Genomic DNA, 72,089 nt, shown 5'->3' on the forward strand with positions numbered 1-72,089 from the left:
TAATCAGAAGGAACAAATCTGTATGGAGGAGAAAACCATAAAGACTGTTTATACACCAATGACAGTACATTCAATTTGTCGAACACAGCCAGAGTCATTTAAGGCAGTGCTAATTCATTTATGAAAAAATTGTCATGCAGCTTTGCTCAGTCAGATGTATTGAGCCAGGTTGATGGCCCAGGTTGATCCTTTTAAATGCTGTGTTACTATTTAAATGGTCACAGAAAAATCAGCATCAGCCTTTGGTAAACATTTGCACTTGGAGCTGGTTGCAAAATGGTAAGTGTTCCCCAGGGTGAGGAACAAACAAGCAAACAAAAACCAGAGATAATTACAAATTTGAGTGTTTTTCAAAACTCTTTGCAGGAATTTTGGTGATGAAAAACTGAATCCTGAATGTTTTCAGTCATTTAAAAACACTTTTTGAAAAATGTATATATAACTTGTATTTCCCACTAATATTTTTCCATTAAAAAATTGAGCAAAACATTTCTACAAACTCCAATTGCAAGGATAAAAAACCTTGTGCTGGGAGAGAGGAGGGGTGGGACAACGTCTCTAGGAGCAGAACTTCTCTAATTCTAATGTGCAAGATTTCCAAATCACAGTACCTCTCGTCAGATGGGAATTCCAGGTCCTCATATACATGAAACATTCGTTCTGTTCCTTGCTGTTTAATTGCTAGTACCATCATTTCTCAGAAATTATTCTAATCTTGCCCGTGGTGGCTTCTATTACTTCATGTACTGTACTTATTCTTAAATGACTGCTATTGTTCTGTGACCGTTAAGGAAGTCTGCCCTCTAATTGGCAGGATGTTTCCCTGTGTGTCATAGAAGAGCTCCTGACACTGGTGATACTTGGTTTTAAAATCATTAACCTCTTCTTCTATTAAAGCTTTTACAGTGTTGTCTAGCAAAAAATTTTGTAGGAATGTTGTCTAGTTCCACATCAAAAGGACTCTCAGAAGGGTCTCACTATAGGAGACTTTCCATTTAATTCAATGGATCAGGACCAAGGGAGAATTTTCAAAGCAGGATTTGGGGATAAGAGAATCCCATTTATTAGGATTCATGTGAGTAAGACTCCAGGTGGTAGTATGAACACTTAGGGCTATGCCATTGATTTTTTTTTTTAAGTCTTGGTTCATAAATTGTTCTAGAGTTTCAGCACCCCATGTCAAATCTCATACCTCAATCTCATCATTTTTTCTTCTCCTTTGTTAAATCAGATTTCTAAGGCTATGCAACTGGTTAGACATAGAGCTACCATTCCTTCATGAACTTTAGCTTGGTATAGATTTTCTTACAAATGTTGACAGCTTCCCACACCCTGAAGAGAAGAGCTTAGGCAAGCTAACTTTTTTTTTTTTTTTTTTTTTTTAAACATAAGCATCTAGAGTCTGAGATTCAACACTGAATTATTTGTGAACTCTGGTTAGGAGAACCCCAAGAGTCTTGAATTCATGTCAGACTGCAGACATAAAACACTGAACCTCTGAACCTATTTTCTAAGCATTATTACAAATCAAAGTGAATCATAGCTCTGTATTTGTTTCTTGTTTACAAATTTCTCTTGAAAAAAAAAAAAGTTTTTCCTCCTGATTCCATATCAATAAAAAAAGCTCTTCTCTATACATGCTAGGTCTGGATTTCCTAGTTTGGTATTGACATTTTTTCAAATCCTAATTTCATAAGGGTACAGACTGACAGGCAGCTTATCTTATACACAAACAGCAAAGAAAAGCTATCATGTAGTGGTAATTAAGGTTGCAATAGGACACATCCTATCAATAAAATGGAAATAAGAGGCTAAAGGGACATTTTTATGCATTCTTCCTCTTTCATGTTGCCTACAACTTTATCAATAATAATACCCTCCAGTACTCAAAGCTTTCACTTTCATCTCCAGATATCCAAAAGCAATATGTACCCTGCAACTTCATCCTGTTTGCTCACTAACGTAAAACCTTAACAGTGACCTCAGATGCTTTTATAACAGCTATATCAACAGATCAGCACACCTGTCTATGACTCACCCTCTAGGCATTTGGGAAGTAAGTTTCCTTAACACTGCTGGAGTTACTGTTTAGGTTTTGCATTAAAGCAAAAATAGAACTTTTAGGAACAATGGTGAACTGGCATCACATACTAATGACACAATTTTAAAAAGGACACTTTTAATAACGATTGCATCTATACATAGGCAGCAAAATTAATAACCTCTGGAATATTTCCATTGATTAGAATGGATTTATACCAGTGAGTAATTTTGCCCTAATCTACAAAGCTGTTCACAGTAAGTAGTATAAATGCTGTTCCACTTCTCCAAACCAAACTCTAATAGTTGTTTCCATCAGCATCATTATCCATGTGCAACAAATTGAGCCATATGCTAAATTAAATTTAAAAAAATATATATTGTGGCCTGAAGATTATTAGCCCCAGACTCAGGCAGACCATCAAAAGGGACAAATTCCAAAGATCAAGGCCTCCAAATCAAATCCAGTTAGGTTAAATTCTAGGTTCAGCAACCTAGTGCTTGAGTATTGTAAAGTAAACTAGTACAGAGTGCTGATCTCAATAGCTGTGCTCACTGTGGCTCACCTTGCTTAGAAAGCAGACTACTTTCCCTAGGCAGTCTGTTCCATTGTTCTACTGTTTCATATGAACAGTAGGACAATGGAACAGACTGCACAGAGAGACTATGGAAGCTCTTTCACTGGAGGTTTTCATAAAGAGGCTGGATAGCCATCTGTCTTGGATGGTTTAGACACAACAAATCCTGCACCTTATTAGGGGGTTAGACTAGATGACCCTTGTGGTCCTTTCTAACCCAATGGTTCTGTCATCTGCTCCCTGCATTAGGCAACAAGTCCTGCTGCCATTGGATTCAATGGCAAAAGTCCTGTTGACTTGCTGGATCAGGACCCAAAATACAGGTAAATGTCAGAGATAGCTTCAAACTCATGCAAGTGGCAAACACATAAGTGAAAAATGGCTTTTAACAGATAACTTTCATTATCCCTTTGAAATAATTTAAATATAAAAATAATTTGTTCCAGTTATCATAACAATATGGTCCATATCCATTGTCATCTCCACACAAGACTACTGGACTGTAATCTAAATAGCAAATAAGGTTACCTTTGGAAGGAGTTCCACACCCCAGTCTATCTCCAATAGTTAGAGGTATCCCTACTGGATACTGATGGCTATTAGCTTGCAACATGAGAGTAGGATGAATGTTATTTTCAGTAACAGCAGTAGAATTGGCAAATTATTATCTACCATAAATAGAGTAACCTTGGAAAGTTGGAGAGCCATAAAAGGCACATCACAAAGACAACCCTTTGGATGAAAAAGGACCTGGCATTCACTAGCAACAGGGATTCATCAGTCTTCCTGATAGATGGATGTAGATTAATCTGCTGTTCACTGGTTCGTGGCAAGTCATGGAACATCTACCTTCTCCCACACTAAAAATGCTACTCCCTTTAAGTCAGCCTTTTCTCTCAAACATAAATTAAACTCTTCTCTCCTTTGGTGATAAACTCTTACTCTCCGTCTTAGTTCAACTGCAATAACTATGGCTCATTTTTTATTCTGTTATGCTTTGTACCAGCAACTTTCACAAAATTGGACAGGGAAAAAACATTTAGTTTTTTTTTCTCTAAGAAAACATTTGACCAAATCCTTTCCTCCGTGAGGGCTTTGAACCTGCATCCATAGACTCATTCAAATTTTTTTCCCCTTTTACTGTAGAGTATTAGATCACCACTCAGGTCAATTACCTTAGATGTACCATGTCAGAGTCTAGCCACTAACTGTACAACAGGATTGTGACATGGAATCCTGAAAACTGGAGGTTTCTAATTCAATTCCAGTCTGTATAAGAGGTACTGAAGCTCCATGGACTAATGATTCCTTCCTTTCTGATTCCTCCCCTGTCAACTAAATTTGGTCCTGAGACTTAAGTTAAATTCTTTCTTGGTCATGTATCATCCTCCATAATAAAATTCCCACATGCCAAATCCAACCCTTATTTATATCTGTATAACATTGTTTTCCAGATTATGTCATGTGACTTTCGTGCAACCCTTTCTGAGGTAACAATCATACAAAACAATAATCCAGTGCTGTACACCAGGTCTTTGGCCTGACTCTTGGTTCAGTGGTCCTTACAGCCCTTATAGCAAAGGACTTTCACATCAACTTCCTCAGGAGGAAATTGAAGCCTTCCCTCTTCTCTGTGTTCCAGTCCAGGTACCCAATGGCAAGCAACTATGGTCCGCTGCTTCTGTTTGCTGCTTCTGTGGACTACTTCCTATCTCTAGGCTCTTTCCCCCCTTACTGGGCTCTGCAGAATTCTTTCTGGCTCTTGTACCAAGCAAAAGCTACCAAAGTTTTCTCCCTGGAGGTCTAGCTCCTGTTGGCCTCTCCCAATGCTCTCTGTGTCACTTTTTTCAGAAACCTGACCCCAAGACTGCTTGTCTGGGGTCTTGCACTTTTGTCCAGACTCACCACAGGAGCTTGCAATGTTCCTGTGGCATCCCTGTTTCCAGAGATCCATTCTTGGGATAGAAACTCACGGCCTACTTTCCCTTGGTAACCTAGAAACAGTACCAAGACTCCTAACCCCTCATTCTCTTTCCCCCTCCCCCATCTTCTCTCAAGTCCTTCTTTTATATTAGCCACCTAGCTCCTCCCCAGATGGTTCTCATCCTTAACTGATGCCCTGTAATTGCCACCAGGTGTCCTAATTTTGCTCTCCAGCTCCCTTCAACCCTTTCAGTAACAATGGGGTGGGGAGGTTATATACACCATCACAAGCAGTATGGATTCAGTGACCCTGAAGCCCCTTCTAGTTCTACAGCTTGATTTATTATTAGAGCTGGTTGATAACTGGTAATTGTTTCCCCCAGAAAATGATGCCTTTTTCCTGTAGCAAAATATCAAAGTAGAAAACTTTGAATTTTTCCGCTCCCCTTTTTCCAGTGGCAAAGGGGTGGAGGAGGGGTCTACTATTTGTAATAAGAAAAAACAAAACCCCAAATTGTGAATGAAATAGAAATTTCCACTTATATACTTTTTTTTTTCCTAAAAGAACATTCAATTCTGTGAAACTGGACTGCCTCACAGTCCTCACTAACCAGGCATTCTTTAAAACACAAAGACCTTTCCTGCCATTTTCTTATCAATGGTATTTCCAAAAAGAAATTCATACCTTGGTGGCCTTATGGCAAGACCCTTGTGTTTGAGTTTACTTCCCACACAAACTTCCGCTAAACTTTTATTGTTTCCTACATTCCGTTCAGTTTGATGGACTGCTAGCCGTCATTTTACAGCATTTCTGCAAGTAATTCCTCAAAGCACTAGAACAAAAACCAAACAAACAAAAAACCTGATAAAATATTTATAAAACTGTATTGCCAAAGTCAATACCGCAGCAGATTTAATAGCCCAGGTTCTCAATTTAGAGTCCTCTAATGCTTCTCCCAATAGTTTAGAATGTCTTTCTTCTTTATTTATAGTGTAAAAGTAAAATACGCTTTGTGCTATTGGCACAATTAGAGCTGCAGCAGCTAAACATCTTACCAGCAATCCAAACTCTAGTGAACAATCCCCTTCCAGGCTGTGTTGCAAAAGCTCATGAGTACACTACTCTTTGCCTGACAATCATGTTGTAACTTGTCAAGCCACTACTCAGAGGCATCATTGGAGTAACCAATATGCTCTCTCTGCCTGTTAAGAATGCTATAATGGCTAGGCTGCTGGTGTGTTGAAACCACATTTTTAAGGTTCTGTAATGCTTGATGTTATTAAAAAGAAAAATCTCATCTGAAAATCTGAACCTTAGTGAGTTCGGTGCCCCCTATCCCTTTGAAATTCACTGGATCCTTTCAAAATTCCAGCCTTATTTACTATTTATTTTCATACATCTCTTCACTGCCTGGTATGGTGGAAACAGTAAGTGCCAGAATGCCGTAAAAATATTCTCTTGTAAAATTTCCAGTCTAAAGGGAAGCAGGTTGCAGCAGAATGTGGCAAAACACCTTGTTTTTTCTTTCAGATTTCTAGCCAACAATTTGCGGATTGAAGAAGCTCCCTCTTGAGCTGGCACTCAGAACTTAATGTTGTCAATACCAATAGTATCTTCCAATATTTACATCACATCAGTCAAATTCTTCCCTCCCCAGCATCTAGCCCAAGCAAATTGTCTGGATATTGGAGAGACATGGGAAGGAATCTTTTTACCAAGACCAGGGAATGACAGTGGAGCTTAAGTAGCCTCCATGGCCTATTAAGCCTGCTGTAAGTGGGAAGGGGTGGGAGGATTGGCATGAAGATCCTCTAACCCTGCCCCTCTCATAACCTCAAAGAGTCAGTATACTCAGCAGCACAGGGTAGTTAATGGAATTGTGTTTCACAGAGCATAGAATGCAGATTTCCTGCAAGGAATGTATCACACTCACAGGGGAACTATATTGGTTCTCTTGTTTCAGTGGCCTTTAAGTACCTGTGACAGGAGAAGAGGATTTGGGCCCATGTAAATAAATCCTGCTTAAAATTTACATACCTTTTCCCTAAACAATCTTCAATCCTTGATGCTCTTCCTCTTTAATTACTATCTTGTTCTTATTTTTCAGTTGAAGTTACACAGGGCAGTTCTTACAATCCTTACCCTCACACACATAAACTCCAACAAGTAAAACTTTGGGACTCTGCACTTTCTCATGTTCACCAATCTTCCTCATGTATAACTGCATGCAAAATTCCAAGTCTGGCTTGGTTAGGCTTTATGTATTGCCAGGATAACTTCTCCCAATTCATGTAATGCCACTATTTGCACTTCTGCTAATGGATTTGTGCCTGTTTCTGGTGCCAATCTTTTAGCAGATGGTTTTAGTTCATTGTCCATAATCCCCTCCAAGTTTTTTTTTAAGCCCCTGGTCTGTGCTCTCTGTTGTGGTTCCATTCAGAGATAATTTGCATTGTGATTATTTTATATTCTAGTTTTATTAATATACACTTCCTTATTACTCCAACTGCACGAGCTACTTCTCAGCCCAGAAGCCAAGTACACAGAAATCGATTTGAGTTGGTTTTCTCTTTTGCTACCCTTCTATTCTGTGTCATCAGCAAAGGCAACCAAATTTTGAAACAATAGGCTTCTTGATCTCAAATAAAAGTGAGGATCAACTTGTTCCCTTGGCACACTCTGAATTTGAATCTTTCCTGTGCCATTAGTTGCTGTTTAGGGAATGAACAAAGCTCCACTATCCCTGGCTATCATACTGTTTGCAGAAGGGCTTACTTTGCTGTGTTTCTATAATATTTATTTATTTAATGGGGACTGGTTGTTGGCCTATCATTCAGCTCCCACCTTGGTGGGCCAATGGACTGCTTTTCATCTTGTCCCTACCTTTTGATCCAACCAGCGTGGCTGGACCTATCAGGAGTTAGAACTTCTACCAGGAGAGCTTTTGTGGTTATTGAAACATATGAGTGTCTGCACTACATAAAGGTTCATCCACAGGGAAACCTGCACTCTGACTGCTGCCCTTTTAATGTCACCTTCTGTCTCTTTCCCATGTTGAAGGTGATGTTTGACAGAGTTTCATGGTATGACTTGCAAAACGAGTGTCAGCAGAAGGAGAATCAAGCCTTATGATCATAGGACCCAGAAAAAAAAAAAGAAGTCTCCAGCTCTGTGGACTAATTGACCTCTGGGCTCCTCTCTGGTGATCCACAACCAAGGGCTAGGAAGTTATACACGGTCAGTCTGACATTGATCCAATGCAAGATAATAGAGTGGCTGACACAAGATGAGTTACCTAAAAAGGTGGTGGAATCCTTCCTTAGAGGTTTTTAAGGTCAGGCTTGACAAAGCCCTGGCTGGAATGATTTAGTTGGGAATTGGTCCTGCTTTGAGCAGGGAGTTGGACTAGACCACCTGAGGTCCTCTCCAACCCTGATATTCTATGATTCTAAGATTTAATAAAGAATTAAAGTAGGGTAATATAAATTCACATCAACATGGATTTATGGAATAAAGATCTTGTCAAAGTAACTTAAGATCTTTTTAGTTGAGATTACAAGTTTGGTTAACAAAAGGAATAGTGCTGTACAATATACGTAGACTTCTGAAACGTATTTGACTAGGTATCACATGATATTTTGATTAAAAAAACTAGAATGACATAAAATTAACATGGCACATATTAAAGGCTGGCTAACTGATTGGTCTCAAAATCAGAGGGGTAGCTGTGTTAGTCTGGATCTGTAAAAGCAGCAAAGAATCCTGTGGCACCTTATAGACTAACAGACGTTTTGGAGCATGAGTTTTCGTGGGTCCTCACATGCATCTGACGAAGTGGGTATTCACCCACAAAAGCTCATGCTACAAAACGTCTGTTAGTCTATAAGGTGCCACAGGATTCTTTGCTTCTTTTACAAATCTCAAAATGTAAGTATAACTAGGGAATCATCCACAAACAGGTGTATTTCTTGTGGGGTTCTGCAAGGTTGTTGGTCCTATGCTGTTCAACCTTTTTATCAATTATCTGGAAGAAAACAAAATCAAAATCATAAAGTCAACATTGATAAAATTTGCAGAGGACAAGAATTGGGGGAGTGGTAAATAATGAAGGTGACAGGTCACTGATACAGAGAGATCTAGATTGCTTGGTAAGCTAGGCACGAGCAAAAAAAAATGCATTTTAATATGGCTAAATGTAAATGGAATGAAGAATGTAGGCCATACTTACAGGAGAAGAGACTATCCTGGGAAGCAGTGACTCTGAAAAAGATTTGGTGCTGAGAGTGGGTGTGGATAATCTGAATCTGATCTCTTGATGCGATTCCATAGATAAAAGAACTAACACAATCCTTGGGTTCATAAACAGGGGAATCTTAAGTAGAAGCAGAAAAGTTATTTTATCTCTGTATTTGGCACTGGCGTGACTGCTGCTGGAACACTTCGTCTAGTTCTCGTGTCCACAAATCAAGAAGCATGTTGACAAATTTGTAGATGGTTCAGAGAAGAACCTTATAGTTCTATCACTGCCTCACTATCCTTATAGTAATAGACTCATGGACCCCAATATATTTAGCTATTTAAGGTAAGGTTAGGGGGTGACTTGATTACAGTCTAGAAGTAACATTGGGAACAAGATAATCAGTTCATCAATCCATTAGAAAAAGATATAACATGATCCAATGGCTGGAAGTTGAAGCTAGATAAATTCACACTGGAAATAAGGGGTTCATTTTTAACAGAGAGTGTATTGAACCATTGAAACAACTTATCAAGGATCATGGTGAATTCTCCATCACTGGCAATTTTTAATCAAGATTGGATGTTTTGACGAAAGATCTGCTGTAGGAATTATTCTGGGGAGGTTCTATGGCCTTTGTTATAGAGGAGGTCCGAGTGGATGATCACAATGGTCACTTCTGGCACAGGAATCCATGAATATAACACATAGCATGAAAATTACTGAAGAAAGACATTGGCTGGATGAGGAATGAGTTAGAGAACACAAACTGGATTTTTTTCTGACACCTCATGATGTGATGTTTCACATTTTTCTGCATTAGTCACAGCACCATATCGCACACAGTGTGGCATGTTTGACATAATATAATGTGACATGTCCAAAGTAATATGTGAAAAGAGACACTTTCTGACCTAAGAACTGCAGTTTATTTCCATTTCATTTTAAAAGACCTACTTCTGTAGATGCTGACCCTCCTCCACCCACTTCTATCCCATCAAAAGAAACTGCTATCTATTTACCAGACTGAAAACATACCTAAAAGGCAGTAAGAAAAAACGTCCCCCCCCTAGTTTTGTGACAACCCTGTCTTCAATATTTATAATTATAATTTGGCTTCCAGTACTGTCTGATCTTTGGATCCAAGAGCATTTTAACATACCACTAAAAGTTAGGTGTCATTAATTTTACTGGTGAATAAACTAAGATTGAAAGAATATAAGACTACTATTTGCAAAAATGGACTCTCGCCCTGCATGATTAAAATAGGGATTCACCTTAAATTGGCACCTGAAATCTGAGGCCACTTATGAAAGATAAGGACCAAACTGACAGACCTAAATGACTTACCAGATGTAACACAGCAAGAGAATGGCAGAGAGAAATTAGCCAAGTGATTATTGGCCAGTCCTGTCACTCCAACCTCTACAAACATTCACTCCCTTTTTCCAGTTTTAACTTTCCAGTTTTGTGGCTGGTGTGGTGAAAACAGAAAGCAGAATTCTCAGATGGAAAGGTGCCATTGTGTTTATCAAAAAACTCTTTTTCCACAAAAATAGAAGAAAGTTCATATTTTGCCAGTATCACATTCACCACAAAATTAGTCAGTCATACCCTACATCAAATTCATGACATTTTTACAAACTATATGCCTATTTCCTTAGATCCCATTAATTACATTCATGACATCATTGGCTTCCTTCATAATGATAATACCCAGAAGAGAACCAGTGCAGAACAAACTACTTCAAAGTATAGGGGGAAGTCAGATGGACTTTGGCCAATGACACCTGGGTAAACTCCCACTCTTATGGGATCTTGAATGTTTTCAAGAAGAACAGACAAGATTTCAGTTTTTAAAGAACCACAATTACTAAACTGAAGGAAACTCAGTTTATTATCCTGGGAACGGAAGAGGAGGACCAGAATATCATACAAGAAGATCTGGATGACCTTGTAAACTAGAGTAGTAAAAATGGGATGTAATTTAATACTGCAAAGTGCAATGTTATTCATTTAGGGACTAACAATATTTTTTTGCTATAATATGAGTACTTAACAGTTGGAAATGACAGAGGAGAAAAGAGATCTGGGTGTATTGATTGATCAAAGGATGACTATGAGCCCTCAATGTAATGTGGCTCTGAAAAAAGCTAATGCAGTGTTGGGATACATCAGGCTAGGTATTTCCAGTAGAGATAAAGAGGTGTTAGTACCATTATACAAGCCACTGGTGAGACCTCATCTAGAATACTGTGTGCAGTTTAAACTAGTGTGTGTGCGTAGCATGAAGAGACACAGAAAACAGGGTTCTGTATTGCATAGTGTGATTAATTCTTACTGAACATAGGCTAGGCTTACTGCACTTAGCGTGATCATATTGCATTCCAGAGTTGCTAGGAGGAAAAAACAACTGCATTAAAAACAAGCAGCAAACTCCAGGCTTCATAACTCAAGGCAAGGTCCCACTTTATGAAATTACACTGACATCCTCTTCTCTGATAAAGAAAAACAATGCCTTTTCCAATCCATGTAATGAAATTGATTTTTTCCTTCTTTTATGAGGAGCTGGCTCTTCAAACCAAGGGCTGCCCTAAGTATTACTCATCTCTACTAGCTACAGAGCTTAATGATTTGGAATGGGCCCAAATCATATAAAACAAATCCAGTTTATTCACGTACACCAACAGGTAGCCCTGTGGCATCTTGAACAAAACATTACACCAGCACCAAATAAATACCTGAACAATAGGCTGAGTATTAGGAACTCTAGGGGATTTCCTAGGTGCTTAACTTTCTTTATGAGGCGTGCACAGTGCTGCCTCAGGCAGATGTCCAGACTCATGTCACACCTAAACCCCAGTGTAATCCTCAAACCAGGTAAAAATAGCTGTTGCTTTGCCCATCTCACTTTATAGATCCTGATCAGATGGGGTGCTCAGAACCAGCATCTGGGATTAGGAGGAAATGGTAAACCTGGGATAGGGGAGGGATAGCTGGGTGCAGAGGGAGAGGGATGGCTCAGTGGTTTGAGCATTGGCTTGCTAAACCCAGGGTTATGAATTTAATCGTTGAGGGGGCCATTTAGGAAACTAGAGTAAAAATCTGCCTGGAGATTGGTCCTGCTTTGAGCAGGAGGTTGGACTAGATGACTTCCTAAGGTCCCTTCCAACTCTGATATGATTCCCTTATAACCTTTAGCCTAGTGGTTAAGGAACTCTGTTGGGATATAGGAGACCCTGGTTCAGTTCCCTGAGAAAGAAACAGGATTTCGTAAGCCTACACAATCTTCAAAATAGGCCTATAAACAGGGTCCACTCACCATTCTGGCACCTCCTCAGCCTGTCTTGGGAATTAGCTCTGTGGTTGAGGGCACCCCCTTCAGGCGGTACAGTGCTACTATGACTCCTGCTCTTGGACCCATGTCTCTCCAAAGACCATGTGTTCTCTTCCATGACACACTCCTCCAGCTATGCCACACACTGTGCTCCCCACTTCCAGGGGACCTTCAGCCACAGCCTGTCAATGGCAAACTGCAGTCCACAGTGGTTCCAGCACACTCTTTACATTTGTATCAGGGCCTCAGTCTGCAACTAGCTAGGAGCTGTCTCTGGCTTCCTTAGCCCCTCTTGGCAGCACTGCTTTGTCCATGGTGATGGCAGTTTTCTTGGCCCTTTGGTGACACAATCATTCCCCCCAGGGCTCCCAGAAGAAACTGCCTTCCTCTGCCTCGTAGCACCCTTTTTATATGGGCCTACTTGGCCCTGATTGGCTGCTCCCTTCAGCCCTCCTCTGATTGGCTGCTCCTGGCACTGCCTCCCTAGGGCTGCTTTTAACCCCTTTTCTGCCAGTGAGGGGCAGCTGCCCCATAACAAGGTCCGTCTGAGTCTGTTGAATTTATTTCACTTAACATAAAATAATTAAATATCCATCAAGACAGCAAATGAGAAAGTCTTTGTAGTCCAGGGGTCAGGCACTCAGGTAGAAAACCCTATTCAAATCCTTTTCCTTCATCAAGCAGAGGGGGGAACTGAGCCACATCCAGGATGAATTCTCCAACCACTGGGCAAAAGGTTATGAGGAAAGCCATATGCACCAACTCTGTGGATGCTCTGGGGCTGGAGCACCCACAGGGAAAAGACAGTGAGTGCTGAGCACTCACTGGCAGACCACCTATCAACACCTCCCCTCTCTCCCCAGTGCCTTCTGCCCACCGGCGGGCCCCAATGATCAGCACCTTATCCTCCTGCCCTGCACCTCCTGCTATCACAATCAGTTGTTTTGCAGCGTGCAGGAGGCTGGGAGTGGAGGTGGGAGGAGCAAGGATGTGGTGCGGTCAGGGGAGGCAGCAGAATGGAGTGGGAAGGGACGGGCTGGAGCGTGGATGGGAAGAGGTGGGGTGAGGCAGGTGTGTGGCCTTGAGGTAAGTAGTAGAGTAGGGGCGGTGCCAGGAGAGAGTTCCCAGCTATAGATCTCAAGCAGTGATAGCCCCCTTCCTCCAGCTGGATTGAGGCATCTAACTCAGTGAAACAGGGGGGTTAAGGCATACCTGTTTCATTGCATCTGCTGTTGGCTAGGTTAGGCAGCTCCTTGCTCAGCATGTAGTTTTTTGTGGATTCCATTTTCAGGTAGCTATCTCCTCCCATGTATTGTATTGGGAGTACAGGCGCCTAATCCGATGTTTGTGGACTCCATTGGGTGTCTAAGAATCTAAAAATTAGGTGCTGGAATGCTCAGTGTTGCAATGCCTATGTCCTTTTGTGAATCTGGGTCCATGCGAGCAACCCAAATCTGTTAACACACTTCAGGTTTCAGTGCCTTAACTTATCACAGCTGATTTTCACCTAGCGAGAGATGGCTGTTTCAGGATATGAAATCCCCCAGAGATCAGATATAGAAGTTAATGTATATATTTTGCTCCTCAACAGGCGTTAGTTACATATATTTATTATATATTTGGATTTATAGAAATCCTAAAAAAGCATGTCTTCCCATATTTTTCAGGTACTGTTGACATAACTTAAAAACATATCATAAGTGCAGCAGTACAATTTAATATAAACCATAAATAAAATATGGAATCATAGAAATGTAGGGCTGGAAGGGACCTTGAGAGGTCATCTAGCTCATCCCCCATCCTGAGGCAAGACCAAATGTATCTAGACCATCCCTGACGGTGTTTGTTTAACATAATCTTTTAAAAAAGAGCTGGGATTCCACAACCTCCTTTGGTAATTTACACCCGTACTTAACTATCTTTAAAGTTAGACAGTTGTTTCTTAATATCTAATCTAAATCTCCCTTGCTGCTGAGTAAGCCCATTACTTTGTCAGTGGACATGGACAACAATTGATCAGCATCTCTTTATAACAGCGTTTAACATATTTGAAGACTATCAAGTCCCCCCCCCCAGTCTTCTTTTCTCAAGGTTAAACATACCCAGTTTTTAAGGTCAAAGGTCAAGTTTTCTAAATATTTTATTGTTTATCATTTACCTTTCATTGTTGTCATTGTTCTCTTCCGGATTCTCTCCAGATGAGACCTCATTAGTGTCAAGTAGAGTGGGACAATTATCTCCCATGTCTTACACACAACATTCTTGTTAATATTTTCCAGAATATTAGCCTTTTTCACAACTGCATCACATTGCTGGCTCAGGTACAATTCGGGATCCACCATAACCCCAGTTCTTTTCAGTCTAGCCAGTTATTCCTCATTTTGTAGTTGTGCATTTGATTTGTCCTTCCTAAGTGTAGTACTTTGCATTTGTCTTTATTGAATTTCATCACTTTGATTAGAGTTATTTTGAATTCTATTCCTGTCCCCCAAAGTGCTTACAATCCCTCCAGGTTGGTGTCATTCACATATTTTACAAGCAGTCTCTCCACTTCACTATCTAAGTCATTAAGTAAAATATAGAATAGTACCAGACCCAGGACAGAGACTCCTGAGGGACCCGATTAGATACATCCTCTCATCTTGACAGCAAATCATGGATAACTCCTCTTCGACTACAGTGTTCTAGATGGTGGTGCATCGACTTTATTAATTTGACCTAGACCATATTTCCCTAGTTTATGAGAATGTCATGAGGGACTTTGTCAATAGCCTTACTAAAATCAAGATATATCACATCTACTGCTTCCTCCCTTTTCCCTAGGCCAGTAACCCCATCAAAGAAGGAAATTAGGTGGGTTTGGCATGATTTCCTCTTAAAAATCCATGTTGGCTTTTCCTTACAATCCTATTGTCCTCTAAGTGCTCACAAATTGATTGCCTAGTAATTTATTCCAGTATCTTTCCAGCTACTGAAGTTAGACTGGTCTATAATTCCCCAGGTCCTTTTTGTTCCCCCTTTTAAAGACAGGATTATATCTTTGAATCATAGAATCATAGAATATCAGGGTTCGGAGGTACCTCAGAAGGTCATCTAGTCCAACCCCCTGCTCAAAGCAGGACCTAATCCCCAACTAAATTATCCTAGCCAGGGCTTTGTCAAACCTGACCTTAACAGGAGGGAGATTCCACCACCTCCCTAAGTTACTCATTCCAGTGCTTCACCACCCTCCAAATTAAAATGTTTTTTTTCCCTAATATCCAACCTAAATCTCCCTTATTGCTACTTGAGACCATTACTCCTTGTTCTGTCATCTGGTACCACTGAGAACAGTCTAGCTCCATCATCTTTGGAACCCTCTTTTAGGTAGTTGAAAGCAGCTATCAAATCGCCCCCTCCTTCTTCTCTTCTGCAGACTAAATAATTTCAGTTCTCTCAGCTTTTTCTCATAAGTTATGTTTTCCAGTCCCCTAATCATTTTTATTGCCCGCTGCTGGACTCTTTCCAATTTTTTCACATACTTCTCATAGTGTGGGGCCCAGAGCTGGATACAGTACTCCAGATGAGGCCACACCAACATCCCTTGATGTGAAGACAATGCTCCTACTTATACAGCCCCAAATGCCATTAGCCTTCTTGGCAACAAGGCCATACGTTTGACTCACATCCAGCTTCTCATCCACTGTAACCCCTAGGTCCTTTTCTGCAGAATTGCTGCCTAGCCACTTGGTCTCTAGTCTGTAGCACTGCATGGGATTCTTCCATCCTAAGTGCAGGACTCTGTATCTGTCCTTGTTGAACCTCATCAGATTTATTTTGGCCCAATCCTCTAATTAGTCTAGGTCCCTCTGTATCCTATCCCTATTCTCCAGCGCATCTAGCACTCCTCTCAGATTAGTGTCATCTGCAAACTTGCTGAGAGTGCAATCCACGCCATCCTCCAGATCATTAGTGAAGCTGTTCAACAAAACAGGCCCCAGGACTGACCCTTGTGACACTTCACTTGATACTGCCTGCCAACTAGACATGGAGCCATTGATCACTACCCGTTGAGCCTGATGATCTAGCCAGCTTTCTGTCTACTTTATAGTCTATTCATCAAGCCCATACTTCTTTAACTTGCTTACGAGAATACTATGGGAGACCCTATCAAAAGCTTTGCTAAAGCTTTCCCCTCATCCACAGAGCCAGTTATCTCCTCATAGAAGGCAATTAGGTTAGTCAGGCATGACATGCCCTTGGTGAATCCATGCTAACTGTTCCTGATCACTTTCCTCTCCTCAAAGTGCTTTGGACCTCATCCATCTACTGCTAGTTCTCAAAGTTAACTGCTAACGGTTCTGAGATTGCTTCAGCTCATTCCTTTAGTAACCTAAGGTGAATATCATTAGGGCCTGTCAACTTAAATACAGCTAATTTATCTAAATATTCTTTAATCTGCTCTTTCCCTATTCTGGGTTACATTCATTCCACCCTGTTGTTAATATCAATTGTGCTAAGGCTCTGATCATCATGAACATTTTTAGTGAAGACTGAAGAAAATAGGCATTAAATGCCTCATCTTTGCCAGGACTTGTCTACACTTACTGTGGATCGACAATGAGGCAAATGATCCATTGGGGATTGATTTAGCAGGTCTAGTGAAGGCTCGCTAAATCAACCACCAATAGTGCTCATGTTGACTCCGGTAGTCCGCCTGAACAAAAAGCATAAGATAAGTCGATGGGAGAGATTCTCTTGTCAACCCAGCATGGTGTAGACACTGCAACAGGTCAAGCTAAGCTATGTCGACTCTGACTACTTTATTGATGTAGCTGGAGTTGCATAACTTAGGTTCACTTAAACCCATAATGTAGACCTGCCCTTAATGTCATATGTTATTAATTCCCCTCCCCTAAGTAGTGCACATACGGTATCCTTAATAATTTTCTTGCTCCTAATGTATTCATTAAAACTTCTTATCAGCTTTTAAGTCCCATGCTAAGTATAACTGATTTTGTATTTTAGCCTTTCTGATTTTTTCTCTGTATGCTTGTGCTATTCTTTTAAATTCCTCCGTAGCATTTTGTCCATGTTTCCCCTTTTTTGATTTTCAGGTCATTAAAGAGCTTCTTATGCAGCTATACCAGCCACTTATTCATCTTCCTACCTTTCCTTCTCACGAGATAGTTTGCAGTTGTACCTTTAATATTGTCTTCTTGAGAAAATGCCAGCTTCCCTGAACTCTGTTATCCCATAGATGTTTTTTCCCCGGGGAATCTTACCTGCCAGTTCTCAGTATGAGTATGTCTAGAGCCAGGTAACTTGAAATTCAATTTTTTTCCAGTCCAAGAGTTGTCCAGCTTTGCAATCCCTTTCATATTTGAAAATGACTATAAATGATAGTGACAAGTCCATGAATCATGAGTCAGCCCCTGAAATAATCATGAGGTGTTTTGTTCTATGATAGATTTTGAGTCCTTTTGAGCATTTAGAGTGCAATAAGGTCACCTTTTGAGGTTATTCTCCACAAGCACGATGGCTTTTAAAAGTTTCTTTTAAAAAATAAAGGAATACTGAGTTTCTTATGAAGTTACATGATTTCAGATGCTAGATTTGAAGAAGAACGCCAAATACCATGTGACTTGCAATAAAATCACAAAAGTTGGTCACACTATACAGCATTGGTATTTTTTTAGGTATCTTGGTCTAAATTATGTCAATTACCACCAGAGACAGAAGATACTATTTGTCACATCAGTAATGATACATCCCTCTTCAGCACAGCTGAAGCATATTAAACAGTGCAGTACAATGGACAATAGTGGACTTGGTCCAAAGCCCCTCAAAGTTAAAGGAAAGATGCCCACTGACTTCAGTGGGCTTTTGGATGAGGCTTCTAAAGAGCAGGTAAGTCTCCAGGCATGTTAGAATGCTCTTCAATTGAAGTAACATTGTCTATTCTCTGTGCTTCACACAAATGAGCAACTTCTGTTGTGTCTGTCTGCTTATTTTTTAGAACAAGGTAAAGAGAGAAAGTTGTAAGGATTTTGCTTTTCTTAGCATATCAGATTTGACATTTCCCTTTAATACACTGTGAATATGCATGCCCAAACATCTACACTGCTATGTTTAGCTTTGTGGTATAGGCCATGCAAGCCCGAGACAGTTGACCTGGGCTCAGATTCAGTACTGCAGGTTTTTCTTTGCATTGTAGACATATCATGGGATGCCATACTTTTTCATTTTAAGTATGCTCGGCACTAGCCATCTCCTTTTTTTGTTTTCTTAAAGCTTGGACCAAAGCCCATTAAAGGCAATGGACAGGCAAGCAGAAGATTGGCACAGAGACTCTGGGTATGTCTACACTGGTATCTGAGGTGAGAGTGCAGCACATGTGGATGTACGCAAGCTAGCTTTGATTTAACTATCTTGAATAACAGTAAGACTGAAGCTATGGCAGCAAAGGACCCTTAATATGTACTTTAGAGACTATCTCATGCTTTTGTGGTGTCACTGCTATTGTTATTTAAGCTAGTTAAATCAAAGTTAGCTTGGATACTCCTACGCACACAGCAGTCACACCTCTGATTTCAGGGTAGACATACACTAAACATTGCCCAAAGTCAATCAGGAAGTCTATGGCAGAGATCAGAGTTAAACCAACATCTCTAGAGTCTCAGGCTAGTGCTTTAAACAGAAGACCAACCCTCTCCCCTAACAAAAATATTGTTCTTCTTCTCAACACTGATCCCTCCATTTTCTGTCTTTCTCAGCCTCTCTGTGAAATGAGATGAGTGAATATTAGTCAGAAGCACATGTCTGAATTGGAACCACAACATTTATCAATGATCCTAGAAACAAGGCTTCAATGAATCCTTGCACTTTCCAATTCAGCACTGCAGTTCTCTCCAAGCAATATAAACAAGTGTGTAATAGTTTGGAAAGAAGAACTTAGGGCAAAAAAACCAAACAACTAATAAGCTGGGTAAGTGGAGAAATGAGTTAAAACAAGGATGCCAGCTGAAAATGGAGAGGCTCTCATTATCTCAGCTCTCTGAGAATCGATTAGAATAATTCCCAGTGACTTCACAGACACCTAGCTGATTAAAGAAGAGCTGATGAGTTGATGGCTTCCCAGCTGCTAAGCTCAGCCAACAAGTCACTGATGACTTCAGCAGATGGTCCTGCTTTTAGTCCATTGAGAATTTTATGAGCCATGTATCCTCCTTCAGGCAACTCATTGTTTGAAATAAGGAACAGAATGATGAACTATTGTGCTGTGTTATAAAATGCTCCAGGACATATCTTTCCTGAGCAGCATCCAAACATCCTCAACTTGAATATCATTGTTATCGTCTGAAATTTAATGATGTATAAAAAAACCCCATCAACTGAAAAAATGTCAACAGTGATGCAGAAACCCTAAGAGCTGTGAAGTCCAAGAGGGTAATAAGATTGCATATAGATTTAGTTAAGAAAGGAAGGTGGTTGCGTTTGTGAAGTTGTCATTGGGAATAATCCACTTTATGAGCAGATTCTAATCCTCAGTTTACTCACACTGAATAGTGCCTTATTTCAGAACTAGTTCTACTGGCTTCAGTGGGATTATTCACACTGATTAGCACTTTACTTCAGAAATTGCCATTGGGACTATGTGCGAAGTATCATAGAATCATAGAATATCAGGGTTAGAAGGGACCTAAGGAGGTCATCTAGTCCAAACCCCTACTCAAAGCAGGAACAATCCCCAACTAAAACATCCCAGCCAGGGCTTTGTCAATCCTGACCTTGAAAACCTCTAAGGAAGAAGATTCCACCACCTCCCTAGGTAACCCATTCCAGTGCTTCGCTACCCTCCTAGTGAAAAAGTTTTTCCTAATACCCAACCTAAATGTCTCCCCACTGCAACTTGAGACCATTACTCCTTGTTCTCTCATCTGCTACCACTGAGAACAGTCTAGATCCATCCTCTTTGGAACCCCCTTTCAGATAGTTGAACGCAGCTATTAAATTCCCCCTCACTCGTCTCTTCTGCAGACTAAATAATCCCAGTTCCCTCAGCCTAGCCTCATAAATCATGTGCTCCAGCATTCTAATCATATCACGCTTCTCAGGCTGAGTTATGGGATCAGAATCTGGACCTATGTCACCAGGGAAATTCTGATGTCCTCTTTCACAACACCACTGTTGCAAAAAGTCATCATGAGTAAAAAGGAAGGAAATCTTTGCCAGTGGGGAGACTCTATTGTATTGGTTGCTCCTATATGACAGATTTTTTTTCCCAAGTGAATTCTCATTAAAACCCATATATCTTCAGTGCAATGCTTTTTGAACTGTACTGTAGGAGTAACATATCTATTTGATGTCTGCATTATAAGGATAAATCCCCCACAATTAATAAGAAGTATTTTACGCAAGGGGCTATATTCTTCTCTCAGTTACAGCCATGTCAGTCAAGAGTAACCCCACTGAACTGAGTGGGATAACTTAGATTAGAGTCTGGTCCTGGGTAGTCTTCTTGGAACAAGGAAATGGAGGTCAGTCTTGTATTTTAGAACTTCAGCTTCTGGTTCTAGGCATAACAAAGGAGTTAAAAGATACCAAATAAGTGCTTTCAATGGGATTACTGAAGGAATAAGATACTTCTCACCATGACTGATGGTGGCAGAATCTTACTTTTTATACATTTCTATATATTAATTATTATTATTATTATTATTATAATTAGTATTTGTTTGTTAACTGTATTGCAATAGGGCCTAGGAGACCCAGCCATGGATGAAGACCCCATTGTGAAAGAATGGTCCCTACCCCAAAGAGTTTAAGATTATTTGTAGGATTAGATAAACTCTTATGTTATTCTTCCCCTGCTTTTTGAAAACACTCTGCAAACTAGCTGCTATGAATTCTAAAACATACTCGACCACAGGGTCTGCATTGTTTTATGACTGCTATGCTGCACAAATATTTGGCAACCCTTTTCATTTTCATATTTAAATTGGCTGTCTCATAGGAGCCATGTTACAGTAAATACATATTGTAAATATACATTATATGGGACTCAGTCTGACGCCCATTGGCATTCATAGCAAAACTCCTTTTGCCTTCAATTGCAGCAGAATAGGGTCCTTAGTTTGTGGTGATGAACCTTGTTTTTTTAAGGCTGTATTGAAGTTTCAGGTCACTATTTCAAGTATGTATTTTTTCATAAATAATTCATTCTATATTATTGAGCATATACAAAACAAAAACCAAAAGAAATCAGTCAGGGATTGCAATGTGCTCTTGCTGTGCATGAAAAATTCCCAAAGGTTATTCCATCTCTTTTGTATGTATGTAATAACGTAACCCTAATCAAACATGCTACAATGTTTCTGACAAGCTATTTATTGCTTAATTCTGTTTTTTTCCTGCACCAATAAAAATGTTATTCAAAACATTCACAACTGAATAATAAAAGCCTGCTGTGAAATCATTCTTACTGATTGAAGGCTGATTATTTTCATATTGCAGCTGTTGCTAGCTATTCCATTTTCTTAAACTTTATCATTATAGTGGCATCACAGATATATTTCTGATTTCAGACCATGGCATGTTGGAGGCTGTGATCTATTTTTTCTAGAGAATGAAAATGCGAGCTTTGCTTAGCAAATAATGAACTTGACCAGGTTCTAACACATGCACATATTACTTATATATATGATATCACATATATGACATTAATAGGACTCCATTCAGTTGCAGGGGTGTTCCTATCTGATTTTCTTTGCAGGATTGGGGTCTTGAAAAGACATTGCTTCAATATGAAGCGAGTGTAACTTTATTGATTTCATTCAATTGACCCTTCAGATCTACAATGTTTGGATTGATCTCAGGTCCTGTACATTTTGTCAGCTGGACAATCCTACTAAGAATTGATTTACTATTAAAATATTCTCATTTTAGGAGACTAAGACATGCTTACTAACAATATTTAATGTAGATTCAATCAATCATGTCACTTTGGGGTATCTTTGTAAAACTGCTGATGTCCTAGACTCCCTTTTTGCAGATGTAAATTGGAGGGCTTGCCCTAGGACCTACTTCCCTTAGTTACTTGGCAGTGGATTGCTCCCTGTCACATTAAAACCCATGAGAGACTGCTAAGATATAGCAAAACTCTTCAGGGATCCATTTGCAGAATTCATTCTCAATCATTCCGTCATGGGTGGTGAGTTTGCTCTGCTTTGGATAGAGCCTCAGGACTCACCCATGAACCTGGGACATCCCCAGATTTGGATTGTGGGTAATCATTGTGAGAACAGGGCTGTCCACAAGAAGTCTCTGTGCCTTCCTGCTCAGCTCTCTGTGCGCATCTTTTCAAGCATCAACCCCACTCCTCCAGAGCAGCTCTAATGGAGGAATGCTACCAGAGACTTCCCTTGTCTAAGTGCTCCAGGATTCTTCTTAAAGATGATTTATGACAGAGAACTCCTTGTGTGGAAAAGTCTCTGTGGAGCAGGAAATATAGCCCCAAGCTGTATTATCTATCCTTCCAGGGTAATCTTCCTACATGTGAATCTAGACCACATCAGGAGCCCCCCACTTGGGATGCCAAGAAGTGTGAGCAGTACCACTGAGTTGCCTGTTACCTCTTCCACATATTAGGACTGAAACTGGGTCTCCCTCCATTGATTGATTGTGATTGCACTAGCCGGTGCCTGGTTTGAAGCTGCAGTTAGAGATTGGGGCAGGGAGGGATAGCTCAGTGGTTTGAGCATTGGCCTACTAAACCCAGGCTTGTGAAATCAATCCTTGAGGAGACCACTTAAGGATCTGGAGCAAAAATCTGTCTGGGGATTAGTCCTGCTTTGAGCAGGTGGTTGGACTAGATGATCTCCTGAGATCCCTTCCAACTCTGATGTTCTGTAATTCCAATTTGCCAATGCATATTCAATTAATTCACCAAAGGAAGAGATAGGTACACATTTTGTGGGAGCAAATTGCATCAATAATAAGGTAGTTCACTCTTTTGAATAACTGGCCTTTAAGTATTTGCCAGTTTCCTTTCCTGTAAAATGGTATAATGCTTCTGCATGATAGGCTGGTATTGCTACTTCATTTTACAAATAATGGAACTAAGGCACAGTGGGATATTCTACAGGGGCATTATTGCCTTCCACATTAGACATATAAGCTGCTTAATAAATGTTATTGTGGGTTTCATTATTTCCAATAGGTATTTCATCCATCCAATCCCAATAGAGACTAATGTAAAGGATTATATGCACCATACGCGCTACTGAAAGGAATGTCAGACTTGCCCAAATGGTTACATATAAGTCTCAAATAAAGCCTGACTCACACTAGTGGAAATCCTTCAATTTACTTCATTGGGTTTCAAGTGTAATGTCTACAGATGGGTGTAGCCATAGATCATTGTAGATTTTCCTCATACCATGCCCTATAACATTGGCTGTCAAGCAATTAAAAAAATTAATTGTGATTAATCACACTGTTAAACAGTAATAGAATTCCATTTATATAAATATATTTGGATGTTTTCCACATTTTCAAATATATTGATTTTATTTACAACACAGAATACAAGTATACAGAGGTCACTTTTTATTTTTTATTATAAATATTTGCACTGTAAAAATAAAAGAAATAGTATTTTTCAATTCACTAACTACAAATACTGTAGTGCAATATCTTTATCATGAAAGTTGAACTTAGAAATGTATAGCTAAGTACAAAAAATAATTGCATTTAAAAATAAACCAATCTAAAACTTTGGAACCAACAAGTCACTCAGTCCTACTTCTTGGTCAGCCAATTGCTCAAACAAGTTTGTTTACATTTTCAGGAGATGATGTTGCCCACTTCTTGTTTACAATGTCACCTGAAAGTGAGAACAGGCATTCCCATAGCACTGTTGTAGCCAGCATTGCAAGATATTTTTGTGCCAGATGTGCTAAAGATTTGTATGTCTCTTCATGCTTCAATCACCATTCCAGAGGACATATGTCCATACTGACGATGGGTTCTGCTTGATAACTATCCAAAGCAGTGCAGTCCAATGCATGTTCATTTTTATCATCTGAGTCAAATGTCACTAGCAGAAGGTTCATTTTGTTTTTTGGAGGTTCAGGTTCTGTAGTTTCCGCATCGGACTGTTGCTCTTTTAAGACTTCTGAAAGCATGCTCCACACCCCATCCCGCTCAGATTTTGGAAGGCACTTCAGATTCTTAAATCATGAGTCAAGTGCTATAGCTATCTTTAGAAATCTCACATCTCACAAGCCTTCTTTGTGTTTTGTGAAATCTGCAGTGAAAGTATTCTTAAAATGAACAATATGCTGGGTCACCATCTGGGACTGCTGTAACATGAAATATACGGCAGAATGTGGGTAAAACACAGAGTAGGAGGCATACAATTCTCCTCCAAGGAGTTCAGTCTCAAATTTAATTAATACGTTATTTTTTTAACAAACGTCATTAGCATGGAAGCTTGTCCTCTGGAATGGTGGCCAAAGCATGAAGGGGCATACGAATGTTTAGCATATCTGTCACGAAAATGTTTTGGAATGTTGGCTACAAAAGTTCCATAAGAACATCTGTTCTCTCTTTCAGGTGACATAATAAATAAGAAGCGGGCAGCATTACCTCCCTTAAATGTCAACAAATTGTTTCTCTTAGCGATTGGCTGCACAAATAGTAGGACTGAGTACACCTGTAGACTCTAAAGTTTTACATTGTTTTGTTTCTGAGTACAATTATGTTACAAAAAAAATCTACATTTGTAAATTGCACTTTCACAATAGATTGCACTATGCTACTTGTGTGAGGTGAATTGAAAAATACTGTTTCTTTTTATCATTTTTACAATGCAAATATTTGTAATAAAAATAATATAAAGTGAGCTCTGTACACTTCGTATTGTGTTGTAATTTAAATCAATATATTTGAAAATGTAAAAAACATCCAAAATATTTAATACATTTCAATTGGAATTCTATTATTTAACAGTATGATTAATCATGATTGGTTTTTTTTAGTTAATAGCGTGAGTTAACTGTGATTAATCAACATCCCTACTATAAACGTAGCTCTGGTCCCAACTATATGTGTGTTCTCAGTGTGCTAAGTGTGCAAGTAATGTCTGGATTTTGGAAGTGAGAATAGAGTTTTGTTTTATTGCATTCAGTTTTCGTGAGATCCAAGTCTATAAAATTATTGACTGAAGGTTGAAAGGTTTAGAAATGTAGGAGAAAGTACATGGAACTATAATGGAAATGTTTGCAGACCCTCTACAGTATCTGTTGCTAGTTCTCCAGCTATATTATCTAAGTGCAGTAATATGTTGGTTTGTATTTCTTCCCTTGTAGAGGTTACCATAGACACTAACAGCACACAGGCAACTAATGGGTAAAAATAAAGTATAAATGGATTTGGCAAAAGTAATTATCAAAGTACAGCTACAGAAGATTTTTTTTGTATGTAATGGTATAACTTCACTCAAGGATAATATTGAATTACCATGTACTCAGCAAGTGCTACATAGTGTTTTGTTTTTGTTGTTTTTTTAATCACCAAACCCCTCCTGAAAGCCTTTCTGACTAAGTATAAAACTATATTGTAAAATAAGACTCTCTTTTTATTATTTATTTACCTGCAGCACCTAGGACTGACAGTCATGGAGCAAGACCCCATTGTGCTAGGTGCTATATACATGTTATAAAGTAGGTAGGTTTGCAACACACATAACATACGTTACCTAAATGTAAGAAAAAATGTTAAGACAACTTCAGGTATAACTATACCTCTGACTCTATACTGGCATATCTATGCTGGCATAACCCTGTAACGTAGATATAGCCTACACCAATGGAAGGGTTCTTTCCATCAGTGCAGGAACACCACCTCCCTGAATGACAGTAGCTATGTCTAAACTGCAGAGTAGATTGTCATGGTTATGTCTGGTTTGTCACACCCCTGACAAACATACCTACGGCTACCTAACTTAAGTAAAAACAATGAGAAGTCCTTGTGGCATCTTAGATACTAACAAGTTTGTTTGGGCATAAGCTTTCATGGGCTAAAACCCACTTCATCAGATGCACCTGAGAATCTGAGGAGCACATCTGATGAAGAGGGTTTTAGCCCACGAAAGCTTATGCCCAAATAAATTTGTTAATCTTTAAAGTGCCACAAGGATGCCTCATTGTTTTTGCTGATAGAGACTAACAAGGCTACCCCTCTGAAACCTGTTGCCTATCTTAGACCAAGCCTTAGAGTATATAACTTTTTCTCCACCACAGACCTTAACTCTGCCCTATCTGTCCTCTCTTCTTTATCAAAATATCCCTTCCTAACACTATTAGTTATGAACATTTGGCATGTTTAGTCATCTAAGTAATTAATCTGCTGGTCACGTCAAGTATTAAGACCAATAAGTTGACATCAAGTGCATCCCAAAGTCAGAAAAGCTCAAGAAATGCAGTCAAAAGATTGCAGGCATTAAAAATGATCCCAGTCTGTTTGTGTGATAATTGTCATAATTAAATAATGAATATATCAGCCCTTAAAAATATGTATGACAAAGTATTCATGTGGGTTTAGATTTTTGACTAGCTTAAATTGTCTCTTGAAAAGTCCTGTTGAAAGAGAATACACAATGGACTTGCAAATAGCACATTGCACTTAGATTCACAAGAGCCAGGCACTATCCCTAGATTTTCCAGTCACCTCTCTGTGTCTGTTTTCCTCTCTCACTTCTTGTCTATTTAAATAGCAAACTTCTCAGGACAGAGGCTGCCATCCAATATGTGTTCATATAGTACCTACTATAACGGAAAGCCACAAAGAAAGGCAGTAAATAGGACAGTTTTGGAGGGAATGTGAGAAGCTTTCCTTCCAGATTCAGCTCTATGTGTTATTCACTGGTGGCCAGCAATGGAACAGTACTGGTGACCTACAATGGATGTGCTGTGTTTTATTTCCTGCCTGAAAATAGAAGGGACTTCCTGTGCATTAAGTGCAAGTTGGCAGCAGTGTTGGAGGAAAAGGTTCTTGGATTAGAGAAGCAAGTAGAGAGATTACTCAGAATCAGAGAAGCTGAGGAATTCCTAGGCAACCATGTTCATGAAACATCAGTATCCCTAGTTCAAGGAAGAATGGAGCTGACCATCAAAGTGTCAGAGAGAGAGAGAGAGAGTGGAAGTCAGAGAGGAGGCCTGGTAGTTTAAAACCACTAGGGGCAGAAGGTCAGGGCAGCATTCTACATATCTGGAGACAAATGGGAATGGGCAGGCAGTGGCCACTAGAGAGAAGAGAACAAGGAAGAATTCCAGACAGCTAGAAATTTCCAATCAATACCAGATCCTCAACCTGGGAACTGTGGAAGATACCTCTCAAGGCACAGCTGGTCCAAGAGGGCAAAGATGTATGGGACATACCTCTGCATGGCATCTCATCCCAACCTGTAAAAAAAAAACAGGCTTTCCCACAAAATGTTCTCCAACCATATAAGGAAGATAGACTACTCTTGTTGGGGATTCAGTATTCAGAAGAATCAAGAGAACATTCTGCAAGGCACAGGCAGATAACAGGATGGTGTGCTGCCTTCCTGGAACCAAGACATGAGACATTACTCCAAGATTGGCTAGGCTTCTGAAGTTGACAGGTCAGGATGCACTGGTGATGGTTCATATCAGAATAATGACATTGCATCAAGGATATCTTGCTGATAACAGATGGCTTCAGGAAACTCAGAAGTCTACTGAAGTACAAGAATGTCCAAGCAATCTTCTTTCGGACCCTTCCAATGTGATGAGGAAAGGAAAGCAGAAGATTCTAGAAGTTAAAAGATTAATGGGTTAGTGGTGTATGGTATAGGGTTTTGGGTTTGTGGAAAGTTGTTCCACTTTGTATGGACAAGTGAAAATATAGTTGGATGGCTTCCAACTTAGTAGAAGGGGATCTAGTCTCGACAGGGACAAGTTGGTTAGAGTAGTCAGGAAGGCATTGAACTAATAACAAGAAAAGGGAATGGTAAAAAGAGGGAAGATTTGACCAATCATTTTAGTCTTGGAATATTGGAGAAGTTCCAGAAGACTGGAAGAAACCTAATTTTCTGCCAATATTTACAATGGATAAGCAGCATGACACAGGTTATTATAGTCTTGTCAGTCTAACATTTATCGTGGGCAAGATAATGTAATGGCTAGGGCTGTTAAGCAATTAATCACACTGTTAAACAATAAAATATCATTTATTTAAATATTTTTGGATATTTTCTACATTTTTAAATATATTGAGTTCAGTTACAACACAGAATACAAACTGTACAGTGCTCACTTTATAGTATTTTTCACAAATATGTGCACTGTAAAAACAGAATAAATAGTATTTTTTAATTCACCTAATACAAGTACTATAGTGCAATCTCTTTATCATGAAAGTTGAACTTACAAATGTAAAATTATGTACAAAAAATAACTGCACTCAAAAATAAAACAAAGTCCACTTAATCCTACTTCTTGTTCAGCCAATTGCTCAAACAAGTTTGTTTACATTTGCAGGAGATAATGCTGCCAGCTTCTTGTTTACAATGTCACCTGAAAATAAGAACAGGCTTTTGCATGGCACTATAATATCCAGCGTCACAAGATATTTATGTGGCAGATGCGATAAAGATTCATATGTCTCTTGATACATATCTGGCACATAAATACCTTACAATGCTGGCTACAAAAGTGCCATGTGAACATCTGTTCTCACTTTCAGGTGACATTGTAAATAATAAGCGGGGCAGAATTATCTCCCCTAAATGTAAACCAACTTGTTCTTTCTGAGAGATAGGCTGAACAAGAAGTAGGACTGAGTGGGCTTGTAGGCTCTAAAGTTTTACAGTCTGTTGTTTTGAGTGCGGTTATGTAACAAAAAAAATCTGCATTTGTAAGTTTCACTTTCATGATAAAGAGATTGCACTACAGTACTTGTATGAGGTGAATTGAAAAAGACAATTTTTTTTATCATTTTACAGTGAAAATATTTGCAATAAAAATAACAGTGTAAAAAGTGAGCACTGTACAATTAGTATTCTGTGTTGTAATAGAAATCTAATATTGTAGAAAAACATCCAAAAATATTTAATACATTTCAGTTGGTATGCTATTGTTTAACAGTGTGATTAAAAGTGCAATTAATCGTGATTACTTTTTTAATCGATTAATTCTTTTTGTTAATCGCATGAGTTAATTATGATTAATCAACAGCCCCAGTAATGGCCGTGTCATAAACAGATAGTAGGAGTTAATAGAATAGAAGTACTTTATATCTCTTTTGACTGTAAAGGGTTAACAAGTTCAGTAAGCCTGGCTGTCCCCTGACCAGAGAACCAATCAGGGGACAGGATACTTTCAGATCTTGAGGGAGGGAAGTTTCTGTGTGCGCTGTTAGTTTTTGGTTGTTGTTCACTCTGGGGGCTCAGAGGGACCAGACATGCAACCAGGTTTCTCTCCAATCTCCCTGATACAGGTTCTTATAGATTCCAGTATACTAAGTACTAGGTAGATGGCGAGTTAGGTTTATGTTTGTTTTCTTTATTTGCAATGTGCATTTGGCTGGAAGGAGTTTAACTGTGCATTTGGCTGGAGGAGTTCAAATTTGTATTTCGCCGAAAGGATTTTAATTTGTACTTGAATACTTAGGCTGAGGTATTTTCCTGGTGCCTATAGCTGAAACCCTGTACCTATCCATCTTAATTACAAAGATAATTTTTACTGTTTTTCTTTCTTTAACTGAAAGTTTCTTGTTAAGAACCTGATTGCTTTTATTCTGGTGAGACCCAGAGGACTGGGTCTGGATTCAACAGGGAATTGGTGGGGAGAAAGGAGGAGGGGAGAGGAAAGGTAATTTCTCTCTGTGTTAGAATTACTGTCTCTCTCAGGAGAGTATGTAGAGCAGAGGAAGGAGATCATATTCCTCTCTGTTTAAGATTCAAGGAGTTTGAATCACAGTGATCTTCCAGGGAACCCAGGAAGGGGAAGCTGGAAGCAATGGGGGGGAAAGGATTTCTTTCCTTGTTAAGATCCGAGGGTCTGGGTCTTGGGGTTCCCCGGGCAAGGTTTTGGGGGACAAGTGTCAGGCACTTGAATTCCTGGCTGTGGTCCGGCGCCTAGTTTCTTAGCTTTGTAATTAAGCTTAGAGGAATTCATGCTGGTACTCCATCTTTTGGACGCTAAGGTTCAGAGTGGGGAATTGTACCATGACAGGCCGGAACAGGACTCAATTAATAAAGAATTAAAGGAGAGTAATATAATTAATGCCAATCAACATGGGTTTATGTAAAATAGATCCTGACAAAATAACTTGATATTTCTTTTTGATTAGATTAAAAATTTGGTTGTTAAATCGAATAGTGCTGAACAATATACTTATACTTCTGACCTCATGATATTTTGCTTAAAAACTAGAATGATATAAAATTAACATGGTACACATTAAAAGGATTAAAACCTAGCTAATTGATAAGACTGAAAATTTAATTGTAATTGGGGAATCAAACAAGTATGTTTCTAGAGGCATTTTGCAGGGATTGGTTCTTGGCCCTAGGCTAATTAACATTTTTATCAATTACCTGGAAGAAAACATAATATCATCATTGATAAAGTAAGCAGAAGTCTAAAATTGAGGGAGTGGTAAACAATGAAGAAGGCAGGTCACTGATACAGAGCAGTCTAGATCACTTGATAAGCTTGGCACAAGCAAATAATGTCTGGCTTAATATGGCTACATGTGTATGAAACAAAGAAAGTTGGTCATACTTACAGGATGAGGGACTCTATCCTGGGAAGCAGTGATTTTTTTTTTGTGGGGAGGTGAAGGGTGGCTAACCATCTTGATCTCCCAGTCTGATTCTGTGACTGAAAAGGCTAACACAATCATTGGATGCTAAACAAAGGAATCTTGAGCAGGAAGGTTATTCTATGTCTGTTATAGAATATTAGGGTTAGTAAGGAACTGCAGGAAGTCATCTACTCCAACTGTCTGCTTGAAGTGGGATTAACCCCCAGACAAATTTTTGCCCCAGATTCCTAAGCAGCCCCCTCAAGGGTTGAACTTACAATACTGGGTTTAGCAGGCCAACGCTCAAACCACTGAGCTATGCCTCCCCCTCTCATTTGTGCTATGTCCAGTTCTGGTGTCCACAATTCAAGAATGATATTAACAAATTGTAGAGTGTGCAGAGAAGAGCCACAAGAATGATTAAAGGATTAGAAAACATGTTTTATAATGATAGACTCAAGGAGCTCAATCAATTCAGCTTAACAAAGTGAAGGTTAAGGGTGACTTAATTACATTCTATGAGTACCAAAGTGGAAAACAAATATTTTATAGTGGGCTCTTCATTCTAACAGAGTGAAAGTTGGAAGTTGAAGCTACATAAATTCAGACTAGAAATAAAGCACACATTTTTAACAGAGAGTCTAATTAACCATTGGAACAATTTACCCAGGGTTGTGGTGTATTCTCCATCACTGGCAATTTTAAAATCACAACAAGATGTTTTTCTACAAAATCTGCTGTAGGAATTACTTTGGGGAAGTTCTATACAGAAGTCAGACTAGATAAACACAATTATCTCTTCTGGTTTCAGGGCCCATGAATCTCTGAATGGGGTCCTGATCTCATTTGGGGGCACAAAGTGTTGAATAAAATAATAGATAATAAAATAATAAAAACAACAACATATTCTTTCATTTCAGGTCACCAGGACTGGACTTGACACATTCACTTAATGCATTTTCAATCAAGTGCATTTCAGAGCACACTAGAAAAACAACACCTAGGCAAACAATTAGATTTGTGCCACAATGCAACTAATGCTTCTTTAGGGAACATTAGGTCTCCATAAATTACCGAGCTGATGTCTGAAATCATTAAAAAGACTTGTTCATTTATGCAAATGGGATGCTTTGGTTCAGCTTTTTAAAGACTTTCAGTGAAACAAAGAGCTACTGCTCGAGCTTATGTACTGTCCGGGAAGGACAATGCTACTGGAATGCGGCCATCAGACAGTTTATTTAGGATAAACATAAATATAAAAATTTGTTCAGGAAGAGGGGACCTGAGCTGGGAGTGCTTGACTCGTTTCTGGCCAATTCCAGCTGCACAGAAGAGTCAGGGACTCCAAATCTGCTCTCTGTGTATTAAGGATCCCCGTGGAAAACAAAATGAATGAGTGAAGTAGATGGGATGGAGCCGTGAAGGGAAATATTTTGAAAGTTCCTTTCAGAGGGTTAGTCCCTGTATTCTATCAGGACCCAGCCTACTTTGATCTCCTTAACCAAAAGGCAGATCTACCCAAAATGAGACTTTTACGGTGGATAGAGGAAATAGGGAATCACTGAAATATTGTAAGGTGCACTAACTCAGCACCCTTCAGCCAAGGACAATCAATCTTGTGACTCAAGTCAGTGATGTCACTCCATATAACAGATAGCTAAACTGAGGCATTGTGAGGTGTTAAATGACTTGCCCTAGGCCACTCATTGAATCAGCGAAAAACCCTAAAACAAGAGGTGTCCTGACTACCAAACACTGTTTTACCCATAAGACTATACTCCCCTTCTAGCACCTCACCCACACAAAGGTATTATAAAATTACAATGGACTTGTTGGCAATTCATATGATAATGGTGGTGTATTTGACTGCAAAGGACACATTTGTGTATTTCTCCCCTACCCCACCCATCTTGGACCATAGTTTTCACAGGGATTTCCTTATTTGCAAACATTAATACAGTTCCTGTAACAAAAAAAAAAAAAAAGAAAGAAAAAAAAAGAAAAAAAAACTCTCCTGAAAGCCCTTTTGTTTTTGTTAATCTACTCAAGTACAGAAAGTGGCACAAGGCCAAATGCATTAGCCATAATGTGTTAGTTTAAAGCCAGGCACAATTTAAGCCATTTTATGGCTTGGTTTAGTTTGAGTTTAATGTTAACATAGTGGCTCTTCACAGTTTTGATGATATACTCAATTGTTATAGAAAAGGACATCAGGGCTTCATGATGGATAAAATCCCAAGGAATGTAAATGTCATATACGATAAATCGTCATTTCTCTTCAAGCACTTTGTAAATTCCCCATTTATCCCTGTCCTAAAAAGGATGCAAAGCTGGTGGTGGTTGGTTTTTTTCATTTGGTCGTAGCAAAAATAAGTTACATTTTCAAAAGCATGCCCAGAATGTATTGTTATAAGGACAATTAACCACCAGGAAATTGTGAACCCTACATGGAATTAAGTACAGCATGTACTGAGCTGCATGCTTTCTCTGTCCCATTTACATACACCGCAAGAACACTCCTAACTTCTAAAGTTCCACACAATATGTTTGACTGACATATTTTCCTCTATGCAGTGGTCATGTTAGTCTCAGGATATCAGACAGAAAAAATGGGTGAGGTAATATCTTTTATTGGACCAAATTTTGCTGGTGAGAGAGACAAGCTTTGGAGACATACAGACCTCTTCTTCAGGTCATTCTTCTTCAGAGTACCTTTCCCGGAAGAAGAGCTCTGTGTGGCTCCAAAAATTTTGTCTCTCTCACCAGAAGATGTTGGTCCAATAAAAGATATTACTTCACCCACCATGTCTCTCTAATATTTTCCTCTGGTAATCTCCCACAAACCTGTTTATTTTTAAACAATTATGTGTATAGGCTCATTTTGTTTTCCAAATATGGTGGAACAAGTTGCCCTTACCACCGTCAGCTGCTGGAAGTTCCACATCTAGCGCTTCCTGTTGACCTTCACTTTGACTCTACAATGACCTGGTTCTGTCATGATTTAGCCCTGTGGCTATGTCCTGTCATGTCTGGACACTTTCTAGGTTGACAAGAGTATATTAAAAATGTCCCAGCACAAAAGAACTTTTTGCCACCATGTAGCAGAGTGGATCTCTGCTCCGGCCCTGAAGGGGTTAAAAACAGCCCAGGAAAGGGGCTGGGGCTGGAGCAAGCAGCCTTTTGAGCTGGGCTGATTGGGGAAGTGGCTGCAGCTGGGGCCACACCCCAAACTGAGCCACAGGCCCTTATAAAAGGGTACGGAAGCCAAGGGCAGGAGTCTCTGTCTGCATTCAGAGGGAGAAGGGCCTGGCTGCTGAGACAAGGTACCGAGCGTGGAGCAGGGCTGGGGAGCTACAGCCTGGAGAGCCCCAGGCTGTGGCCTAGCGGTAGGCTAGGAGGTACTGGGGTTGCAGGGTGCAACCCAGGGGTAGGTCAAGGCAGCGGGCCCAAACACCTTTGCCGATGATGAGAGGCTAATACTGCAGTCTACCCCAGGGAGTGGGGCTAGCTAATGACTGGGCAGTTGCCAAGACCCTGAGGCAAAGTGGGGATGGAGGGGGGTTCCCTGGGGAGGGGAAACCCCTAAGAGACAAGGGGTTACTGCCAGGGGGGCAGCACCCCATGTACAAGGGGCACTGGGGTCCAGGGAGGGACACGGGGCCAGAAGGTGGATCACTGGCCTGCAGAGGGTTCTCCGAGCTGTGTATTTGAGCTAATTCCCTGAAGCAACCAGCAGGAGGTGCTGCGGGGGTGAGTTCACCCGGTTACACACCACTTGGGCTATTCCTTGGCCCATCCTTCAAGCTTAGTGTTCAGTACAGCCTGGGCCCAATAGTGCTTACATCAGGCTTGTATGCCCCTTCCTCTGAGCTGGTAGTGGAACCCAATCCCCAACCTCTGGTCTGGGTTCTGGTCCAAGGACCCCGTACTGGGCATCAAGGTCTTCTCCCTCAGACCTTCTGCTGTTTTCATGGGCCACTTCCTACCTCCAATCCCCTTGTGCTGCTTCCCTGCAGCCTATGCTTAACATAGCTTCCCTCTAGTTCTCAGGCCTCTGGCTTCTCTCTAGGTCCTCCCAGTTCCTTCTTCCTCTGCTGGAATTGCAATCCCTCTAGACTGCCTTTCTGTGTCTTGTCCTCTTTCCAGGGCCCACCACAGGGATCAATTCCTTCTCTGTGACCTTCTTCAATTTGCTTTCCCCAGGTTCTTCCCATAGTGACGGAACTCTCTACCTTCTCTTTCCTCAGTCCTTCTAACTGGGTTCTCCTCCTTGCTCCCAGCCCCAGCTCTAGGGGGTGGCGAGGGGCATGGAGACAGAATGGAGGGAGTAGTTCAGCATCCCCACTCTAAAAATGGTTCCAGCACCACTGTAAGGGCCTATCAAACTCTGTTTCAGATTATCGTCATCTTTATCTCTTTTGCTGCTGTCTGGGAGTCACTGTGGTTGTGGAAAGGCAAAGCCTGGACTCCTGTCTGGATCTGAGTTTTGTTAACGGGGCCTCTCTGCAGTATTAAGGTCAAGAACTAGCATCTTTATTAAAATGTATAATTGCTTCTTGGCTACCACCCCCAGTAATAAATGTTTGGCAGGTCAAATTATTCCCACAATAATTTCTCATCTGCCAGCTCATTTTTAATGTGTTTACCTAGGTGCAGATGATTTCATAAACAGATCTATTAATGACACATGAAAAGGATCAAAAACCAGCTCATTCATTTTTAGCTCTGTTGCCTTTGCAGACTTAACAGGAGTAACAAGCAGCAACAACTTGCCTTAGTCTGTGCTATTATTACATAGTCATTCCTGATAGACAACATGCACTTCAATCTTTTTCTTTTCTTGGTACACTTTTTCAATATCCTGTCTGTAATATATTAACCAGAACAAAACACAAAGCTTGAGCTGTGACCTGACTGACCCTTTGTTTGTGGCATAAATATCTATTCTAATTGACTCTGGTTTCCTCTGTTTATTCAGTTCAATGTTCTGTCTACATTTGAAACTCTTGCCAGACATTGGAAGAATGGTTTAAAATGTATCTCCATTCTTAACTCACATGCAAGGTTCCTTTATTCATCCTGTAGTTTGGGACCACTGAGAGCAGAATCCCTTTTCTTCTTTTTGGACATGATTCTTCTTAGAGTTCATATATCTGCAGATTTTCACACTCTGCTACTTAGTCCTCTACTTTAGGTCACTGATGTACTATTTGAACAAGATGCAGAACAGTCATTTCACTTTTCATCTCCCTCCCATCTGATGGCTAATCAGTCACATTCATAGAACTGAGACCAAGGCCCAGTGAGAGATATCCACATAGAAATTGTGAGCACCATGTTGACACACTGATGAGCAGTTGAAATCAATGGGACTACTTGTGTGAATAACTGCTCACATATGTGAATAAGGGGCTTAAAATTTGGCCCTTTACCTGAATGCCTCAAACCAAGATGGTTTTAATAATATATAAACCAGATCAAAACTAGCCTTGATTTTTTTGTTCACCTCCCAAGCTCAGAAGATGTGTGGCTAATGAATACCAAATTCATGACCATGAAAAACACGTCACGGACCATGAAATCTGGTCTTTTGTGTGCTTTTACTCTGTACTATATAGATTTCATGGAGGAGACCAGCATTTCTCAAATTAGAGGTCCAGACCCAAAAGGCAGTTTCAGGGGAGTCAAAAGGTTATTTTAGGGGGAATCACAGTATTGCGACCCTTACTTCTGCATTGCCTTCAGAGCTGGGTAGCTGGAAAGCAGCAACTGTTGGCCGGTGACCAGCTCTGGTGGCAGCGCCCTATCAGCAGCAATGCAGAAGTAAGGGTGGCAATAGTATACCATGCCATCCTTAATTCTGTGCTGCTGCTGGCGGCAGCTTTGCCTTCACAGCTGAGCTCCCCACCAGCAGCTGCCGCTCTCCAGCTGCCTAGCTCTGAAGACGGCGCCGTTGCCAGCAGCAGCGCAGAAGTAAGTGTAGGAGTACTGCAACCCCCCTATAATAACCTTTAAAACCTCTCCACAATCCCTTTTTGGGACAGGTCCCCTGCAATTACAAAACTGTAAAATTTAAGATTTAAATAGCTGAAATCATAACATTTATGGTTTTTAAATTTCTGTGACCATGATATTGACCAAAATGGACCGTGACTACTAGCCTTAATTACTCCATGTGGTGGATGGCTAGTAGTTGAATGCCCTCCCAGTACATGCGGTAGGCAGTGAATATGCTTCCAGAGAGATACCACCATTTCAAAACTGGTCTTGGCTGATCCCCAGTAATTATTGGGAACACTTCATATGTATGGAGACTACTGCAAACTCAGGCCCTGAGCCAGCCAAGGAAGCTGAGAAGTTTGTAGTTCATGCTTACTCTATGCTAATGTTTAAGTGATGCAGAAAGGTAGGTAATGAAGAAAGCTATGATTGATACTACATGTATTTCCTCTTTAGAAGTCTCTGGGAAGGCAGCTCATAAAAAAGGCAGACTTTCTCCACCCTCCCTCATCTCCAGTTCCCTGACAGTAGCAGGCACATAATTGGCTAATGCACCTATTATTCTTTTTAATGATCTGTCTTGATGATTTTAAGACAGAACAATGGTTGTATATCTCTGGTAAAATTTAAGAAAATTGCTGTTTTAGAGGGATGGGCACTATAAAAGGTTTAAGTTATGGCAGACAGAGAGACCAATAGAAATTTCTATTGTTTATGTCCCTTATTTCTCCCTGCAACATAGTTCCGTACTTCTATTCAGCCCCTGTTATCAAATCCATCAGCATGGCAATCACATCTGTCCTTTCCTAGTTTTTTTGCTCCTTTTATCTGTGACAAATAGACAAATTCTGTCTATCGTGTCATCAGCTTGGAAAATATTTGGAGTTTACAGCCTTACCAGAAAGAACCACTAAAACAACCCTATAAATGGCATTTATTGTTGGTGGTACATTTATGGCATGTACCTGTCATGCCTGTGACAGAGAACAATGATCCTCCTCTTTGGATTCTAAATAAATACAAAAAATGTGTGGAAGTCCAACAGCATCATCTACAAATCCACAATGATATTATAGGGCAGATCCTAGTGTCACACACCATAGCTCCATTTGAATTCTGCACATCTGGCCCCTCCATGAGTGAAGAAAAGCATGGGCAGTGTTCACAAGTGTAGAGAACCTTGGGCAGACTCCTTTCTTGCCACTTTCCTTCCTAACTGTCTTGAGCTCCCTGTTGTAGGTTAACCTTCCTTTAGGGAGGCTCTGTCTGCCAGCAGCCCAACTTAGCTGTATGGCTCCCGCTGGGCTTCTCTCACTGAAAGCCACAGTTCTGCCCTCCTTCCCTGTCAGACCCACCTGAGCCAGGTTTAGCCCTTTAAATCCTCCCTCCAAGTTTGACACCTACTGCAGGTGAAGTGGAGACAGGCATATTGAACCCACCAGGTCTCATTAACCCTTTGTGGGTCAGTGTGGGGTTGACACACTCCATCACAGCAAGAAAGTGTTGAATGAGAATGGTTCGGATCTTTCTTGTTTGCTGGATCTATGAACATGCTGATGAGAAAAAAATTTGTCTCACTAAGAAATGCCCAAGTGGTGAAGTTCCACAGTGATCAGTCCTCTCACTCGTCTTGACAATGTGAATGTTCAGTGCTGGGGGAAGTTGTTAAGCAATTTGGATAGAGGGGCCGAGAACACACAAGTTCTGTTCCATTGGAAATTCTGATATTTTGGAATTTGTTGTTGTTCCAAATCAGAGCAAAAAGGCGCAAATTCCCACAGAACAAAAATTTTGAAAAAAAAATTGATTTGGAATAATCAAAACAATTCATTTTCATAAGGTTTTGTTTCAATAATGTTAAAATGTCAGATCACAAAATATTAAGGATAATATAAAAATCAAATCTAAATCAATTGAAATGCTAATATAACCAAAACATGTTCACCTCATATAAAGAACACATTTTGAAATTATTGAAAGAAAATGAGAGAGCTGAAATGATTAATTTCAACGTTTTCCCCTCTAAAATGGACAGATTCCTACAAAACATTTCAAAATGTTTCAACACTGTTTTGAAACATTCCAAAATATTTCAATGGCAATGAAACTGTGTTTTCTACCTGAAAACTGTCCAGTCAAAAAAATTGCAACCAGCTCTATATATGGGCTATTGTGTAGTCCTAATACTACTTAGATCTATGTCTTCTCATATACTTGTGGCAGCATGTATAGTGCATACACTGCACACCTCCCTAGCACAGGTATAAATAGCAGTGTAAATGGTGAGGCACTGGTTAGGTGAGTAGATGAAAAGACACACCTGAGCTCTGTGGATATGTACCCTGTATGCTGTCAACATGCTGAAGTTCAACCTGGACAAGAGACATCTGGTAGAGGGAAGTATACCCAAGTCATGATTAGCCTGTCTACTTCTGCTATCAGTGCAGCTGTGAGACTAGATAATATATATGTACATGCCCTCCCCCAAGGTTCTTCTGCTTGCTAAAGCAATTCCTGTGTTCTTATGTAAATAGGGGTTGGGAATTCATGCTATTCAATATGGTTCTGGGAAGACTGTGGGACATATTTTTTAGACACTTTGATTGTAAGGCTCAGGAGCACACAAATGATGAGTATGAAGTACAACAAGGTAATATAGCATGAAGATTATAGGTGAACATGTTTGTTTTCAGCTCAGATAGCAGCTACCCATTCAGATCATGCATATTTCATTTAAATTTATTATGTAGAATAAAAATGGTACGAACGCTGCACACTATAGCATAATTCTGTCTCATTCATTACAATAAAGCAGTTTTGGCATGACTTTAATACAAAAAGTACAGGGAAAAATAAAACAAATTGATATTATGGACCTAAATGACTTACTGTAAGTAGTTTGGTAACATTTCCTTTGTGCATGTTTTGAAGCACCTTTAGGGTCCATATTTCAAAGGAGATTCATGGTGAACATTATCGGCTTTTCTTAGGCAGCGTTTATTTTAGATTTGAGCAAAGGACAAATTCAATTATGGGTATGTGGATTAATGATATTTTCCAGTGCCATGCACTGCATGAAAAGCACATAATCAAAGGAATTCTACACCAGTCAGTACAATCAAATACAGTTCTTAGTCACTAATTCCAAATGTTGCTATTGGACAATATTATCCTTTTAAAAATATTGCTTAGCATTGTGGAGCTCTGTTCTTTGGAAATTAAGAGGAAAGGGATATCTCCATACAGTGGCTCACTATGTAGAGAGAAGAACGTAAGAATAGCCATACTGGGTCAGATCAATTGTCCATCTAACCTCTCTTCCAACCTATGCCAGGCGCTTTAGAGGGAATCAACAGAGTAGGTAATCATCAAGTGATCCATCCCCAATTACCCATTCCCAACTTCTGGCAAACCGAGGCTAAGAACACACAGCCTAATCACATTTAATACTAATTCTTAGCACTTTTAATCTACCAAGTGCTTTACAACGTTATTTAATTGACCCTCACAATATTTCTCAGCAATTGGTCAGCACATATTACATACCCATTTTACAGCTGTGGTTGAGTGACTTCCCACTCATCACAGAATGAATTAGTTCTCAGATCCAAGGTTATGATTCAGGAATACCTGGGTCCAACCCTATTCTCAGGCCAGTAAATGCCTCACTCAAAATTTGGACATTTAGCCCGTCTTGCAGCATTTAAAATGTTTGTACGAAGTTCCCATAGTGCCCCTTTTGGTAGAGAAGAAGGAGGACTTGCGGTATATAATGGGTATATAAAAGGGGACTCTTCAGTAATGCTACAGGATCATGTAACTATCTCTTTCTTTAGCTTCTAGGGATTGTGCTTCCTAATGTCATCACAAGATCTCAGTTTCTTACCCATTCCACACTGAAATGAACCCAAATTATTTTGAAGTTTTTCTTGGAAAAACAGCGACACTCCCACTCCCCTGTGCTTTTACCTGGGATGTACTAGACTCAGGCTCAAGTCATTGTTCTGCCTGATTCAGGGCAGAGACTGAACTTGTGTTTCTCTTCTAGTTGCTGAGTGACCTAACCACTATGTTATTGGTTAATCTGGGGTGGGTGTGGGAGCTCTCTCTTGGCACTGCTCCACTTTGCATAAATAATTAAATATTAATTGGGCCAGAAAAAAAGACTAGCTCTGTAGTCTGGTGGTTAGGGCACTCCTTGGGATATGGGAGATGCAGGAACTTACACCATTTTATTGAAAAATTCCTGACCAGATGTTCTATGGACTATGTTGTTGTGACATACCCGGAGTGCATTCTAGATTAGTGGATTGCTGTGACACACTGCCTTCTAATGTGGGGTGCCCTTTACACTGCTTTCTTGCTGTGGCCTCTAGACCATAAACAGCCTCCAGCACGTATGTCACTCCCAGCTATGTCGGTATGCACTTGCAGCCTGCTAGTCACACACAGGCTCTTATCAGCCTGAATTATACTGCAGGCCCAGCACACTCCCAGTGCCAGATTTCCCCCCAGAAATGTATCTCCTGTACTGCCCAGCCCTCTCCTGGAAAATACAAGCTCATAAAAAGTCCATCATTTTATTAATAGAAATGAGATGCACAAATCTTGTTTGGATTTTCTCAAACACTTCAATTCAAACACCCTGAGTAAGATAAAACAATAAAATAAGTTAATTAACCACAAAGAGATAGGTTTTAAGTGAATACAAGTAATAAAGTATCAAATTCAGAAATGGGTACTAGAAAAATAAGGATAAAACGTAACTAATGCCTAACTTAAAAAATGATGATATATTCAAAGCAAAGTTTTTCAGTCTCACTAGGATCCCTTCTTTTGTGAAATGGCTGCTTCTTTTGTTCTTTCTTGTGCCATGAATCAATAGACAGACAGTGAGAGAGGGAGGAGGAGTAGTGCTCTTGGAGTGCCTCCCTTTTCTTTTTATAGTCCTCTCCCTTCTTTGAGAAGCATCTCCAGCATGGCATGGAGCATGGCAACAGGCAGCCTGTGTGGATGGGAACTCCATGCTGTTTCTTTTCACCCATGACCCTTTTCCTGCCAATGAATAGCCACTTAGCCACCCACTGACCTTGTTTACACCTGGCTGAGGTGTCAGTTTGCCCTTTGTCCCTGAGGAACTGGTTTGGCTACTTCCTAGACTTGGAACACGATTTAGTAACACCATATAGTGCAATCTTATAACTTTACATACAATGTTGCCATACATATTTTACCAGGACAATAATGACCATCAAATTATGAGTTTTCAAATGATTCCTCACAAGGCAAACTTTGTACAAAGATTACTACAATAGTGTACAAGGGAAGAATACAGGCGTTCACCCTGTCACAGTAGTTGTACATTTTCTGGGATTCATTATAATTATGCTAAGAGTCCTCACTCTACTCAAAGATCTGCCTCTATTAGAATGCGTTGTGAAGTACATCTCCATGGATGGCAAACAGGTTATCCTGGGATGGGAGAAGACCTAGGAGACTGACCTTTAAATTACACCATTTTCTATTGCAAATTAATCTGAACATGAAAAGTTTCCATTAGAACTCTTCACTATCTGTGAGTTTGGGTAGGCAAAAGTCTGTTTCTTCTCAGTAGAGAGTACTTTGATAGCATTATTCAAGAGATTGTCATTTGGCCACTGAAAATGGCCAGCCTCTGAGACCTGGCACAAGTTTGTTTTTGGCTTAGTTGCATTTTTACAGTTTTAATCAGAGATAGATGAACTGTCATTTGTGAATTTCAGATATGCCCTAATTTTGTGATCTGGAAGTTTCCACTGATCACCTAAGGACCAGTTTGCATTGAGATCAACACTGTAACACTGACTGTGAGAAGGGAGTTGGCGTTAACATTAAGCACATCCTTCCCCACCTCTTCTTTCACTTGCAGATTGGAATGCATTGGCTAAATGGCTTGAGAAAGTAGCAGAAAAGCAACCACAATCTAGCAAAGAGGAGCAGCTTTAGGATGTAGGGACCAAAAGGTTTGCCTGACAGTCTCTGTCCCACAAGGAGACTGGCATGTCAGGAACAGAAGCCAGTGATATTTTGGTACCTATTAAAAGAGACAGGACTTAATACCTTGGGGACTTGTGTAGATATTTAGAGTTGATTCAAAGTAGATGTAGGGCCAAAATCAGAGGCGACACAGTGTGAGTCTCATGTCAGAGTAAATCACCATCAGTTGCCATAAATCAGCATAAGTCGATGAGAGGGTGTGTTTAATGCACTCACTGAGAAGTCAGTAGGGGTCATGGTATAGCAAGAAAAGCAGGTAAGAGGGGATGTATAACAGTAGTAGCAGCTTTAATGTACTTCATTATACAGACTCCTGTTGATGGCTTCTCCTGATGCAGATTCACATTTCCACCCCCTCCCTGAGAACATTATAGCGACACACACTCAGCCCATGCTGATTTATTTCTCTCTGACTTTCACCGTTGCCTAATATCACCTCTTGGTTTTAGCCTGGAATAACTATCTCTGGTCATACACTGATTCCCTGCTTCACATTCCTTTTCTCTTCTATGTATATCCGTTGAGCTGTACAATTCTAAGGAATTTATTAGAGGAAAGTGTAGCCCCCGAAGTAGCATTACTGCCCTGGATAATGGGGGGAAAAATAATAATTAATAAAAAATGTTTGCAGCTATTATACTAGCTGTTAAATATTGTCCTGTGCATCTGAAAGGAAAATTGAATATAAAATACTGCATATCTGCCCTACACACACAAACTTCAAATGCACACTTATACAGGCTCCTCTGTCCATTCATTAATGTCCGCCTTGGAAGTTTCATTCACGCCATCCTAGAGGCAATCTCATTTGGAGGACATCGCAGAAAAGGAATCAATAATGCTATTGATATCTGTGAAATACTTCTTATTTGTTTCCTTAAAACCAATTGTGTTTTCAGAATCGTGCTAAAATATTTACAGCATCTGTCAGAGAAAACAGATGGCTATATCCGTGATTGTCTTCAGGACTACATTAAATCTTACTGCCAGTCTGCAACATGCTTGGCTGTCTAGAAAACAACAGAACTGCAGAAGCCATTCTATTAACATTGGAATGAATAAGTGTCCCTGATTCTGAATTAGTTTAATTCACTTTGGAAATGGATTAGGGTTATCTGGAATAAAGCATTCTTATTCTGGAATAAGAGCATCCACACATGGAATTAATCAAGAATAGTTATTCTGCTTTACATTTGCACCCTAATTTAATCTGGATTAATTTTGACATACAGAGAAGTCCTAGGAATGCCCTTTCTTGTATAGTAAACAAAAAGAGGAAAATTATAAACAAACTGTAGCAATGTCTTCCATAACAAGTATTTATTTGAGCAGCTGGAATAACACAAAGGATGCATTCTCAATCAAGATAAGTAAGACTTTCTAAGGTTACTAGAAATGAAGGAGCAGGTGCTGTGTTGATTGGTAATGGACTCAAGACCTTTAAGCACTTGATTACTATTTTGAACTTAGCTCAAATCACTAATGATTGAGAGCTGTTTTCATCTGACAGGTTGGTGGCTTCAGTCCAGGTCCTATTGGATGGGCCTCATAACATTGGACAGTAATAGGCCCGCCTATTTGTTGCCAGTATTAGAAAAGAAAGAGAGAGAAAGAGGAGTGGATGGGCATAAAAAATCAACTACTCTTTCATCTCCCCAAGGAACTTTTTCCAGGGTACAGTTAATACACATTTGCAAGAAGCAGTGCAGGGAATCTTGCATTAGCATTGACTCTGCGTGAGCTGTATCCTTTCAGTGGCTAATGGAAAGGGAAAGTTTCATTAGCACTAGAGGTTTCATCCTAGAATATCCCTGGCAGGCATTGTCACTCAGAGATGTACTCCTGAGTCATAATTTCCTTCCAAAGGGTAATCATTTACTTCTGGCAAGTTAGTAGGGAGAATAGAGCAAGATTCCACGTTCTCTTTTTTCACCTTCTCTGGATAAGGAGTAAAGGGTAGGCATCCCTGTTTACTTCTGCACCTCTAGACCCAAAGTCCTGGTAGTCCACATTGGTGGCTAACCAGGCTCTTATTACCTGGTGTGGAGTGCAGCTCAGAATCTAGCACCAAATACATAATCCTCTTTAAAAACAAAATGTTCTGAAAAGATATTGTGGATTAATAGCATGGAAAAAGGATCTAGGTGGGAAGAGAATGGTATATACAAATGGCCTTTGGTAAAACAAATCTACCCCCGTGTTAGTTTGGGGGTGGGAATTTGTGAGAGGGAATATCTGTTATCTAGTGAAGGTATAAAAACAAAGACCGAGAACAAAACAATTGAGTCTATTGAAAACATACAGTGATAGAATATTTGTGTTGGGATGGGATGAATGAAAGCAGCAGTTTATTCTTGTCTTACATACATGGCACAACATACAGAGCTGGCACAAAAAACTTACAAAACCTCATACACCATGCTTCCTCCCAAATAACTTCTATCAAGTTACAACAGCATAAGAAATCAGTTATTTAGTTACAACAGATCTTCAAACATGGATAACCTCTCATTCAGATTTTTTTTCCGTAAGCTACTTAGACAAACATTATTTTACATGTTTAATACAATACAGTATTCTTAACAGAGTTCAAGATATTCACACTGAGTATTGAATACTTTATAAAATGGAAAAAGTTCTCATTTTTGGGCAGGACCACTTTTATTCCTGCCCTGTCTGGTTTACGAATGGGTCACAAGTCATTTTTACTCAACTTTCCAAGCTAATCATTGTTTTAAATTAAAAACAAAAATCCTATTTACAATTTTTCCAGTTTAATAAAAAGGTCTTTGCTTCCCACCTCCCTATCTTCCCTCCCCCGCAACAGTTGTCATTTATCTGGTAGAAATATTAACCCATAGGCTGCTATAGAAACTTTAAAACACCCTCCTGACAACATCACATTGGATGGAAAAATGAAAGATGGCCACAGCCCATGCTTGATTTTTTTTTTTAAAAAAAAAGACTTTTTTTTAAATTTTATTTTACTGAATGAAAGGCTTTATATCCACTAGGAATGTATTCTAAATCTCATCATTTGATCACATTAACAGAGATGATGCGCTACCTGTGAGCCAGACTGTAATAACTATACCCTTGTTTTAATTGTACCTTATATTACATAACAACCCATTGACTTCAGTGGAATTACTTGTGTAACATTCTTTTTTGACATTACTAAGGATATCGCAGTCTGGCTCTATAATGCTATGATCTTTGGGCTAGATTCTATCACCTTTAATTATACTGAGTAGTGATTTACTCCATAAACAGTCCCATTGATGGGACGATTCATGATTCAGTTACTACTGTATGGGCCTGATCCAAAGCCCAGTTAAGTCAACGGGATCTTTTCTTTTGACTTAACTGGGCTTTGGATCAGGCCCTGTTTGCATAAGGTTAGCAAACTTTAGCCCTGAAGTAGATAATCAATGTCTAAACAAAACAAACAAAAAAAAGTTTCTATTTCTTTGTACAAACAATATGCAATTTTTTTTACACTAAGTGTTGTCATAAAAAGCATATATAAGTTGTTTTGAAAATGCATTTTTATAGAACTTTATAAACTTTGTGATATCAAACACGTTCTCAAAGCTGGATAAAGTACTGACAAAACCTGAAAGAACCTAAATAGAATTCTTCAGTAGTATTTCTTTCTTTCTTGCATATTTAACATTCCAGCCTCCTCCACTTGTCATTTTATGGTCAAATTATGGTCCCAGTGAAGCCAACAAGCAAACTTCAAAGGGCTTCAAGGATTTGGCCTTCACTGAGAGTCTAATACAATATCAATTGTTAAAATGTTTTCATCATTCGCCCTATTCTGCCACCCTTCTTCACACTGAGTAATACTGTAATTCACAAGCAGTCTCATTCATTTCAGTGGGATTACTTGTGAAGGAAGGAGGTACTCAGTCTGAACAATGGTATCAGAAACTGACCCTGCATTTTTAATCCTCCTTATTTCCACCACTAACAATTCTTTACAAAATATTATTCTTTACTAAGCTTGTCATTCAAAAGGAACATAGGACAAATATTTGCAGACAACACTGTATAAGAAATCAGTGTACCCAGTGTAAACATAAATAAGATTCACAGGGCTCAAATGTTTTATTTCTATACTTGTTTACTTTGTGTTACACTTAGTTCCCCAATCTGGCACTGTGACCACAGTTTAAATCACTTGATACATACATGTTGCATATTATAGTGAAATTACGTTACTTCCCTCCTCTTACTTCTCCCCCTCCCCATTTTTTAAATACAATCAGCGATGGACACATGAAGATGTTTGAAATGAAGTGCTACTTTAAAATTGTTCATCTAATATGATTTAGCATGTGTTATAATGCTAGTTTGGGCCTCAATCCTGTAAATACCTGTTTCATTTTATACACTGTAAGTAGTCTTACTGATTTCAGTGAGACTACGCACAGTGCAGAAAGTTAAACCCACACGTATGTTTTAATGGGTTGGGACTTTGATTTCTGCCATATAATACAATTTGTGTTTTATTTTTATTTTATTTTATTTTTTTTATTTTATTTTAGTGAAGCATATAGAAAAAATGATAGACAAGTTTATTTTAGATATTTTCAAACTTTTTTAAAATATAACAAGTGAAAGATCATTCATTGTTATATTCTTCACATTTCATTACCTTGGTAAAAATGTTTTACCTTCATTAGAAATGCTCAATGTATGACCTGGGCGGGGAGAGGGGAGGAATTGCAGGTCATACTTAAAGCGCAAATCCTAACCGTATTGTTACACATGCACTCACCTATATCTGAGCCCTTTTTATAAAACTATTAGTTTAAATTTGTTCATTACTTTTAAAACATACTTATTTCATCAATTGTAATATTAATAATAACAATCATAATAAAAACCCAAACGTAAAAGGCTATACACACATAACAACTATTTGCACCTGATGTGATATGCAAAGCAAGTTGTTGAAAATGTCTTGTATTTGGGTTAATCAAAGTATAAGTACCCTATACTTATGAAAATTGGTTGAATTTCCATATGAGAAGGTTTCAGATACAATGGTAAACCAAATAAAATCCTCTACCTGCCCCTCACACATTCCCAATTTTTAGACTAAAAAAAAAAGTCTGTCCCTAGATCTAGCAATATATATTAATGAGGTTATCATCTTCTGCATGGAGTAGTAATCTACAGTTTCCAGTGATTGATTCATAACAGATAGACTGCTCTTATTGAAGTTTGCATTGCTTCACAAGTCTATTACTATGTAAACTCCAGCAGAATATGAATATCATATGAAATTATGTCAAGTTTCTATGGATTAGAAAGACTTTTGTTTAATGTGAAAAGTTAGTTACCTTCTGTTCTGATAGTTCACTCCAGTTTTAACAAAAATGTGTCTTGTTGTTACAAGCCTGTAATTATGCATCATACAGAAAGAAAATTGCTCCTTGCCTATGGAAATATTTGTTGAGTTCCAACCCATTTCTAGGCTGCTAACCATCACACAGCATGTGCCACTTGGCAATTTGTCTCCTAGGATATTCACAAATTTCCTTCCAGTGCTCTCCACTTGTTCCTTCTGCTGAAGCTCCCAGGGTTAACCGGCCAATAATCTCATTCCTGGATCCCCTATCTGAATCCAAAACCAAAAATTCAATGCTGATATCTTCAAGGCCCTCACAAGGAATGTCAAAGACAAACAATTCATTGAATACTGCATTGGGGGTGCATTTCTTCACATGAGTTTTCTTTTTAGAGATTCTCTTCTTAGCATGGTAGAGGTTCACTTTGACATAAGGATCTGCAATCACAAGCAAAAGAAAAACAAAACAAAACACAAGACTATTGCTTGTTGTCCAACAGCAATTCATGGATCATATGAATGGTAAAATATATTCTACCAACATAATGACAAAATAATGAGGGATTTCCACAAACAAATAGACATTGAAGAAATGTCCCAATTGTAAAACTTTACCCTAAGTGACAACTGCAAGCTTTGTTGTCCTTTTTTTAAAAAAATTAAACTATGAATCTTGAAAATTTAAAGCACAACTGATAAATATTAGATCTAGGTCTTTATTACAGCATGAAGGAAAAAACTCTATTTGCCTATAGGCAGAAATTTAAAACTCTATATTTATGTTTAATGTGAATTAGTTATTCACATTTATTTGTAAAGGATAAGCCACATCTTAATGAGAATTGTGCAAGCAAATGCATAGGAGGAAAAAAAAAACAAACCATAAAAAAATCTTCTTTAAGGAATGGTTGAATGGACAAAATGTATTCCTAGTGTAACTCCAGTGATTTTAATGGACTTGATTAACTTGGCCTCACAAATTTTAATTTGGTTATTTTGAACCAGCAACTCCATATGTGGAGCTGGATTTGTTAATATGCTATATATGCCCAGGCTTAAGCAAGTTGATGACTGCCTTGCATCATTGGAGCAGCATGAAGTAACCAATTCAAAAGGTTAAATTTTGTCTGTATTTTATTAGTCCTATTAATTAACCCAACATGGCTTTTTTTAAACAGCATTCAAGTTTCACTTGACTCTTCTTCCATTGAATTCACAGAAGGTTCTACCATTGATCAGAACTAAACACAAATCCCATTTAGAATTGCTGGGCTGGAGCGAACAAACTGGAGTAGCTGGATGATGACAAGGTTACTCATCCGTTTGGCCTGATAATATATTTTGCAGAAATATAGAAACAAAGATCGTATTGCATATATTCAAGTGCAGTATGACAGTGACAAAGTATGTTGAAATGTATTTCCACTTTCATACTATCCTTTCATAGTTAACCAATACTTTAGGAATAAACCTCAAATAAATAAATAAATAAATGACCGGCCTTTTGAAGCACAAACACCACCCTAGCATTCTATATATCAAAATCAATACCCATCAAAGTGCCGTACAGTGCTCTTCATCTCTGGCCAAATAAACATTGCTGGTTACGTCTCCCAACCATAGATACATCTAAAGTGTCCAGTTTGCTTCTCCCATATCTATCAGCAGCCTTTTATACCACTGACCAGGAGGTTTTGTTGAGGTGCGGAGGCATTAAATAAGTGGTTTATGGAGTCTCCTGAGTGGATCACTTCCTATCTTGCTGAGAAGGTAAAGGCGAGCAGTAAAAGTGACAGGGGTTCTCTCATACAGGGAATCATCGGGGTCTATTTTGTCATGAGTGGCATCTGATTACCTGACAGACCTCCTTTCTCCCTGGCCCATGCTGACACAACCGAGATCAGAAGAGGTGCTAAAGGTAGAGATCCCTTTCTGAAGCATCTTCAGCTTTGTAGGGTGTGTCAGCCTTCTGAGTACACTGCAAGGCCCATCTTTTCTCTTGGGCATTCAGGAGGAGTTGAGGGTTAAAGAGGATTTTATTTTATGCTTAGAAGAACAGCCCATTGCATTTTATTGTGAAATTAAATTATATTAGAGTGCCCAGTGTTTGGATATGCCCTTACTTATGACTCTCTTAAAATAAACTGAATAAATATACCATACTGTCTGTCTGTGTCTGTGTGTATCTACCATTGGTTTCAATGGATGTTCCATAAAAAGAAACAGTAGCATAATAGAGCCACGAAACTGGATTGCAAAACCTGCTTTTCCTCAGTGCATCCCAAGGACACTGCATTACAATGCACAAATATCATGTTACAAGTGATTTATCTTACATTGCAAATACCATGTAACGAGCCAACTTGAGGGCTGATGTGACTTCATTGGAGCTACGTTGATTTACACCAGCTGAGGGTCTGTCTCAGTAATAACCCCCTGTAGATTACTTGTTTAAATAAAACTGTAATTCTGCAGTATTTCCCAACAAAATATCCTGCTGATATCAGAGAAGTCCTACAAAATTTAAGGGAAAAACTCAATGACTTTATTGGGAAGAGGATTTCTTCCATATTAACTGCTAGGCCACTTAATTTCTTGGCACATATTATATAGGAACAAACTCCTAACATTTGGAATGTAAAATATTACATGTCTCTGTGAACAAAGTAAGAGTGAACTGCAGATCATACAGCCCATGAATACATGGGTGATAGCACAGATCTTTAATCTGTAAATGCCCAGGCTTAGTATGCTTTTTGCAATTCTGCCTATTCCACAGTCATAAATAAAGACATTACCTGATAATCCTGAAACGTCAGCTTTGGGTAGGTGTCTGGCTTTTAAAACAACCACGGTGAGCGTGTTTGTTGTAGACTGGTAGCAGAGAGAGATCAGTAATTCTCCACGCCCAGATGACTTCTGAGGAAACAAAAAGAGAACCTTTATGAACACATATCTTGGTCAATATCTTGGCTGTGAATTGGAGTCATTAGTACTCTTTTTGAAAATGTCATATAAGACCAGATGTTGGAACACATTGGAGGACCTCTAAAGGAGCTATTTATTAATTATTATTATTAGGAGTAGAATTATTAGAATTATTTATTATCATAGTGCTATGCTACTTTATGTTACCCAACTTGATCCAATGTATTCTGGTAACAAAACTTTGTTAATGGCTTGTTAAGTAAACTGATTAGAAAAACAGGGTGAAAGCATATATTGTCATGGAAGAGACCTATTAGTTCACATGGACTATAGTAAGATAAAAATGTTAACTGAATTTTGAAACACCTACATCATGGGAAATAAATCTCAGTGAAAATAAAAGAGTATAAGCAGAGCTAAAATAGAAAAAGTCTATCAAACACATGTAATTCACCAAAATCTGCAATGAAATCTTTTGAGAAATATAGACTCACAATTTTATTGAAATTTTGTCCCTAATACTCTCTGGAGGACTATCATTTAAATGGAAGGAATAAGAAATCAGGGTTCTGCTGTATAATTATTTAATTTGAATTTGCAAGAACAATGGCTTTACTTCAAGTAAAGCGGAGAAAAGAAACAGGGACCTAAAAGGTTGAACCTCTCTGAAATGTACAGTATCAATGAGATGATTACAGAGCTGCTGTGCTGCAGCATTAGAACTATGAAAGAATGATATTGCTGATAGGAATATTGGCTTGCAGACATTAATTCAATTTGATGTAATGCTTGATCTTTTCAAAGCAATTACATTAACATCAATACACATGCCAAATCCTCAGGAACGTCTGGTTGGTACAATTCAGTTGTTACGGTTTTGAAATATCTTTTCATTCTGAACCTTGATAAGAAACACAGGGTGAAATTCTGGCCCCACTGAAGCCAACAGAAATTTTGACAGATTTCAATGAGGCCAGGATTTTGCCCATAGTGTCTTCCTTTTATTAGTAGAGCTGAAGCCTCTGTTACAATACTTAAGATATAGGATAATAATACAAAGGTCAAATAATGCATTTTAAATCAAACAGTGTAGTCAACAATGCAATTTTGTGAGTAGTTTCAAATAAAATAATGGATAAATATCTTTGATCTTTAAGTGCTTGGTCCATAGTTCACTGCAGTCAACTGAAAGATTCCCATTGACTTCAATGAGCTTTGAGTCAAGTTGTAATTGCCCATCTTCAATACAGAAAGGGAAAAAGAAGCTGTGCATTCTGTTCTTGCCAGCCTGATTAATTTGGGTCAGAGCCTGCTGACCTACCATAAGTGGTCCCATTGAAGTAAATTGGACCAATTGCATAAGAAAATAGGATTTGGTCCATTAGCAATTTCTTATAACAAGCTCACTGCAATGATCATTGATTGCACTTTCTGCTTGTCTCCCCATAATGTTATCATTGAAAGCTTCTTAATGGCTGTTCTGATAAACTCTTTCCCTAGTATCTAATATACTAGTAAAATAATAACATAATAATAAATAATAAAAGCACAGGACTTTTAAAGTTATTTAAAATAGATTACCCTAACATTTCTTTTGATGATCTCCCTGTTCATTAGCATCCTTCCCTCAGACAATTCAATTCCTTCAAGTGGAATGAGGACTTCTCCAATGATGTCATCTCTAGAAAACCTGTCAAAGCTCAAGATCATAAAGTGAAGGATTAAATGTTGGACTTGGCTATAGGGGATCCCATAAAATGTAAAGGTTTCATCAAAAGCTGGATCTAAGGTTTTTCTCAGCACTCTGGTTTTCACCTTGTGCTTCTTCTCAGGTAAGATTGTCATTTTGATGTAGGGATCAGAAGTCATTGACTGTTCATCCATTGCTGGCAATCCATGTGCTTCTTTGATGTTCACCACAAATGCCTTCTTCTCAAAGTTGTACTCTAAGGAGAAAAAGAGAGTCCCTAGCTTGTCTTGTTTCTCTTCAGAAGACAGTGAAGTGTTGGATTTTAAGCTCTCGGGGGAAACTGAATCTTTCTCTCTTTCTACAAAGTGCTTTGGAGTCAATTTCTCAAGATCTGGAGAGCTCTGGATTTTGGGGGTTGTTTTGGAGAAGTTGCCATTCAAATCTCTCTTTTCCAGGTCGAGGTGGAGAGAATTCTTTGGCATCATTGATTTGCTTTTTGCTTCACTTTTGTCATCTGCTCCAAATTTCTTCTTACTGTTAAGGTTCTCGGGATAAATGTCAACCCCCTTCAGCACATGGACAAATTTGTAGGGAGGGGTCTTGTTGGATTTGGAAGATTTACGCTGGCAGCAGATCCAAGCAAAGAGGGAGACTGTGAAGACAAGGCCAAAAGCACTAAAGATCCCAACCACTGTAGGAATTTCATCTGCAAATCAAATTAATAGTAACAAACGTGAAAACAGCAGTGCTTAAGATAATAATGGGATATATTAGAAAAAACACTCAAAAAAGATGGCTGTAGCAGCAACCTAGGCAGAGTGAAATGTTTTTTCATTATACACATTGCAAAGGATCTGTACATATTTCTCGCCACCTGCAGGTATAAATGTGTAGCCACACAACAAGAAGGACTCTTCGTGTAAGTACTTTTCCATATACAGTGTAGCCAATTATTTTAATTTATTGTTCATTTTTTGCTAACAACAGAGCGACTGGGAGGAAAACAGTAGGACAATATAATATAATTAATAATTATTCTGAAATGGCTCCTTTCTATGTGCAGTTTCTAGGCTCACTTAGAACAACTAAATCGGTATGAACCCATGAGGCAAACGCATTTTCGGCTTATTCCTACAGCTTCTGCATTGAGTATCAAGGATTTTGTTGCTTAAACAGAATCTGAAATATGCAGTACTTATATATACCATCTACATTTTATATTTCTCCCTGGACTGCTCTGTGTAATGAATGAGGTAAATGTTTTGTGTTCTGATCTCAAAAGGGCTTAGAGGTATCTCATGATGATGCTGAGTTTAATAGAAGGGGATGGAATTCAACACTTTCTTAAGAGGCTCTCACCTTCTTGCAGGAGTGAGTCCTTGAAACAATAATTATATCTATAAAGGCTTTCCCTGCTACCCGGACATTATGCATTCATGTTCAACTCTAAAAACAAGAAAACCCACTGTGTTGCTATTCATTAAGTATTGAACCTATCTGACTGTTAACCAAAGTCATGGAGAATTTAAAAGCAATAGAAGGAGGGTTCTTGTTTATTTTACAATATTTCATTAGATCGTATATGGTGACAAAACACATTAGAGTTAGATTCCACTCCCGTGTTCATATGAATCATGCATTTAAAAATTACATTTTAAAGGGGAAAACAGTGAAAGTGCTACAGTCTCACTTGGAATGTGAATAAAGTGGTCGCAGATAGTGTTATATTATTAATGTTTCATAAGCATGCAATGAAGGGCCACATGAGCACAACTAACTGGAAATCCAGTTTGCCCTATAAGTAACAAATTTTAACATCCCACAATAGACCAATCATAGCTAAATCCACATCACTTGTAAGAGTGAGGGGCTAGTAAAATATTAATGTGATGACGTTTTGTATGAATAAGGGTAATTATGGTCTTTATGTAAGAGTGCTGGTTCTTTAACACATGATGAGCAGAGCTTTCTGGTTGAGAGAGCACAGGTGTTCTATATGAATGAATCTGTTATGTACAGTTAAAAGCTAGACACATGGAACTACTTTTCATTTACTGTCATATCTTTATTTTTGTATTGGTGTGCACTAGCACTAAAAAGAGATATTAGGAGATAAACTTCAGCAGCTAAAGGGTTAGGCCTGGCTCTACATTTCTTCCAACAGTTGAATCATTTTTCCTTCTACCCTTATTCTGTATCATTCATTGTAATTAAATGTGAGAACTCAATAAAATGACATATATGATCAATAAGTGAATTCATTTTTTTAAAGTTAAGCACGTGGCACTGAGTTTAGACAATTCCTCAGGTTTCAGAAATAGAAAACGTGTAAGATGCAATAGGAGAGAACAAGGTATGATATCATAATTATTGGCACAACTTAAACAGGTTTTAAGTATCAGTTTGCATTTTTGTAAGACTTCTCATTAGATCACATTTAAACAGACTGTTTATAAAAGTGTGAATAATATTACATGTGACATCTACAGCTTCTGGTAGCATTGATAAGACAAAATTGATCATTTAAATTAATTATCTTAATTAAATCAGTCATCAGGTGAGCAAGTTGTCACAAATGTAGTTAGAAACACCCAGGTGATGGGGGTGGGGACAGGGAGATGAAATGATAAAGAACATTGCTATATATTTACTTCAATTAGATAACAACCTCTGTTTGTTGCTATTTTCATATGGCAAATTAATTGTCCAGCCATTCAGAAAAAACAGATTTCTTTGAAATGTTATCTATTAATACTAGAGTAGATTCTGATCTCAATAGCATAGATGTAAATCAGGATTCATTCCACTTAAATCAAGGGAGTGATTTCAGATTTACACTCTTGCTAGAGCAAATATTTTATAAAGGATAGTTCAGAAACATTTTTTTATAAACTCTAAGTGTGTGTGTGTGTGTGTATACACACACACACCTATTTATGTGAATGTTTCTGAAACCCCCTTTCTGTAATAAAGTTAATCCTATATTCAGCAACAAAAATATTGAACTTAAAACTTTTTATTATTATCATCCTTTTATACTAACATCCACTGCACCAACATTTATCTCAGGAGTAAGATGTCCTTTTAAAATAAGTGGGGATATCACACATTCACTCACCTAGCAACATCAATTAAAAGAACATATATATATGCGGATAAGATTTTATATGCTCTCCTCTTTAAGAAGACAGGAGTGAAAGCTATTCCAAGAGCATTTTGAACAAGGATTTGATCTTTGACATGGAATATACTTGAACAACTCAACTCTGGGGTATGCTATCTTTCCTCCAGACAGAGGAAATAATCGAGGCATCAGTAATACGCAAAAAAAGTCCTAATGCTTGCCAGTACCTGGACTGCAAAAACAAAAAAAATTACACATCTATGAACTTCAAAGACATAAAAAAAATTCCAGTGCTGAAAGGATTCCTCTGAAAGAGATATAAGGCAGCTGTGGAGATAGGTTAGACAAGATTTCAAGCATACCCTTAGTCAGCTCTCCCAACACCATGAAATGGAACATTCACACAAATGCCCAGCCAGCTCTCAGGCTTAAGGGTGGAAATTGCCTGGCATTATAACTTTGGGATGGAACTTGCTTACCAAATTCTTCTCTGCTCGCTGAAATCGGAGCCATTTTTGCTGCGTGCTCTGTCCAAGGTACTGAAAAGCACTTCCTCTCCTTAGCGCAGCTCTTAGCTTGCACAAACCCAGCAAAGCCCTATTTTTTCCAACGTGATGAAATCACAAACCTGAAAGATCGGGAAGGTTTAGGAGGAGGAGGCTGTGAAGCGGGAGGGGAGGGAGCTTTTAGACCTTCCCTCTTCACAGTGATTTGCAACCCCTTCCTGTTTTGGTTCTTCTGAGTAGCTCGGCTCCGAGACTAAAGACGTGGTTGAAACCCAAATTGACGCAATCCTGACGCTACAGGGTTGAAATCAGCATCTTCCCCCCACCCCTCCACCCCACCGCTCCTAGGGATTCAGCACACACTCATCAATTATTTTAACCGCTCTGCTGCAGATTAGCTCACATTCTGAGCCTGACACAGACAGAGATGCTAATTCCTACAGCCAAATATGTCCTTGTATGATCCACAGCCTTGTTATGTTTCATTAAGTATTATTTATTAATTATCCAGGTTGCAGTGATGCAGTAGACGATGCAAAGTCTTAGGGTCAAGCGACCCAGCTCCAATTTCAGGAATATGTTTTCACTATATTTGATACCATACACATAATGGATTGAAATCACTAATTCCCCCATGTCTAGTGCCCCTTCCCCCTTGGAAGTGCAAGAACATAGTGTGCTCCTCTCCTGAGCTGCTTTCCGCTCTGGGTAAAAGCTGGATCTGCCTGTCAATTTGGAACCTAAATCTCCCAGATTATACTGTAAAAAAGTCTGATGCAAAAAACACCCACAACTCCCCCCGATCTGCAACAGTGCTGCAAAACCTGGTACTTGAATCCTGTTGATTCCAGCCAAGTTTTGGCTCCCATCCCAAATTCTGCTGCATAAATGGAGACCACATGAAGGTACTCCTGTTACAACAACAAAATCCAGAGACAGGTGGATAGTGCTCCAGATCCCTGGATCTTGATCCCGATATTTTTCGTCCCCCACCCAGCAAATGCTGCTGCTTAACGACAGAACAAATGTAGCTGCTTCTAACTTCAGCAAAATCAATCCATCTGAGACGCTGGACCGAGCCAGTCTGTGATGCTGATAATCCCAATTCCACTTCCTAAAGAAAGACCATGTTTAGCTGCTTCTGCTGCACTTTAGCAATCCTGCCCCTTCCCCCCAGCCCACCTCTCCACACACACTGCAGCTGTTCCCCAGAAACTCAAACCCAGGATGGGGATTCTACTGGATCTTACCACATTTTGGCCACAAACACATAAATGATACTATAAAAACAGAGGATAGTGGTGCTTCAGCCATACACCTATAAAAACCTGGACATACACACATGCTGGTATAAGCATGTGGCAAAAACTACCATTTGACTCCTCTATTTATTTTGACTCCACAGTTTGGGTGTTCAAAGACAGGCAGGATCCCTGTACATCCAGCTTTTGACTTTCCCTCCTTTCCTTTTGTTAATAGCAACTTTTTTATATTTTTCATTTTGGCCATCCAAAATTTAGACTTGTTCAAATGTAAGTGCATGGAAATAATTGCATTTGATTTTACACTCCAGAGCAGACTGACAGGCTTCCAACCATGATCAAAATATGCTGGATCTTTACACAAATTTAACTGGAGAACATACGGATGCTATCCCTGATCCAGTATCAATAGGGCTCCCCCTCCACCACCACCCCCGATGAAATCTGGAAGAATCTCTGTTGATATACACAGGGATTATCAAGCACATGGAACTGCCAATTTCTGACTGTCAAAGGTTTCCTTCCCTTCTGGTTTCTTAAAAACACAGGGAGGCACCATGTAAAAGGCTGTTACACAGTTTTCAAGTTTTATAGTGGCTGGAGACCACTTTCTTTCAGCGCTGATTCTCTTTTCCAGAATGGGAACTATGTTAAAATGGGGGTGGAGGGGAAGCACGGTTTTTTGTTTTTTTTTTTGCAAAGTACAAGTTAGTTCAGCCATTTTCCTCCCAGTCTCCCCCCTTTTTAAATTAACAAACATTTGCCCTTGTTATGGATTATCAATATTATTATTTGATATTAATATTCTGGGAATGCCTAGAGACCGATCAGGTTGAGGCCCCATTGGCCTAAACACTAAATAAAAATATAGTAAATTACAGTCTCTACCCTTACTTTTATCTCAGGTTTGTACATATCTGGCTCTTTCAAACATTACAGAAGGTGTTTCTTTTACTGCCCAGGCTCCCATCCTTTAGGAATTGCTAGTTTTCAAGGAGATTATGATAATTAGCTAGGCTGCTATTTTACATATATAGACAATCAACTCTTTATTCCCATAGTACACCACTTCTATGACATGGCAAAAAAGCATCACTTACATCAATCACGATCCTTCTATAGTTAAGTATGTGGCTACCCTTAGTACAGAACATGTGTCACAGAAAATAGCTAAGAAGCAGGCTGAGCATTAGGATGCCTGCAAACCTTGAGACAGATGTGCTGCTTATTCCATGTTGTGCAAGCACCATCTAGTGTACACTTTAGATCCCTCAGTGCCTGAGGAATAGAACTCATATACACACTTATGAAAACATACATAGAACTACGCAGAGAGATAACCATCCTGTTATTTCCATGTTGTATATAATGCAAATAGCAGAAAGATGATCATCCCTTCTATTTGTTAACTGGCTACATTTCAACTGAACCCCAGGCAAGCAATGGGTACTTTTTCTCTCCTTGTGGTTGCAGATTCTTAGGAATGCCTTCCAGCCCTGAGAAAACATACCGAAGGTTTCAGCAGATTCACATTCTTAGAATAGCCTTTTGTAAAAACTAGAGCGAAAGCTCATTGTTCAGCCTACATTCCCCTCCATTAATTTGGTAAGCAAACAGATGATCACGATCTGAGTGCCTAACCCCTAGACACATTCTTCACCATGTCAGGGAGAGCTTTTTGAGACCTTGGCCACTGTACTAAGTTAAAATGAGTTCCTGTGAAAAATGTACAGCCCAGCTGACTGCATCACAGTGAGCTTTTCTGTGGGTCTAGAAAACAGATTATCAATGCACAGGCATGCGCAGAACACCCTCCAGCTGCTGAGAGAGTAGGGAGTGTGGTTACTAAGCAACACAGACCATACAGCTCCCAAAACAGATAGGCCTCAAATAAGCATTTGGAGCTGGAAAATAATGGTTTTCCATCCCTTCCCCACTTATCAACAAACAGTTACTATGTTTCGGATTCAAAAGAGCTTGTTTGGAGGAGAAAAAGGGCTCTAAAAACCAAAACCAACTATTATTTTAAAATATAAAATAAAGCTCTATGATTTATATGTAGGAGATAAAAACAGGGAAAAAGTCCTTTTCCACCTCAACAAAATCTTATCCCTGGAGCTACACGCTGAGTCTATGTCTCCACCTGGACCTTAGGTTCTGAGTCCCAAATTGCACAGGCATACCGATGAGGTCCAGGTGGGTTTGCACTCAGGTTGGCTAGCCTGTGGCACTGCTTGCCACTGATCTTTCCTCCGCAGCAACAATATCTTTAGAACCCTAGCTTGGTTATGTCTATGCAAGCTGGGAACCACATACCACAGCTTCCAGTGTAGACATACCCAGAGGTGCACATGTTCAAATGCAGCTACTAATTGTGTAAGCCTCGATTTTTGGATTCCAGATTTGAGACATTGACTTGATATGGACCTGAAAGTGCTTGTTCAGCATATCTGAAAATCAGGCCAACAAGCCAAGACACCCCCACTGACTTCAAAAGAACCTTCTCAGCACTTCTGAAAATCAGGCCACTAATTTGGAAGTCTAAATATCTTGTGGTTAAATCACTAGACTAGGACTTCGGAGTGCTGATTCTAATTCCCTGCTCTGCCACAGGCTTCCTGTGGGACACTGGATAAACCATGTAGTCTATAGCCATATAGCCTTACCTCCCCATCTGTCAAATGGAGTAATAGCATTTCTCCACCTCATCAGAATATTCTGAGGATAAATACATTAACAAGTGGGAGGTGTTCAAATACTATGGGGATGGAGGCTACATAAGTACCTAAGATAGATAGAAGGTATGGATTTAGGAGCCTATCACTATGTTTCTGTCTCTGAAAAAATCAGCCTTGGTATAAATTTGAAGCTTTATTTGTGGGAAAATATGGCCCTAGATAATTTTACAGCATCAAGATTCTGTAGGTACAATGACTTCATGCCTACCAGCTATTTCAGGAAAAACACACATGTATGCAACTTACATGCAAATACCATATAAGTAAAATATAGTATGATATTGATTTTGTCTGAGACATTTTAACTAGAGTAGGTTGGATAATGTTTTGTTTTGTTTTTCTGTGGAAAATGTTGCCTTTTTGGCAAAAACTGAAAACTTTTTTTTCAGATAAATACAGAACATTTTTGACTGAAAAACAAACAAAACCTTAATTTGGAAATGTCACTGCAATGCCTCATGGAAGCCATAGTTTAGATGCATCCATTCTGTTCTTTGTGCTGGGCTCCCTGGTTGAACTACCTGTTCCATAATGCAGCATGGTCTCCTCTCTCACTGAGTCATGTTGGTGTATCATGAGTGACCTTGGCAACAGTACATATAGGAAATGGAGTCTGGCGGGGGAACCTTTAGAGGAGAATGGGGAAATGAAGCAAAAAAATTACAATTTCCAGGAGGTCATTGTAGAGGCATTTCCAAACTTAAATTTTTGGGCTTTTGGAAAAAAAATTTCAGTCTTCTGGCAAAAAACAAAAAACTTTCAGTTTTAAGGTGTTAGTTTTTCATTGCAGTTTAAATTTTACACAGATAGCAGATGCATTTTGTGAGAAAAAATCTTAAACAAACACCAACAACTTTCCACTGATAATTTTGACAGGAATTATTTGACCAGTCCTCATTTTGACTTATATGGAAGTTGCCCTTTCATGTACTATGTTCCATACACATAAGTAACATATTAAAACGTATAACATAGTTTTTTATGTAGATAGGAAATATGCAAATGTGCCATTTTCATATTCAATATATTATTTGTCAGAATCATATGAACTTAGCTATCAGTGCCAGGTGCACAAGAGCAGTGCTGGGCACAGCTGGGGAGGAAGGTGGCACAACAGGTGGCTTTCACCATTTTTTCCCGCACATTCCGACAATCTTGGAGGCTGCTGGAAATTGAACCAGCCTTTGGTGCAAGTTAGAGTAGTCTTAGCACTGCTGTAACTATTACCAGTGGATAATGGCTTTCCAAGCAGTCACATGCTACCAGCTAGGATTACCAGACTGCATTCATTCTCTAGTTCCTCCTCATCTCACTCTTGACACACCCCTTCCCTTCTCCTAGCCTGCACCATAATGCCCATCATACCAGGGGACCAGAAGCCCACCCTACCTCAAATGAGAATTATCTTAGAGGAACTCTCATGCGCTCCCTCGGGGCAGCTATAAATCCCCTTTTTGTTGGGAGACTTAAAGGATACTCAATATCTGACTCACAAACTTGTGCTCCAAACTCACAAGTGCCTATTACTCAGGCTACAAGAGATGAGTCTATTTTTTTGTGTCCAGAGTTCCTGCTGATGTCAATGAATTGTTGCGTGGCTGCAGAATCCTGACCCTCTTCTTTCTATTTTTAGTATTTTGCACAATCATTTTCTAAATATATTATGATGTATTCTTTACCTCCCTCTTGAGCTTTAAGACCTTAATGCCATTTCATACTGTGGAGGCAGGGAAGAGAAGGAGAAAGGAAAGCTGGCTGTGGTGAATAAGGCATTTCCAACAATTGATTCTAAAGTGGTTGTAGTCAGTGTGCACCGGCATAGATTATCTTTCTACGGCTTCTAAAGACCAACCCTCTAGTGGTTAGAGACACATTTATGTAACTCAATATCAGGGAGCACGGCTGTGGAACTGGCTCTTACTAATACTTCCTGTGATTTTTTTTAAGGGTTATTTTTTTACTGGCAATTTATTTCTTCATTTGACAGCTTTATTTTGATAATAGCTAGACTCCAATGCTTCTGATGTGTTAAAGTTCATAGATGGTAGTGTTTGTGAGCTAGGAGAATTATTGTCTGTGTATACATTTTATTGCCTTTGCTGTACAGGACAGTCAGGGCAGCTGTTATGCTCTCATCAAGTCTGCAGGAACTCTGGCAAAGGGAATACTTTTTCATCTTGGTGACCTCTGCCTATTGAGGAAAAGTAGGCTGTATTCCCTCTTCGTCCCCAGGATTTTATACCAAAGATGTATCTAGTAAACAGATTCAAAGACTTATTAGTGGCAAATATATTTTCCTTCTATTTATTTTTTAAATCAATAAAAATACTAATTGAGAGGAAGAAAAAGGTACAATTTGGGTTCTCCAAAGGGGCTAGATGAGCTAGTCAGTGGGAACTGGGAACCTAATTCCATTTGGTTGCTTTGGAAATCCCAGCCTTAGTTGACAGCTCAACTACCACAGTGGCCTAAGTTAAGTGTCAGTAACTTGGAACACTGGTAAATAAATCAGAGTCAGAAATGAAAGAGAGACATTTCTTTCCATCTTGAAGAGTAAAAGAAAAGAGGAGAGGAAAATAATATAAAGCTAAATCCTGAAGTACTTACCAGGGTCCTGAATATCTTTCCAACACTTATGCATATGCTTAACTTTATGCATGTGAGTCCCACTGTGTTCTTTAGGACTGAAGTTAAGCCCAAACATTGATATTTACAGGATATATCCCTTAATTTTAAATCACTCCTTGCCTTTGGGTGGACTACTGTAAGCTAAATGCTGTAACTTGCCCAGAGAACTATCCAATGGCAGATGAGTTATTGGGGAAACTGGGATGTGCCCAGTTCATCTCCACATTAGACTTAACTAAGTGGTACTGCTAGATGATCCAGCCAAGGAAAGGTCAGCTGTCATCACCCATGTAGGGTTGTATGAATTTCATGTGCTCCCTTTTGGACTGAAAAATTCACCTGCCACCTTCCAGAGACTGATAGATAACCTTCTGGCTGGATTTGGGGAATTTGCAGTCACCTATCTTGACAATGTGGTTATATTCTCAGATTCATGGGCAGAACACTTGGAACACCTCCAAGCTGTCGTGCAGCATGTAAAGGAAGAAGGATTAATCATGAAGGCAAAAAGTGTCAAATAGGCCTAAACAGGATAACATACCTTGGCCACCATGTGGGACAAGGGACTATCAACCCCCTACATGCTAAAGTAAATGCTATCCAAAATTGGCCTGTTCCTAAGTCAAAAAAGCAAATCCAATCCTTCTTCGGTTTGGCCAGGTATTACCGACAATTTGTACCACACTACAGCCAAATTGCCACCCCACTGACAGACCTAATCAGGAAGAAACAGCCAAATGCAGTTCAGTGGACTGAGAAGTGTCAAAAAGCCTTTAACCAGCTTAAGGCAGCTCTTATATCTGACCCTGTACTAAGGGCCCCGGACTTTGACCAACCTTTTGTTGTAAACACTGATGGGTCTGAGTGTGGTGTAGGAGCAGTTTTTATGCAGGAAGGACCAAATCAACAATTCCCTCCTGTCGTGTTTCTCAGCAAGAAACTGTTTGAGAGGGAAAGCCACTGGTCAGTCTTAGAAAAAGAATGTCATGCCATTGTATATGTTCTGGAGAAACTATCCCCCTACTTTTGGGTACGTCATTTCCACCTGCAGACTGACCATGCTGCACTGAAGTGGCTTCACATAGTCAAAGAGACTAACAAAAAACTTCTTCAGTGGAGTTTAGCTCTTCAATAGTTTGATTTTGAAATACAATACATTTTGGGAGCCTCTAATAAAGTGGCTGATGCACTCTCCTGGGAAGGTTTCCCAGAATCAGCTAGGTAAAAATGTCTCTGCATTACAAGACATTGTAGTCCTTGACATGTAAAAAGTACTGTTTAGTTCTTCATGTAATTATTAGTAAAATTAGAGGTGCACGTATCTTATTAACTCTGTTTCCTAAACCTCCAGGAAGAAATCCCAGCTGGTGCGGACCCGACCTAAACCAGGCTGGCCAGCTCTGTCTGTGATTTGGGGGCGTGATAAATGAAGTGGGAGAGCTCCATTTTATGGACGCCCAGCCAGCCAGATAGCTATAAATCCCCTTTAGTAGCTGTTTTCTACTTGCTTTACCTGTAAAGGGTTAAAAAATCCACAGGTGGGGAGAAAGGTGTGGGCACTTGACCAGGGGAGCCAATGAAAATGCTAGTACTTTCTAAAATTAGGAAAAAAAACTTCCCCTTTGTCTGTTGTTGTTCTCCGGGGAAGAGGGGAACAGTGCAGCCTTTGTGCTGTGAGAAGCTGAAGGCCAGGTATGAAAATCATCAGAATCATTCCTAGAGTAGGAAGAGGCAATTAGGTTTATATTTTTTATTTCTTATGACTTGTGAATTCCTCTGTGCTAACCCCAAGTTAGCACAGAGGAACCTTAAAGGTTGCTTGTAACCTTTAAGCTGAACCCTCAGAAAATTATTTTGAGTGCTTAATTTTTGGAATTGCTCTTTTAAAAATCTAGCAAATAGTTTTCAGATGTATTTTCTTTCTTCTCGTTTTTAATAAAATTTACTTTTTTTTAAGAACACAGTTTGGATTTTTGTGTCTTAAGAGGGTTGTGCACATGTATTTTAGTTAGCTGGTATCAACAGCTGATTTCTTTGCTTTTCTTTCTCAGCTCTTCCCTAGAGGGTGGAAGGGCTTGAGGATACCCCACAGGAAGGAATTCCCAAGTGCACCTTCCTGGGTTCCAAGGGGTTTTGCATTTGGGTGGTGGCAGCATCTAGCCATCAAAGGTCAGAGAGAAGCTGTAACCTTGGGAGTTTAATGCAAGCCTGGAGTGGCCAGTATTATTTTTAAGAATCCCTGTGGGCCCCCGCCTTCTGCACTCGAAGTGCCACACTGAGGAATCAGCCTTGATTAACAGACTCAGATAATTGATTGGAAAGATAGCAAGGGGAAAAGGAGTTCAGGAGAGCTGACAGTTTCTCAATTAAACAATATTAAAGGCAAACTAGCCCAATGTGAAGGAAAGCTTGGAAGAACAGTAAGAGGCCAATATGACTCCAAGAGGAGCTCTTTAATGACCTAAAAATCAAAAGGAAATCTGGAAACACGGACAAATTGCTAAGGAGAAGTACAACAGAATAGCACGAACATATAGGAACAAAATCAGAAAGGCTAAGTGGCAAAATGATTTACATCTAATAAGGACAGAAAAAGGAATATGAAGAGCTTCCAAAATATATTAGGAGCAAGAGAAAGATGAAAGAATGTCTAGGTCCTCTACTTAGTGGGAAAGGAGAGCTAATAACAGATGATATCAAGGAGACTGAGATATTTAATGCTTATTTTGCTTCAATCTTCACTAAAAAGGTGGTTAATGGTGACCAAATCCTCAACATAATCAATATTAACAAGGGGAAAGAATGTAAGCCAAAATAGGGAAAGAACTGATTAAAGAATAATTAGATAAGTCAAATGCATTCAAATAAGCAGGCCCCGCTGAAATCTACTCTAGCGTTCTTAAGGAATTAGCTGAAGCAATCTTGGAACTGCTAGTGATTCCTTTTTAGAACTTAAGGAGAATGTGTGAGACCCCTGAAGCCTGGGTAAAGGGAAACATAGTATATAGCTTTGAAAAGGACAAAAAAGTGGACCTGGGGAATTATAGACCAGTCAACCTAGCTTCAAAATCTGGAAAGATACAGGAACAAATTGTCAAATAATCAATTTGTAAGCAACCAGAGGACAATAGGATTATACCCAATAGCCAACATGAATTTCTCAAGAACAAATCATGGCAAACCAACCTAATTTCATTCTTTGATAGGATTGCTCACCTAGTAGATGGGGGAAAGCCATAGACATGATATATCTTGATTTAAGTAAGGCTTTTGACACAGTCTCACATAACATTATCACAAACAAACTAGGGAAATGTTGTCTGGATAAAAGTACTATAAGGTTGGTGCACAAGTGATTAAAATACCATACTCAAAGAGTAATTATTAATGCTTCACTGTGAAACTGGGAATTTTATTGTGGTCATTCAGAGGTCTGTCCTGAGTCTGATACTAGTCAATATTCTCATTAATGACATGTGTAACCCCATTGGGGTTTAGAGAGCATGGGCCCTTGTCCTTGTTACCCTCAAAACAGGGTTTGGGTAATCCCAAGTATAACTTACCTCTTGTTCTCTTAGTCTATCTTTCCTAAGGTATGGGTCTCCAGCATATACTTGAAGGATACGGATATAGACCTCCGATAACAATTGACACAAGCAGTATTTTTTTCAAAACAAGATACCCTTTTACTAGTATAATCAAAAATCCCTAATGTAGTGATAGTCTAGAAACACAAAGACACAAATTCCTTATTGATGTTATAAAAACACAAATCCTTACAAGATCATTTTAAACCTCAATAACAGACGGTTCAGATCATTCTAAGTATTTGTGCTCTGTCACAGATGGCCAGTTTGTCATACAGCACTGATAGTAGTTGGCAACAGTACGTTAAATTTTACATATATAAAACTTTTTTTACAAGTAACACACAGTTATATATCTTTATTAACACACACAAACACATACTAACACTAATTCTACACTATGCTTTGCTATACTATAATTATAACTGGCAGGCTTACTCTGTCTGTTGGCTTCTGCTACATATGCTGCTGCTGCTGTTTGCTGCTGCCACCGTCAGCAGCTTGTGACCAAATCAGATCAACTTTTACTTCTAGATCTCTCTCTTTCTGCTCCTGACTTCTGACTCTCGACTCCTCTTAATTTCTCTCTTCCCTAATCATCTGCATTTTATACTGTACTAGCTGTCAGTTCTTTTATACTATCTAGTTTTAGCCTCGACATTTCATTGGCTATATGTCCATTATATTTTATTCTCCAGTTTGTTGTCTACCACTTTTGTGACTGTTATCTGTCAATCATTGCTGTTTACCACTTTTGTGACCTTTGTCTACTTGGCTTTCTGTTGTTTACCTCAGAGTTATGATCTAATGACCTTTCCCCTGCTTTTGTATTGCACATGCTCATAAATCTTGTGACCTGAACTTTCCTGTGGTGGAGTGATTTTTGCTTTCGCAGCATGAAAGCTATGGACACCAAATGGATTATGAGGAATTTCTCCAGTACGTTCTTGAGCCAGAGGAAGCACTGTTTGTTCCAGGAAGAGGAAGTGCTGGTCATTCCAGGGATGTGGAGAGATGAAAAGTGACAGAGGGTGTGTGCCAGTAGCTATAGCAACAGGGCAACAGTGAGCAGGCCCTCATATAGTGAAGCTTATATTAAAATACTTATCAGGTCCTGCCTCAGTCTTCTTTTCTCAAGACTAAACATGCCATGACATCTTTAATGTGTACACATCAAAGCACCTAGGAACATTATCTACAAGGTCAGGTCCAAATAGCTCATGCACACTAACCTGCATGGGACTCAGTCTACATTCTTGAGAAGGAAAAGTTTTTATCCAAGCCAGTCTTCCTGGGATTTAAACTCATTTTTCAGAAAGCCAGATTTTTCCCTGCCATGGCAAAACCTGTGGGAAGAGGGTGGATAGCCTGGGGTGTGGGGCAGGGAAGACAATTCTGTGAGGTTGCCTTTTTGTCATTTTCTTTGTAAAGTCCTCTGTAGGGATGGATTTTGGATCCTGGAAATCCACAAGTCCACAGAAGCAAAAGCCATCCTGCAGAGACAATAGTTCCTCCATCTGGTTTCACTTAGCAAGATTGCTCCAACAGGAGCTCTGTTTCCATTGTTTGTTTCTCCCTGAAGATGCTTAGCAACAGCTGAGGATAACCAGAAGAAGCTAACAACATTTTGATCTGAATTCACTGGAAGATACTTTTATAGAATCCCAGTGGGACTTTGCCTCATAAAGCATTCCCTTATCTGCCCCTTCCTCTATGTCCTCAAAACTGTATACTGCCCCTTCCAAATGGGGGAACTCACAGAGGGGCATCCATAGGATGCTGAGGGGGGGAGGCAGTCAGTGCCATAGAGGCAGAGCAGGCCGATTAGGAACCATGTGATTTTGATCCCCAGGCCTCACAGGATATGTCTACACTGCAAATAAACATCTATGACCATCCCCTGTCAGCTGGCTTGTGCTGGTGGGACTTTGGATGAGGTGCTATACAACTGCAGTGTAGACATTTGGGCTCAGATTGGAGCCCAAGGTCTAGGACTCCATGATGTGGAAGAATCCCAGAGCCTGGGCTCTAGTCTAAGCCTGAATGTCTACACTGTAATTTTATAGCTTCATAGCCCAACCCCACCAGTATGAGTCAGCTGATATGGGCCAATCATGGGTGTTGTCTTGCAATGTAGACATACCCAAAGAGTCTGCACATTTGTAAACCTAATGTTAAAGTTACCATCGAGCTAACCTCTCTGGCTATATTTGAAAAAAAGTGAATCACCAAATGTGGCTCATTATCATGCCTCTGATTAAAATCTTCCAGACCTTCTTGTTTTACAGTAAATTAATAATAATAAAACCAGGCCAAGTCTTTTCTGGATTTGGAAAGGGCAGCAAAGACACAAGCTGGGATTTTCAAAGGAGACTAGAGGAGTTAGTCCCCAGACAAACTGGTCCCCAATTCTGATAAAGATGCTGAAGACCACCAACACCTCATAACCTTGGAGGCATGGCGAGAAAGGCTGTGGAAATCTCCTTTATGTCACAGTCTGATTTACTAATACAAGCCTCATTTGCATTCAGACTTGAATTTCCAAGAGGCTGCCACACAAACTCATGATCCCCATGTTGTTGACATCCGATGTTATCCAAAGTGACAAAGTGTTTCCTTCTGCAAGTCAGCTGGGAGATGCCGGCTCCTGGAACAATGTGCCAGTCTACTTTTATATAAAAATGTATCAGTTCATTATCTGAAATTAAAATGTTCCCTTTCATTGCCATGTATCTTTTTATTCCTTCTGTGTATGCATTGATATTTATGGAATCCATATATAATTTGGTATAAGTATATTTAATTATAATCTGCACAAGCACAGTGTTTAGCTGAACATATAAAACAACTATAATGATTCTAAAATGTTTAATTTAAGAATCTCTGCCTCTGTGCATATGAATCAGAGACCTGTGTTTAATTATTGATAGCAATTAGGGCACAGAAGCAGACAAACAGCATCTGGTGGCAGGAATAATTCCATACCCCAGCCTTTACTCAGAGTCTCCTTTTGGTACCAAAGCCATGCTTCACTGACTGATTCGCTGCACTGTAAAAATTTGGTTTTCTGTTTCTAAACCACCCTCTGAAACCATTTCTGCCTTCTTTGGAGCCCTGCTGTCCCTGTGGGTTTTGCCCCTCTGGGTTGAGCAGATGCTACAAAGAGATAAAGTTGGTAAGACGGTGGTCTGATGTTCTCAGACTCCATATATTATTCCTACATAAGTACTTCTCTGTTTTCATGTATTTGCTGTCTTGTGAATACTAAAATTTGAAATACTGCATTGGCATTCAAGCCTGAAGGTCAGAGAATAACCAGAAGGATGCTCTGGGAAATATCAGACACAAACACTTAAGCAGAGCTGGCCAAACAGTAAACTAGCATTTGCCAATATTTTCCCAATTAGGCATCAGGAGTTTCATCCTGCATTCCCTGAAGTCAATGGAAGTGTTGCCACTGACTTCAGTGATTGTAGGAACAGATCTTAAGTTTCATTTGCTGTGAATCATGGGGTCATATTATCGTTTACCAGCAGTAATCAGACATATGCCAGGGGGCTGTGAAAATATCATGAATCCAGGAAATTTCACATATTTGAGCATGAATGATTATTCATCTGAAAATTAATTCTAGGAGTGATTTATTCATTAGATCTGGCACAGGGGGAGAGGGGGGAATTAATACATATTTTTCAGAAACTTCCCTTCCCCCTCCACCTTGAAAAAAAAATCTGTTAAGAAATTTCAATCTGCTATGAATGGTAAAAAAAAGTATGGAAAATTTACCTCTATTTTTTATTGAGACATTATTTTCCTGCTTAAAATGTTTCAGGGAGCAGAAACAAAGTCTCTAACTTAGGGGAACAAACATTCAACATGGATAACAAACAGGCAAAAACTGAATCAAGAATAGTTCATAGCTTGAGAATGGTCTGTCTGAACTAGTTGTCAAATAGGTACAAAAATGAATATATTATAGGAAAATCAAGATTAATTTGCAAAGGATTTGTGATGTTAGAAAGGAGATAAATGCAGAGGGCTAGTTTGTAACTTACTCCTTTATGGCCACAAGGGAAGCAAGGACCACAACCTGATCTGGAGCTCCTATCACAGACTGGGATCCCGATCCCAGACCTTACCCACTTTGGGAGTTTGGGCAGGAAGGTGGAGAGATTAACGTCTATGAGATTGCTGTTCCCTAAGATAAGCAGGTGGATGGGGACAAAGCAGAGGATGTTAGGGAGTGGGTGAAATCTTGACTCCATTGCCCCAAAGCACTGGCAGAGAAAGCTGGCAGGGAAAGAAGGGGAAGTAACATGTGCATTGTCGCGGATTGCAAAATTAGTTCCACTAGGGAGCAAGAGGAGAACGGAGAAGAGATTGTGATTCAAAGCTTTGTTCTGCTCCTTACTCAGAGGTAAGAACAATGTCTCTATCTAATCCACAAAGGATATTATTCATGCTGAAACCATAGTCTTTTTCTGAAAATAAAATAAAATAAAAATACACATATATAAAAGAGAAATTACTTTTGTATTTGAAGGAGTGGCTGTTTTCCTCCTTCTGCTTCACATGGAAAAAAAAAAGCCAAACATTACATAGAACATTCGGAAGAAAAATGGTACAGGCAGGAAGGTCAATTGAAAAGAAGGCATTAACAGCATCAGTACTGTACAGGGTTCTATTCTATTGTGCACTTCTATTTGTTTGACGATTGTTATTGTCATTTTAGGGGAACTGAGTAACAGAGAGATTAAGAGTGTAATTTTCAGAACAGTTGATCATCCATAACTCCAACTGAAGCTACAGATTCCCAGAGCCTCTGAAAATCAAGCCTTGCCTGAGCTCAAGCATGAAGTCTTTGGTAGATCTGGGAGTTAAAACTAGATCTCCTGCATCCCAATCTAGTGCCTTATGCAAGAGACAAGCTTTCTTTGTGGAAGAGACAGATCCCATAATTCTTTTCTGCAGGCCTTGCATAACGGAACTATGGAAAGTTCCCCTAACGCACACTACCACACACACACACATGGCCCTTTAGCCTCTAGGCCTTCTGTCATGTACAGTCACTTACAAAAATCCTTGCAAACCCAAAAAAGCAGATGCTAACTCAGTCAGCATGGCAAGCAGACTGTTCAAGGAAAATGGAAATAAATTGTTTACAGGGAAAACAGGCTACCATCTTTTGTAACCCCAGCATTACCATTTAATTGGTCCTTGACAAGGATTTTATTTTGCTCCGTTTTACATTCATGCTTAGCAAACAAATACTGAACATTTATTAAGCAATCCCTCT

General features: G+C 39.3%; 1 protein-coding gene across 3 annotated transcripts; it reads right to left on the minus strand.

The window, feature by feature from the left end:
* Positions 1-6,686: 6,686 nt before the first annotated feature.
* On the minus strand, positions 6,687-56,886 carry SYT4 (synaptotagmin 4). Of its 3 annotated transcripts, XR_012656060.1 has the most exons (5): positions 56,552-56,884; positions 52,840-53,654; positions 51,129-51,249; positions 47,893-48,768; positions 6,687-6,699 (listed from the first exon to the last, which is right to left on the minus strand). XR_012656060.1 is itself a non-coding variant. In XM_032768021.2 (4 exons), exons 1-4 carry the CDS (start codon positions 56,583-56,585, stop codon positions 48,461-48,463), a joined length of 1,224 nt encoding a protein of 407 aa, XP_032623912.1. In that variant the 5' UTR covers positions 56,586-56,886; the 3' UTR covers positions 47,687-48,460. The 3 variants fall into 3 exon arrangements, 2 of the variants coding, with proteins under 2 accessions (XP_032623912.1, XP_032623911.1); XM_032768021.2 differs by lacking the exon at positions 6,687-6,699 and having other exon boundaries at positions 47,687-48,768; positions 52,840-53,600; positions 56,552-56,886; XM_032768020.2 differs by lacking the exon at positions 6,687-6,699 and having other exon boundaries at positions 47,687-48,768.
* Between the last annotated feature and the right edge of the window lie 15,203 nt (positions 56,887-72,089).

The sequence above is a fragment of the Chelonoidis abingdonii genome, chromosome 6 (genome assembly GCF_003597395.2).
Source record: "Chelonoidis abingdonii isolate Lonesome George chromosome 6, CheloAbing_2.0, whole genome shotgun sequence".
Taxonomy (NCBI): domain Eukaryota; kingdom Metazoa; phylum Chordata; order Testudines; family Testudinidae; genus Chelonoidis; species Chelonoidis abingdonii.

Bases quoted from the DNA above. Each gene is read 5' to 3' on its own strand.
- SYT4 (XM_032768020.2), bottom strand. From the start codon at position 56,585: ATGGCTCCGATTTCAGCGAGCAGAGAAGAATTTG. The intron at 53,655-56,551 runs GTAAGCAAGTTC...TTTGATTTGCAG, and splicing joins AGCGAGCAGAGAAGAATTTG to ATGAAATTCCTACAGTGGTT. The intron at 51,250-52,839 runs GTAATCTATTTT...TTGTTTCCTCAG, and splicing joins TCATCAAAAGAAATGTTAGG to AAGTCATCTGGGCGTGGAGA.